The sequence below is a fragment of the Helianthus annuus genome, chromosome 4 (genome assembly GCF_002127325.2).
Source record: "Helianthus annuus cultivar XRQ/B chromosome 4, HanXRQr2.0-SUNRISE, whole genome shotgun sequence".
Lineage (NCBI taxonomy): Eukaryota > Viridiplantae > Streptophyta > Magnoliopsida > Asterales > Asteraceae > Helianthus > Helianthus annuus.
Genome location: NC_035436.2, coordinates 173,708,820 through 173,780,493, shown reverse-complemented (window position 1 = coordinate 173,780,493; position 71,674 = coordinate 173,708,820). Strand labels below are relative to the sequence as shown.

Here is a 71,674-nt window from a genome sequence, read left to right as displayed (position 1 = left end):
TGGTAACAAAATCCATTGTTATCAATTCCCATTTCCAGACTGGCAATTCTAATTGTTGTAACAAACCTGAGGGTTTCTGATGTTCAGCTTTAACTTGTGAGCAAGTTAAACATTTAGAAACATAGGCTGCTACATCCTTTTTCATTCCTATCCACCAGAAATTTTTCCTTAAATCCTGGTACATTTTATCACTTCCTGGATGCATCGTATATTTAGACTTATGAGCTTCTTCTAATATACGGTGACGTAAATTTCCTATTTTAGGTATCCACATTCTCTTTTTATGGAACCTCCAAATTCCATCTGTTCCTTGTTCTAATTCCTTAATCATTCCCTTTAATTTTTCAGTATCCTCCTTGATTACTTATTCTTGTGCTTTTCTAATCTGATTGTTTAAATCTACTTGTAGATTTAATTTAAGAGAACGTACCCTTTTTGGCTTTTCGTGATATTTTCGACTTAAAGCATCAGCCACTACATTGGCTTTTCCTGCATGATATTGGATATCACAATCATAATCACTAAGTAACTCCATCCATCGTCTTTGCCTCATATTCAGTTCTTTTTGCCCGAATACATATCTTAAACTCTTATGATCTGTGAATATGGTAAACTTACTACCATAAAGATAATGTCTCCAAATCTTAAGGGCAAAAATTATGGCTCCTAATTCCAAATCATGTGTTGAATAATTTTCTTCATGACTCTTAAGCTGTCTAGATGCATAAGCTATAACCTTTTGACGTTGCATTAATACACATCCATATCCTAACTTAGAAGCGTCACAAAAGACTACAAAGTCTTCAGTTCCTTCTGGTAACGCTAGTATGGGTGTATGGGTTAATCTTTGCTTAAGAATTCTAAAGGCTTCTTCTTGTTTTAGTCCCCATTCAAACTTAACAGATTTACAGGTTAACTTAGTTAAAGGAATGGCTATTCTAGAAAAATCTCGGATAAATCTTCTATAATAACCGGCCAATCCTAAGAAACTTCTAACCTCAGTTGGTGACTCTGGGGTTTTCCATTTGGTAATTGCCTCGATCTTTGTTGGATCTACATGAATTCCTTCATGGTTAACTAGATGTCCGAGGAATTGTACTTGTTCTAACCAAAACTCACACTTTGAAAATTTAGCATAAAGCTTTTCCTTTCTCAATAAACTTAAAAGTAAGTGCAAGTGATTTGCATGCTCTTCTTTACTTTTAGAGTAAATTAGAATATCATCTATGAAAACAATTATGAATTTATCCAAATATGGCTTACATATTCGGTTCATCATGTCCATAAATGCGGCTGGGGCATTGGTTAAACCAAATGGCATGACAGTAAATTCATAATGACCATACCTTGTTCTGAATGCGGTTTTAGGAATGTCCTCTTCCTGTACCTTTAGTTGATGATATCCTGATCTTAAATCGATTTTAGAGAAAAATCGAGCTCCTTGAAGTTGATCAACAAATCATCGATTCTCGGTAATGGATACCGATTCTTAATCGTGACTTTGTTCAATTCACGGTAGTCAATGCACATACGCATTGATCCGTCCTTCTTCTTGACAAATAAAATCGGCGCTCCCCATGGCGATGAGCTTGGCTGTATGAATCCTTTCTCCAACAATTCGTCTAGCTGTTTCTTTAGTTCTTGCATTTCAGCGGGTGCCAAACGGTAAGGTGCTTTGGCAATCGGTGCTGTCCCTGGTAACAGGTGAATTCTGAATTCAACTTCCCTGTCTGGTGGTAGTCCTGGCAATTCTTCTGGAAAGACATCTGAAAACTGGGACACTACTGGAATGTCTTTTAGTTCTTTTCCTTTCGTTTTAGTGATTATAGAAATCAAATACACTATAGATCCTTTCCTTATATAACTTGCAGTTTTCATCACAGAGATGAATTTAGTGGATCTAGATGGCTTATCTCCTTTAATTGTGATCTTTTCACCTCTTGGTGATTTTACTTGAATTACCTTTTTATCACATAAAATACTGGCTTTATTGGCTATTAACCAATCCATTCCTAACACGACATCAAATCCTACTAGATTCATCGGGTAAAGGTTTGCAATAAGCTTTTGATTAAAAATTTCTATTCTTGCTCCTTGCAAGATTTCAGAAATTCTAACGGTTTCTCCATTTGCGGTTTCTACTAAACATTCTTGTGGTAGTTTAGTTAATGATTGATTTAGGAGTTTGCAAAATGAAGTATTAATAAAACTTTGGTTTGCACCAGATTCAAATAATACTTTCGCAAAAATATCATTAACTAAAAACGTACCAGCAATTACGTCTGGAATCATCCTGGCTTCATCTGCAGTTAAAACGAATGCTCTAGCATTTTTAGTATTCTTGTTGTTTGCAGCTGGAGTCAATTTTGGGCAGTTTGTCTTAATATGACCTTTTTCTCCACAGTTGTAGCACATTCCATTACTGGCTTTTCTTCTGCAATTTTCTTCCTTGTGTCCTGGCGCCTTACAATAATTGCAGTAAGTAGAGCATCTTCCAGAATGCTTCTTCTTGCAGTTCCTGCAGTATGGTGCAGAGGTAGAACCTATATTTCTACGGTTGGAATTCCCAGAACGGAATTCTTGAGTAAGCCTTTGGGTTAGGTTTCTCCTCTGGTCTTCTTCTCTAGTACGGATTAACTCATCTGTCAAGGTATTGGCTAGTTCTACAGTTTCTTCTATAGTTTGAGGTCTAGCTGCCTTGACTACATGTCTAATTTCTCCAATTAATCCCCAGATATAACGGGAGATTAATACCGGTTCAGGTGATGCAAGGGTAGGCACTATCCTAGCATATTCAAAGAATGTGGTAGTGTAACCCTTACTGTCTACCCCGGTCATTCTAAGATTCAGAAATTTATTTGCTATCTGTTCCTTTTCATTGGGAGGGCAGAATTTCCTTTCTACCATATTTTTAAATTCTTCCCATTCCATGTTATAAACCCTATCACTTCCTCTTGACTAGAGGATAGTGTTCCACCATTCTAAGGCTGCGTTTTTAAACAGATTTGAAGCAAACATTATCTTATCTTCTTCAGCACATTTGCTTATTTTTAGAACAGCCTCAGTTTTCTCTATCCAGCGTAAGGCTGCAATGGGTCCTTCATTGCCCGAGAATTCTATTGGTTTACAGGACCAGAATTCCTTGTAAGAACAACCATATGGCATGGTTCTTCTTCTTTTGGGAATGGGCGCTTGAAGTACGGGTCCATTGTTCACGCTGTGTTCCGGTTCACTTGGTCGCTTACTGCTATGCTTACTTTTATTATTCGCTTCTTGAACCGTTTGAATAATAAATGGCATTGCATCTATAATTCCTTGTGCCACTATGTGTTGAACGGCACTATTATCCATTTGATTTCCATTGTTATTGTTGTCCGGATTCTCATTAACCACATTATTGTTACTCTGGTTATCGTTATTCAGATTATCTTGATTTCCCTCGTCGGCCATCTGAATTTTACACAATTACCAACTATTAATATCACAAATAATATTTGAATATAGCCACTCATATGACACGCACTTTTAACCAAAAGCGTCGAGCATTGCGACTTTTACTCTATTTATATAGTATGCATCATTACACACTAGTACTGAAATTTAAATTACAATACTGACTGAAATGTAAAGCTACAATACTAATAGTAGGCATCCGTAGTGTTTTTTTTTTCTAACACATACACACATATACTATTTTATTATTATTACTACTACTGTTTCTGCCATCACCTTCACTGATATGGATTCATCCAAAAATCCATATTACGCTCATCGTATTTCCATACGAGGCGTTCTCCCACCTGTCGCATTCTCTCACGGCTTTCTAAAATTTCCTCCCCAAAAGTCCTAAGTTCTTGGACATTTTCTGCACTCATTGGGGGTGGAGGTTCTAGGACTGGGTTTGGAAACTGGGGTACGGGTTCCTGATACGGAGGTATAGGGGCCTGGTACGGGTATGGATTCTCTAAAATTTCCCTAACATATGCATCACTAATGTTATAGGGATCTTGAGGATCTAACCCTGGGTAAGCTCCTAAGTTGGGTATTGGCACATTTTCCTGTAATGGGTTTTGTTTCACGTAGTCCCTAACATCGTCCCACCAGGGGTCGTAGTTGTTTGGGTCTAGGGGATCTGGTGCAGGTACCCTAGGTATCTCCTCCAGGTTGTAATCAGGCATTTCTATCTAGTTTTGTACTTCCATGGGTTGGTCAGGATTTTGCGGTTGGGGTGCTAGCATTTGTTCCAGGTTTGGATCAGCAGCAGTGGTTGCTAAAATATGGATATTAGCGATACCCCTATTGAGCATATCCTGATTATAAGCATCAGTCTCTCTTTTTGCTACGGCTAACACTCGCTGTTCCTGCAACTTTTTCATTCTTTTCCTACGCTCGTGCGCTCCCCTACTGAACCATCCCCTCTTTTTCTGAGGAAATGGCTCTTCAGATTGAGCCTTAAACACAAAGATTCCTTCTTCTGTGTCAGCAGAATACCCCGAGAGGGCAGGCTGAGAAGAGGAGGTGCCTTCGCTCCTAGGCGAACCAGACAGTTGACGATAGGCGTCAGAAGGTCCTTGGTCGCTCATACTGTAAACTAACAAATAGTCAGATAACACATAGCAAGAAATACAATTATACACGTATTTCCATAATTTATTTCCTAACACTTTTGAATTTCAATGTCAGCAGAACATTTCTGTGGCTGAATCAGTGGCATAGCTCTGATACCACCTTCTGTAACAACCCCCGATCCCTAGTTCCCGGGAACGGGCGGCCGTGAGCCAGTTTCGGTGGTATCACATTTATTTATCCAATTTGGCAGCGGAAATTTTCATCAGGACCGTAGTTAGGAAATATTTAATCAGAGTAAACCACCATGTTTTATAAAATTAAACATATGGGTAAAACCCAAGTTTTTAATACACACATTTCATAGGAATAAATCCTATTTATTTAATAAAAACATCCATTTTATTCTTAGGTAACTTTATTGCCACTTTTCCAAGCCTCCAGTGCTGTCCAGCTGGCTTCTATTTGGCTTTCACATTTTGTTACCTGAAACGCGTTTTAAAAACATTTTGTCAGTGGGAAATACTGGTGAGTGAATCCCAGTTTAATCAGGTTTAAATAAAATTCACAGTGAACAGTATTGAGGGCGATCCCGCAATTACATTTGTTTCCAAGTTATATCAATTATCACCCGTTGGTACTGTCGACACCCGACTTGTGGAAATGTTACTCCTTAACCAGGTTGTAACCAATTTTGTATACAAAACCCCAACATACCCACGATAATTGTATTCTTACAAATACTCAATAACTGTCATTCGCATGGAAAAGTATGTAAGGTTTTGTAAAAACATTTAACAAAAAGAGGATAACTCACATTGCTGTTTTAGGTTATTCTTTAGGGTTTCCTGGTGAATATCTATAATTTACACAAATGCACGTGTGTTAGTATAATAACCCATTTTAACATTCGTAATACCCTCCCCGAGATGGCATTCCAACTTCGGGCAGAACCACGACAGCCGTTACGGAACCCTAGATCAATCGGGCAGCGTATCTAATACGTCTCCAGGGGTTATAATACTTACATCGTAGCAGAACCTCGCTATTTTAGGGGGTATAATGCCCGGGTATAATAACGCCACTACAGAAATTGTGATTTAAGAAGTGAATTGTGAACGAATCGTCGACTGAAGCCGATGGCCTCTATTTATAGGGTCTGATCTTGACTTTCTCGCGGCCCGCGTAAGATAAGGCAAGGCTTTACGCGGCCCGCGTCAACATCCCGTCAACGCATAGCTTGGCTGGGTCAGCGTGTAGGTCCGCCACGATGATGACACGTGTCATCACCGGGCTGCGCCACCATATGAGACACTCGCGGCCCGCATCAACTAACAATAACCTTTACGCGGCCCGCCTAAACTAAAGAAATCAAAGGAATCCGGTTACACCTTCATACGGCCCGCGTAAAAGGTTGGGGTGGGTCTATGCGGCCCGCCTCAACTTGAGTAAATTTTTTTATTTTTATTTTATCTATTTTGGGCTCGGTTTTCACATACGGGGTGCATATAAAGACATATTGATACATTTAAAGATATATTAGGGTGTCAGAAATATTATGAGGGTGTCGGTTTTACCGAGGGTTGTTATACCACAGATCTGGCTTTTGCGGAAGCGTGGGTTTATTTGGTGTGACTTCTTAATACCATAGCAACAATCACAACAATGCTATATGATAAAAAATGTAAGATGTTCATCCATTAAAATTGTTTAGAAAATGCATAACATATCGTCTTTAAAAACACCAACCACCGAATACGTTACAAACCATGAATTGTTTAAAAGGAGTTCATAAGACTCGACAAACGACTACCAACAACACGAGGATTTGAGACATGCAACCCGTCCAGGAAGGAGTTACACTTCCCAAACCTATAACTCTGGATGACATCCTTATTAAGTACGCAGCTTGTCTAACATGCAACACTTGCTAGATCCAAATTAATTCCCTGAAATACATGTAGTTTAAAAAGTCAACAAAAGTTGAGCGAGTTCATGTGTAAGTCTGTGTGTATAAACCGTTTGATATGTCTGTAAGTAAAATAGTCCCTGGTATGTAGCAATAAGGAAAAATTGATCACCATTGGGTTGCAAATCCAATAGTATATGTGAATGATGCAGGAAGACTCAAACCTAGCAAATTTGTCTCCGGTATGAAGACATAGTCACCACTATGGGCCCCCGGCCTCATGGGTGTGGGCTCGCTACACCCAAATAGATCTATCACTCATGTCCCGTGGTCCTACGATGAGGATTAACGGCCTTAAGTGTCATGCCCACCACTCACTTGATCGCGTAATAAAAACCCTCCTTAAGCTAACAATACCATGTATAAAATGTCTGAAATAAATTGTAAACATGTATTCCACCCCCGAAGTATAAAACCGAAAACAGTAAAGGAATAGGGGGTCATGAACTCACCGTAGTGCGTCTTGACTCGAATCTTAACTCTTTCCGCTACACAACAACCTACAACGTACTAATGTCTATTAGACGAACGGGCCGTGCCTTGGCTTAGAGTTCAGTGTTTTGAGTTGTGTCACTTTGGTATTATTTTGTTAAAATAATAATAATTATTTTAACTTAACTATTGTCTTTAGAAAAGTAGTTAGACAACTATTTTGTATCTATATTTCTCGAATATTTTACTAAGTGTTCGGATTTTCGGAAAATTTCGCCATAGTCTCCTTTGTAAATAGAGGTGTCCATGCTTAATTAGCATATCATTTTCTTTTACATATATCCCATAGTTCATTTTCAATAATTAAACCGACATATAGACATACAAAACGTTACTTACTTCATTTCAGCTTCATTACTCAAAACCGGACTGTTTTCGAGGATTTTTATAAAACAGTTATCCTTTTCCAAAAATTCTCAAATTTTTACAGAAGGTCCTATATGTTCCAAAATTTATTATGTAAAAATATCAGGGTCCAGTTCGTTATCTATATTTTACAGAAAATCATTTTCCAGACTGCAATCAGATTTGTTACTTTCTGATTGCAGTTTACGGAATAATTCACTAAAAACTAACCGTAAGTCCGATTGACGAAATTCCAGTTGGAGGATCATCGTGACAATGGTGAACAACTACTGTAAAAATTCCATGAGTCAATTTTACTCAGGTTTCAAGTTATGACTCCAAATATGACACACTTTTTCTGCAGTAAAAATGCAGCTTGAGCTGCTGTCCAAAAACAGTCTTTTAAAAATAGTAAACGATCACGAAAAATTACGATTCCAGTGCCATTTGTTTAGTTATTCCAAAATACACATTTTAGGCTTCATAAAATCAGTTTTTCGATTTAAAACGGTCCAGTTACAGCTTGTTGAAGTTGGCTGGAAATACAAATCAGCTTGCTGTTTGCAACGTAAAAGTTACTAAAAACGCATCAACAAAGACCCTAACCATGGTTTATCGATGATTTAATGTTCAAAACTCAACCATGCTTTAACCAACCCTAAACCAACCAGATTTCAACTTTATACAAACTTTTTATATAGGGTTTTTATGCAGAATTTCATGTTCATCTTTTTAGTGTTCATCTTCGTGTGTTACTTGATTATCATCATCCTACTAAACATCATAACAAAGAACAAGTTGAAACAATGGTGTGAAGGGACTTACTACTAGCACAAGGCTAGGTTTAGAGATCTTAATGCAAGGTTGACGAAGAAATGATAGTGCTTGAGGCCTGAACAAAGCTTCCTTGAGAGTCCTTCAACTTGTAACTATTATGGATGATCTTCAAGACTTGGAATGGACTTGTAGTGAAGAAGATGAGAGTATGAGAGGTGGTGATGGTGATTTTCGGTTTTGGGGAGGGGGAGCCGAAAATAAGGGGAGGGAGGGGGAAGGTTGAGTGTGGGTTTGGAAGATATGATGAGCTATACCTTGGAACCATGCATCTTTCTAACCTAGGTCATAATTAGTTAGATTTTTGGCCAATGAGAGTTAAGATCACCTTTACTAAAATCTAAACAAAATATATATGTAATCATGGGCAGATTTTCGGTTGGGGGGGGGGGGGGTAAAATGAAAAATTTTGTTAACTAATAGGTATTTAATTAGAAGGTTAAGGGTATTTGCTAGAATAGTGGGTGTATGCCATGTTTCTATAGTGTATGGGGATTTTTTTGTGACCGTAAATAATTAAGAATGATAAAATAATATTTCTGACAATATTTTGGTGTCCTGGGTAATGTCTGGTTGTTCGGTTACGTATCGTTCCATTAAAGCGTTTAACTGTACCGCATAGTGTCTTTTATGCATCTTTTTGTAACGAAATTAATTCCAACACTTAGGAAAGCGTTCAGGACCATTTAGTCAATACTCTGTATAATACGAGAGTGTTAAAAGCTGAATTGTTGCTGAAAATGCAAAATTTTGTACTTAAAATGAGTTTTAGGCACTTTCCGGCACACAAACTATCACCTAGTGACACAGTCTTATGGTCCTCACTTCCCTACACTCCATACTGGTGTAGTGCTTTATCTCTGGCCCATACTGGCCTAAAAATAGTGTCTGTCTATGTGCTGGCATTGTCAGCATGTGTCTGAGTTATTCGCTCACTGTGCTAACTGTGCTTTGTGCATCAGGTTTGTCACTAAGAGTCTGTATGAAATAAATGGAGTGACTGTATGTAAAGGATGCACATGTATGTATGTAACATGAATCAGTAAGAAGTTTAAAGTGTCAGATGTAATCAAGCACAATCATTAAGCACATAATTAGGGTTAATTAATTTGTACAGTACCTGTAATTATGCGGGTTGTCACATTCTCCCCCTGTTAAGAAAATTTCGTCCCGAAATTTTAAGTTCTACTTCTAGTTGCAGGGGTCTTGGGGAAAAAATGTGGGTACTTGGCCTTCATGCGATCCTCACGTTCCCACGTGAATTCCGGGCCGTGTCGTGCATTCCATCGAACTTTGACGAGTTTGACACTACTCCGGCGTGTCTTGTTAACCTTCCAATCCGTAAGCTCAACCGGTTCTTCAACAAAGTGGAGTGTGTCGTCGATATGAACCTCGTCAGCAGGAATGACGACTGTCTCTTGAGTTGGACTCTTCTTCAGGTTCGATACATGGAATGTATCATGAACGCCATTAAGTTCAACAGGTAAGTCCAACTTGTATGCTACAAGTCCAATCCTTTGCAGGATTCTGAAAGGGCCAACGTAACGCGGATTCAGCTTCCCACGCTTTCCAAAGCGTGCCACACCCTTCCAGGGTGAAACCTTTAACAAAACCATATCCCCAACTTGAAATTCCAAAGGTTTCCTTCTTTGGTTTGCATAGTCTTTCGGTCTGTTACGAGCCGCCTTGATACGCTCTCATATCTGTGCAATTTTGTCCGTCGTCTCTTGGACGATTTCGGGGCCAACAAGCTGCCTATCACCCGCATCAGCCCAGCATAGCGGCGATCGACACTTGCGTCCGTAAAGAGCTTCAAATGGTGCTGCTCCAATGCTTGTGTGGTAGCTGTTGTTGTACGAAAATTCGACCAATGGTAAGTGTTTGTCCCAGCTACCACCTAGGTCCATTACACATGCTCTCAGCATATCTTCCAATGTTTGAATTGTTCGCTCACTCTGGCCATCCGTTTGTGGGTGAAATGTTGTACTCAGATTTAATTGAGAACCAAATGCTTCTTGGAAGGACTGCCAAATCCTTGATACGAAGCGTCCATCTCTATCAGAGATAATCGAGAGAGGCACTCCATGACGTGCAACAGTCTCCCTCATGTATATTTCAGCCAGTTTACTCGTATTGTCCTTTTCCTTGATGGGCAGAAAGTGCGCAGACTTTGTCAGACGGTCTACTATTACCCAAATTGTATCATGGCCCTTGGGCGTCCTTGGCAATTTCGTTATGAAGTCCATGGAAATCTGTTCCCATTTCCATTGGTGTATTACAGGTTGTTGCAGGAGACCTGAAGGCTTCTGGTACTCGGCTTTAACCTTGGCGCACGTTAAACATTTGCCTACATATACTGCGACATCGCCTTTCATCCTAGGCCACCAATAGAAATCCTTAAGATCTTGGTACATTTTATCCGCTCCTGGATGAATCGAGTATCGTGACTTGTGAGCCTCATCGAATATAACCTTTCTCAATCCTCCAAACAGAGGAACCCAAATTCGATTCATGAAACACAATGTTCCTTCCTTGGTTGGCACTAACTGTTTCTCCATCCCCCCGAGATACTCATCCTCAATATTCCTTTCTTTCAAGGCCTCTCTCTGCGCGACACGAATGCGCAACGAGAGGTCTGTCTGGACAATCATTTCCAAGGCCCTAACCCTTATGGGCTTAATCCTTTCTTTTCGACTTAGGGCGTCAGCAACCACATTCGCCTTACCTGGGTGATACTTGATTTCACAGTCGTAGTCGTTCAACAGCTCAACCCAGTGTCTCTGCCTCATATTGAGCTCCTTTTGATCAAAAATGTGTTGTAAACTCTTGTGATCGGTGAAGATTCTACATCTTGTTCCATACAAATAGTGTCGCCAGATCTTCAATGCAAACACCACAACGCCTAACTCCAAGTCATGCGTGGTGTAGTTTTTCTCATGAACCTTCAGCTGGCGCGAAGCATAAGCAATAACTTTCTGCCGCTGCATCAACACGCAGCCTAAACCCTGACGCGAGGCGTCACAATACACCACGAAGTCGTCCGTGCCTTCGGGTAGAGCTAAAATCGGTGCGTAACAAAGCTTGTTTTTCAACAATTGAAACGCTTCTTCTTGCTTATCGCTCCAATCAAACTTCTTGTCCTTTTGTGTGAGTGCGGTCAGAGGTTGAGCGATTTTAGAAAAATCCTCAATGAACCTGCGATAATACCCAGCCAAACCTAAGAATTGTCGAATCTCGGTTGGCGTTTTCGGGGACTCCCAATTTTTGATCGCCTCGATCTTTGTGGGATCCACATGGATTCTATTTCCATTAACCACATGTCCAAGAAACTGGACTTCGCGTAACCAAAACTCACATTTCGAGAACTTAGCATACAGCTTCTCCTTTTTAAGTAGCTCTAGGATAGCTCTTAAGTGTTGCTCGTGTTATCCCTTCGTCTTCGAGTAGATCAAAATATCATCAATGAATACGATTACGAACTTGTCGAGGTACGGCTTGCAGACTCTGTTCATTAAATCCATGAAAACTGCTGGTGCGTTGGTTAGCCCAAATGGCATAACCAGGAACTCGTAATGTCCATATCGAGTTCTAAAAGCAGTCTTGGGAATACTTTCCTCTTGTATCATCAGTTGATGGTAACCTGATCGTAGATCGATCTTCGAGTAGAAACTTGAACCTTGTAGTTGATCGAACAGGTCATCGATCCTTGGCAAAGGATATCTGTTCTTGACAGTCAACTTGTTAAGCTCGCGGTAGTCTATACACATGCGAAAACTACCATCCTTCTTCTTAACGAACAAAACTGGAGCTCCCCAAGGTGAGAAGCTTGGTCTGATGAATCCCTTATCTAACAGCTCTTGGAGTTGTGTCGACAGCTCTTGCGTCTCTGAAGGTGCAAGTCAATAAGGTGCCTTAGCCACAGGCGCAACGCCTGGAACTAAGTCAATGTGAAATTCGACTTGTCTTGGAGGCGGCAATCCTGGCAAGTCTTCTGGAAAGACTTCAAGATATTCCCTCATGACTGGAATGTCTTCGATCTTTGGCTCAGCGGCTTCCTTATCAACGATATGTGCCAAGAAGGCATCACATCCTTTCTTCAAACACTTCCTAGCTTTCAAGCAACTAATGATCCTTAATGGCGTATCGCGCTTCTCTCCGTGAACTACAATCGTCTCTCCAACGGCCATTGGAATGCGGATGGTCTTTTCGTGACAAACCACTTCAGCTTTGTTGCTAGATAGCCAATCCATCCCAATTACCACGTCAAAGCTTCCCAACTCGACTGGCAGTAGGTCTAGCGTAAATTCGTGCCCTCCCAGTTCTATCATGCATCCCCTGAAAACTTCGCCCGTTTCAACTAGTTTCCCATTCACCAATTCAATAGAGTACGGAATGTCTAACTTACTAGCAGCTAACCCAAGCATGTTCTTAAATTCTAACGATACGAAACTATAATCGGCACCAGTATCAAAAAGAACAGATGCATAGCGTTGATTTATAAGGAACGTACCAGTGACAACATTGGGATCTTGGCGTGCTTCCCTCGCCCCAATGTTAAAAACTCGGCCTTGCGCTTGATTTATCTTTGGGCATTCCCTTTTGAAGTGCCCAACGTCCCCACAGTTGAAGCATCCTGGCCCTCGGCCATTCCCATTACCATTTCCGCCTCGATTTCCGTTTGTTCCCCGGTTACCAGCTTGATTCGGGGCATTTCCACGATTTCCGTTTCCCCCCATTATTTCCATTATTTCCATTATTTCCTTGCGGCCTGTTTCCATTATTTCCTTGCGGCCTGTTTCCTTGCGGTCGGAGATTCCAAGTTTATATCGTGGATCAGGAATCGGCATCATTCTAGTTTTTGACATATTTGTTTGAATGATTGTGATTAATGTTTGAATGTTTTGCAGGTGAAAGGACTACGCCGGAGCTTCCAGGTGGGTAATTGCGAAGCAGGAATCGGCATTTTGATTGGTAAAATGGTGATGTAGACGTAACATTCCTACAATTGGTAGTTTTTGGGTATCTACAAGTGGTAATCTTGATCCCACAAGTGGTATTTGTGGTTAAATTTTGAGATGCTTGGATACTTTGAAGTAATTACATTTTCAAGTGGTACAGAAGGTTATTAAATGCAAATGGTAAATCAGGAACATTAAATTGTACTTGATTTACTATTCATGGCAAAAGATAGACAAGATGATGAACCACATCCCCGTTCTTAAAATTGATAAACCTACAAGTGGTTGTTATCAACACAAATTCATTTTCCGAAAAAGTCATTTCGATTAAAACAAACTTAAGTGTTTTGAAATCTAAATGAGAAAATGATTTGTGATAGGGGGTTCAGATTGTTTATGCCTAGTGAATGGCGATTTGATGTGATTCAGTGTCAGTTGTCAAGTTTCTGTACAGTTCCTTTTTATGTTTCTAGTGGGTCAAAAGTCTAGAAGTTTTCAAATTTTCTTTAAAATGTGTTTGCATTTTAGGGGGAGTAGGGAAGTTTCAGAAAATCCAAAAACATTTGAAAATTTGAAAAAGCCAAAAACATGATAAAATTTGAAAATGAGTTTTGTTGCGAAAAAGAGGAAATGATAGTACATCAGTGGACTATCACGGCATGCTAAAGAAATGTAATGTTAAAAAGTGTTAAACAATCTTACTGCGGATGTGTCAGTAGATTTTCGCACATTTACTAAATTGAAACGAGATATAAACTTAAATTCAAACTTGCTTAATTCGTGGGTAACTATTCTTGAATATATGGGTAACCCCCGAAATCTTGTTTGAAAGGTCCCATATTCTGAGATACTAGGTCTTTATACTCAGTGATATCTGGGGTATTATCCCGGGACTTCTGATGTATGGAAGTACTGACCTAGTCCCCGGATAATACTTTCTGCTAAAGCTTTGAAACATAAGCTTCACCCTCAGCATGCTGATGAAACAATAAAATTGATAGTCGCTGCTGTTGAAATGCAAAAGATCCTCTAAAGGGGACCCACCAAAAGTCGAGCCGTCATCTCTCTGCTGAACGGAAGTTCTGACCTGAGCTCTCACGGTTTCGCATTTACCCCTTTACAGATATCAGCTGTGGTATACTCACCTGTAAGACTGAACATTTGGGATCTGGATACAGGGGTATATTCAAGTGGAGTGATACACAATTAAGTTTAAGTCTCTAAAACATTAATATCGTATCTCGAATCGATTGAAATTTGTGTTGAGAATTTAAGAGGACAAACATACTGACAATCTAGGTAAATTGTTTAAAGCTTAAAATGAAATCAAGCTTAACGGTGTTGATGATTTGTCTCATAAACTGATATGATCCTCTTGCACGAACTCACAAAAAATATTGTCTGTAAATATTACATTTCTATATGTTTGTATTTTCATGTAGTGTCAAGATATATCTCTCAAAAAATCCAAAAAGATTTTATTTGCGTTTTAGCATATTTTTTTTGAAAAAGTCAAAAAGATTTTCGACAACTGATATTGAAAAACTGATTTTCAAAATTCCGAGTGCTAAACATGATGAGCAGAATTTGAAGGGGAGTGTTTGTGTAAATCTAATTGTTTTCATTAATTCTAATCTTCTTCAAGTGGTTCATCATAAATTGTTTTGAGGAGAGTTATGTGTTAGTATATAGTGATTTGAAATGTTAGTGAAAGAAATTTATTTCTAGGTTGAGATTGTGCAGGTAGCCAAGTTTCGATCCTAGAAATCAATTCTGAAAAATGAGTAGAGTCAGATTCTGTTTCTGAAGATCACGTCTATTGTTGATGCTGATGAACTTAAGGAATCAAGAGATCTGATCAAGAGAATTAGAGTGTTTTTAAAGCCAGACAAAGATCCTGAAGATGTTGCTGAAGAACAAAAGAATGCCAGTAAATCGAGAGGGGGAGTCTGAAGATAGAAAGAAAGAGAAAGCCCAGAGACTGATCTAGACTAAAGATGAGAAGACACAACTTTGAAGTCAAGGTGTGTTGGCGACCCCATCAACATCTGAGGGGGAGTCTGTTGGTGCACTACATCTGTTGATTCCGTCTAGGTGTCTAGGATCAGGTCTTGCATTGTATTGTATAGCATAGGGCATGTTTTACGAGAAAACAGGAGTCTGTATAGGTTTTAAGAGCATGGATCGCTCATAGGGTCATAGATGTCTTGGGTCGCTTATCTGTCAATGGTGGATCGCTTTTGTGTACAAGTCTGGACCGCTCTTGTGTCACATGTCCATATGAGCGGTTCCAAGACACTATATATAGGTGTGCATGAGCGATCCTCTGTAGTGATGCATTGTATTCCACGCCGAAGCTTTGCCGGTGTGAAGATCGAGCTGTAAAACGTTTCAAATCAGTAAAACAAGCAGTTAGGAGGAAGAACAAGCTATATCTACTTGCTTTTCTTATTATTCCGCATCTGAATTGCAAGAGACAACCTCTGAACGACTCGTTCGGGTCAGCATTCGATCCTACACTTGGCCTGATCCAACCCAACACGTCTCCTTCGAATGGCCCGTCTTCCCGCAAGATTCGCATTTTCTGAGTCGACACGGGCCGGGATGATGGAACTGACATGTACCACACTTGGGCAGAGTGCCCATATAACCTTTTCCTCTGTTTTCATCACCAGTCTTGGCCCTGGTCGGTGTGTTTGATTCACTTTTCTTGCTACCGCTGCTGGTTCCTTGCTTGAAGTTAGAAAACTTGCGTTTGTTTTCTCCCGACGACTCCACATGAGTCTCCTTCTTTTTCTGATCATCCTTTGAAAACTTGTTTAGCCTGATGGCTTCTTCAGTCAGTGAGATGCTTACGTCGATGGCTTCAGTAATGGTTGCCGGTTTTGACGTTGTGACCATGCTCATAATTTGAGGTGCTAACCCCCAGATGAAACGTTCGATACGCTTGAATTCAGGCGTGACCATGTACGGCACTACATGGGACAGATCATGAAACCTTTGAACATACTCAGCGATTTTTGGACCTTCCATCCTTAGGTTCCAAAATTCCGTTTCCAATCTCTGGATCTCAGCCCTGGAGCAATACTTCTTGCGCGTCAGTTCTTTCAATTCAGCCCAAGTCATGGCATACGCTGCAGCCTCTCCTAAGGTTTGAACTTGGAGATTCCACCATGATGGGGCACCATCAGTAAACAGCCCAGTGATGTATGTAACTTGTTGCCCCGGTGCACATATGCTCATTCTTATGGTCGTCTCCGTCTTTTCAGTCCAGCGGGTAAACGCTACGGCACCTCCAGTGCCATCAAAGTTCTGCGGCTTGCAATCTAAGAATTGCTTGAAAGTACACCCTGTACATGCAATGTCATTTATAGGAATTATTAGCAGTCGCACAAGAATCATCTAAATATAGTGTAATGTGTCTCCTATGACTGATCATTACCATTCGGAGGGTTGTTGTTGTTGTTTGAAATGTTTCTGCTTGTTTCTCCTTGAGAAGCAGCATATTGCGCAATAGCGGCAGCGATGATCCCTTGAAGTTCTGCCTGGGTAGTCGGCATGCGTGCGTCGCGTCGCGGAGGCATTTTCTAGAGGATGTTTCATATTGGTAAGGTCATAGTAGGTATAATAATCATACGTATATATAGTAACATTCATCATCCACATAACATCTCATGTCATAACCACAACACCAATAACTTTAACAAAACATGTAATGAGAATACTGCGACTGTGCTTTCGTATAAATAAACCACAATACAATGTTTGTAAGTTTTCCCAAAAAGTATCATACAACCCAAGAGACTAAGGGTCACAATGCCCTTGTCTGAAATGTCTACTAAATACAACTAACAAAATCACATATCCATAGTCATGATGTCAAAAGTGGTCCTCAAAAATGCTGTAAGTCTGGCTCGGTCGATGTCTTCTCGTCAAAATAGTCAATACCTGCAATAAATCAAAAATGGCTATGCCGATGGCGGTGGAGGAGGTGGAAAACGAGAGAAAATCAATCGGCGCAACTGCACCAAGTCCTCCTCAAGTGCATAGGCAAAACGCAACACGAAAGCAACCTGTTGATCGAGAGGGAGGAAACGAACATCTGAATCCTGAGATGATGCAAAAGGAGTGTGAGATGCTGAAAACAGGGTCTGATAGGGGCATGGAGGATGTGGAGCTCTCCCCAACTCCTGGACATACTGCCTCAAGGCGTCCTGCTGTAACTGCAGTGACGTGAGCGTGTCCTCTATAGAGTATCCGACATGGAAGGGATGATAAGGGTCGGATACTGGCATAATGTGGGGTGATGACCATAGAAATGGCTCACCCATCGAGGCTGAAACCGGATGTGTAGTGTATGGGGTAAATGCAACCTGTGAAGTGGTATGGGGAAACTGAGACATGTAGGGCGCAGTAGATGACACGGGTGGAACAAAATCAGGATAAGGGATCTGTGGTAAGAACTGGCTATCCCCTGACATAAATGGTGTGTGGCCGAAAGGCTGACTCGACGATCCCTCCCCAGGTTGGGGCGGAGGAATGTCCTGAAGGAAAGTGATCGGAAGGTCGGTACGATGGGGATCGGATGTGGGTGGAGGAAACAACGGTATATCGAGTGGTACAATAACAGGTGCGGTAGGGGGAGTGACTGGGACTACATACGAAGGGTAGTCATCCTCCTCAATCCACCCATTCTTGGTGTTAGCGTATCTCGGGTCAATGTGGGTAGCAAACGGTGCCAGGTCATCAAAGATCGCCATGGGATCGGGTATGGGTGCTATATCTGGGATCTCAACGGCTGGTGGTGCAACGACGGGTGCATCAGTGACAGTAACAGGGTCAATGGCAAGAACGGGGTCGGGAACGACTGGAGCGGGCTGATGATCAGCAGGTATAACAGGAATCTGGTCATCAGGGAGAACAGGAGCCTCAGCAGGCTGCTCCAACTCCATCTTCTCATCACCGTCAACACGAGGAATGTAACCGAATCCCAACGGTGGGATAAAGGAAGCTATCGACTCAAAAGAACCAGAGGCGGACGAATCAGAATGAACCTCCATATCAGGAAGTTCAACCATGGGAACAATGGGATCAACAACTGGGATATCAACAGGTGGAACACCGTCCTCCACCGGGGCCCCACCATCCTGGTCTCCCTCTGGGGGACCCTCGATGAGTAGGTCGATGTCACCATCGGGTAATGCGTCGAGAGGTTGTTCCTCAAAGGGAACTGCAGCGAAGGGGAGAGGGGCAGGGATTGGAACAAGGGCTAGGTCCTCTCCTGGTGGGCCATCAGCTAGGGGTGCGTCGTCTCCAAAGATCGGTAGGGCAAAAGGCTGAAAATCGTCTTCATCGGTGCTCGTGGTGTCTGAGGTGTAAACTCCCGAGTCGGTGGCCCTCTCGTCATCAGAGGTGAAGGCCATCGGGTCACTCGTGTTGGATACTTGACGGGTGGTCCGTTGGACAACCCTTAAATGGTTTAAAAATATTAAAATTCCATGCTTTACCTGGTTATTTGCTTGAACTTAGTAACTACGAGTGTTTGTGTGTTTTGCAGGTAAATCGCTTAATTCGGTTAAATTGGAACGCATAGGCTATTGTTGGAAATTAAATAGCATCGTCACGTTGTGGTTCAAAGAAGACATCATCTTGGGGGACCCATTCATTCAACAAAACATAAATAAGACTTGTGGAGACAAGTGGGCTCGAGATTTGTTGAATCACATGATGGGCCTGATTGTGGGCGGCACACATCACAAAAAAATGGAGGAAAGCTGACTTCTTTTGGGGAACAACTTTTGTAAGAGACATCATCACATTAAAGAAAATCATTATCATCATCTCAAGCAGCATAGGGTTTGGTGAGGTTTTGTTTTTAGAAGTCAACAAGTAAACAACAATTTTAATAACCATCATCATTATGTGGACTGTTGGGTTCTGCTGATTGGGCCGCTTTGGAGGTGGGCTTTGGAGGATTAAAAGAATCATCATCGCAGCAACATTAAAAAGGTGAGTGGACTTGTGCATTAGTGGGCCGACTTGGACTAGTCTCATTGGCAGACAAGAGGGGCGGCTTGGGACTCCACACACAAACAAGCATAACGTCATCGGATTGGGTCATTGGGGCGGCACATGTAGACGAATTAGGAGCCACTCACGTGAATTAAAAAAGGTGCACATGAGACATGGATTTCTTTCATTGGGCGAGATGGGCGGCACATGTGGGGTGTGTGATTGGGCCGCCACACAAAAGAAAAGAAAGAAACAAAGAAAAGGCACATGGGTGGCAGACATTGAAGAATAAGAGTCAACAACATGTGGCGGCTAGTTCTTTGAGCATCACGTGAACATCAAACATCATCATTAATACAAGGTCAACAACACACATCATCATCTCAATAGTGGGCTGACATGAGGACTTGTGGGATTTGTTGATTGGGCCGATAACAAGGCAAGATAGGTGGCGGCACATGTTATCACATGAACAAGAAATAACAATTAGGTTGTCGCCGTAAATTACGGCTCCACCGTAATTTACGGTGGACATGAATTGGCATTTGTCTTCACCGTAACACAGGCTCTCCAAGCCGTAAAGAAATTTTGACCACCGTAAATTACGGTGGAGCCGTAATTTACGGTGGAGCTGCGATTCCAAAATTGTAACTGCCATCATAAAATCGTTTTTGGAGTGTCTTTTCATATTATCTCATCATTGACGGTTCTTGGACACTTTGGGAGCGAATTTGGAGAACTTGTTGGGTTTGTGAACATTTTCAATCATTCGGTTTGTTATTTCGATTCGTATGAACAATAGATTGATGTTGATGATGATTCACCGAGCCATGTCCGGCTAAACTCTTCGGTGATCATCCTAGGTGAATGTTTCTGAAACTTTTGTGTGTTTAATTTCTGCATTTCTAGAATGATATTTTGCGTTGCTTGAATGTCATGGTGTATGTTTGATTGGTTGTAGTGTGTTAATCCATATTGCAATTTCTAGTCTCGATCGTACGTTCTTGGTGCCGTTGGCAACCGAGATATCACGGGAAGGGTTAGGGTTGGTTATTGGTTAATAGATCATCGGGAAACAACCTCGCGTTATTTAATCCGAGTACTTTGTTCCCTTTTATCACTTCAATCACATATACACGAGTTATGTCTATGTAACTCTTTCTAGTGAAATTGCACACAACTGTTTAAAGAAACTGAAACCTAGGGTGATCATTGTTCTCTCCTAATTGTTTACAACCAACTTTGATTTGAATTAGTTCTTAATTTAGTTTTCTAAAACAACAATCCACAATCTTGAATTTTAATTTTCTGCAAGTTAGTTTAATATTAGTTTAAATACAAAGCTATACAATCGACACATTTTCCACATACTCCCTGAGTTCGATACCCTACTACCACTAACTACAGTTGTTTAGGGATTAAATTTGCGTGACCCACGACATCACGTCAAATTTTGGCGCCGTTGCCGGGGAGTAGTGCGCAACGTGTGTTAGTTTAATAGTTTTGTTTGTTATTTTCGGGTTTACGTTGGTTGTGTTTAGTGTGCAGGTACTTCAGGTGTATGCATACTAGAGGCTCTCACAGGTCATCACCGCTATCGTTTGATCCGGAAATTGAAAGAACGCTACGACAAAACCGAGTTTTAGTGCGAGAAAACAAAATCATTGGTTCACCTACTTCACCCATTACACCGAGAAACATCATGGCTGATTCTCAGATTCCACCTACAATCAGTCAAACAACCTCATCCTTTATACCTACTTCCACTCAACCATCACCAAACACTACATTACCTAATACCACCGCTGAATTTACACCATCCAATGTCACCCAACCAATCACCACTCAAACTGAGCCTACCATCACATACGATCCATCCACCACAATCCCACCATTATCTCACTTCTTTCCCCCAACTACGGGTCAATCATCATCTACCTTCACAATTGCACCCAATTCAACTATTGTGCATACTACTTCATCTTTTAGACCACAACAACAACAGTCGGGTTTTCAGTATTCGACCATCCCATTTGGGCAGACCTCGGGAATTCAAGGAGATGGTTATGATGAGGGATTTGAAGATTATGAGGGTTATGAAGATGATGGGTACGGTTATGGAGGTTATGGTGATCAAGGGGAGTTTGGGTATTTGCAAAGTCAATCTCAAGGAATGGCAAGTGTTGGTGGAATGCCACAACAACAAATTATACCACAACACATTCGGCCAAGACCACAAGGGCCAACCATCCAACAACCCATTCCATTGCAACAAGTTAGGCCACAACATGTACAGCCACAATTTCAAAGGCCGAATCAATACCCACCGATGCCCCAACAACCAATTACACCACAAGGGCTTATACCAAGACCAATGGGTCCTATTCGTCCAAGGGGCCGATTGGGTGTTCCAAGAAGGCATCTTAGGGAACAAGCAAGGGGAATAGAGGCACATTTCAGGCCAATCATTACTCAAAACCCTTCACCGGTGGTTATCCCTCACAACAACCAAGGGAGAACTTTTGAAGTAAGAACAAACTCGTTGCAAAGTTTACCGAAGTACAAAGGGTTAGCAACGGAGGAGCCGTATTTCCATTTAGAGGCCTATGACTCAATTTGCAACACTTTTGGGAGTCAAGGTTTTTTGGCCGATGAAGTCAAGTTGGTCTTATTTCAGTTTTCTTTGGAGGATAAGGCAAAGAAATGGTTCTATACATTACCTTCGGCATCAATATATACATGGGGGGAGATGCAACAAACCTTTTTGGATGAATTCTACACCGCCCAAAAGACCAATGATGCGCGGAAGGGATTGAGAAGCTTTCAACAACAACACGGTGAGATGTTCCATGAGGCGTTTGAGCGTTTTAACATGATGATTAAAAACTGCCCTCATCATGGAATTGAGTTATGGGAGTTGATGAACGCTTTTCATGAGGGGTTGAGTGCCGAAGACGCACGTGATCTAATGTCTATCACCGGAGGGACGTTTGGAATGAACTACGAGAATGAAGATTGGGAGTTCTTGGAAAGCATGGCAACTACGTCAAAGAGGAAAGCTCAAGCTTCAAGAAGAGCCCGACCGACCACTACCCGACCACAAGTGCACGCCATAGATGATGGTAATGTTCAAACCACTAACCAAATATATGATGTTTGTGCTTTGTGTAATGAAATAGGTCATGCGGCTGAAAATTGCCAAGGGATGTTGGAAGGGCAATACGAGGAGGTCCATGTGATTCAAGGTCAAGGTCAAGGAGGAGGTGGTAGGAACTACAACAACATGAATTCTAATACCTACCACCCCGGATTGAGGAACCACCCGAACTTTAGATATGGGAACCCTTCAAATCAAGCTAACCCGAATTTCCAAGGAAACCAGGGATTTCAAAGGCAATATCAAACGGGTCAAAGCTTTTCGGGTGGAAATGAGATGATGGAGATGTTGAAGGCGATGCAAAGTGAAATGCAACGAATGAACCAACGTGATGAGGTTCGGATGCAAAAGGACGAGGTTCGTGACAAAAGCATCCAATCGTTGACCACTCAAATGGGTCAACTTGCAAGTGACGTGGCGATGTTAAAGAAAGCAAAAGGCCAGCTACCGAGTGATACGGTGCCAAATCCCAAGAACATAAAAAGCATTAACATCAATGTGGTAAGCACCGTTCCAAATACTAAATTTAATGAAACATTGCTAACTTCTTCGTGTCAAGTGAATGCAGGTTTGGAAAAAGATGCCGAAGTCGAGAATGATAAAGAGTATGGAGTGCCAATCGTGCCTATCCGTGTGGGAAAATTAAAAATCCCTCACGCATTGTTGGACTACGGGGCAAGCGTGAGTGTGCTACCAAGCGATCTATACGATATGTACGACTTTGGTCCACTCGAAGGTATAGACACCATGGTGAGCTTAGCGGATGGAAGTTGGAGGCGTCCACGGGGAATGGTTAGGAATGTTAAGATTCAATTGGGAGAATTTGAATACCCGGTGGATTTCCTAGTTTTGGACTATGCTTCTACCAATATGGCATCACAACAAAGGGTAATTTTAGGTCGACCGTTTCTATACGCAGCAAATGCTCAAATTAATTGTAGAGACGAGATTATTACCATGACCGAAAAGAACTGTAGGTTGTATTTTGATGTTCAAACTAGAGGGATTAGCTATGAGTCCATTGAGAGGAAGGGTGATGAGTCTAGTGACTGTATGAAAAATGTGTTACCACAAATGAGAAAAAAACACCCACCGGACCGTGAAGAGACAAATATGGGTTCAAGCAGGAGTGTATTTGATTACCCACCGAGTCAAAATGAGAAGGATGCATTTTGCCCAATGACCAGCTACAGTGGGGGTGATGATAGGAACCGATTCTTTGAACCACCATAAATGGTGGTGGCACGGTCTGGCTGAAGACTCGAAACTTAGCGCTGCTCGGGAGGCAACCCGGGATTTTATATTGATCTTGTTGTTTTTATCTTTCTATGTTTCAGGGCCATGGCAACATTCAAGTGTGGGGAGGATGTACGGATATTTGTGTGAAGGTGGTGATAGGAAGTCGGATTATCTACAACATCTGTTGTGGCAAATTTCACCAGGTCAATGTACTCTTTCCTTAGTCTTGTTATGTTCTTTAGCTTTGAAGTATTGGTAGTTAGTTTGTTTGGTGGTGTCATGTAAAAAAAATAAAAAATAAAAAAAAAATTATAAAATGAAAAGTACAAAAAAAAAATTTGGGGTTTGAGAATTTAAGCAATTGTTGATGTTTTTGGTTAAAGCGATCCTTCCCTCAAAGCCATACATTGGGACAATGTATCCCAAGTGTGGGGATTGGGGAAATTTTTGGGAGTTTTAAAAAATTTTGTAAATCCGAGCGAAAATTGTTAAAATTTGAAAGCTTGATATTGTGCCATTTGACACACCGACACCCATTCCTAGTCTTTTCTTGGTGAGGATTTGAGCCACACATGATTGTTATTGATATTTCATTGTTTGAGTGGCGGTGTGTGTTGTTGTGTTAATAGAACTTGTATGTGAATACTTGTTAAATCCTAGAATTAGCATGCTTTTGAAAATGATAGGAGGACTTTTAGGAAGCCTCGTCTAGATGTGTGAGAGTGTGGGATTGGTGGGTTGGACCTCATACGTTACATATATGAGCTTGGTATTGTGAGGGGTGGGGGTTTGGTCCTTGGAAAGCCATGTTGAGCCTTAGACCATTCGATTGTGACCCGAGCCTACTTCCTACAAAAATTTTACCTTTTGAGATGACCGGTTTAGGAGATTTAGTATGTAGTATTAATGTTCTTGTATATATTGTTGAGTTTGATGTGTTAAAGAAAAAAAGAAAAAAATATGATGAAAAAAAAAAAGAGGAAAATATGAGAAAAATACAAAAAAAAAAAAAGTGATTGGTTGCAATAGTAGTTGAAAATGTCAAGAAGTTGTGTATATATTTGATGGTTGCTTTGTTTAGTGGTAGAAATAAAAACCGGGTCAAATCAATTAGCTCTTCCATATGTATTCCACCATTTTCCTACCTTTACACCTAGCCCCGTTACAACCCGCAAGTCCCTTTGATTCTAAAGCATGCTAAATACTCAATAGGAAGAGACTTGATTTTTATACAAGCTTATTGTCGCACAAACACACACACGCGTTGAGTGGTTCTGCATTACATGCTAGTAATTTTTGTCACCGAGAGTTTGGCGAGGGGTGTGTCTTATGATATGGTTGAAGGTTAGTAAAAGGACGGCACATTTGGCTTGGTTTGCATGTTTGATCGCTTTTGTGTTGAAATAGTTTGTGAATCGGTTGCTTGGGACAAGCAATGGGTAAGTGTGGGGATGTGACGGGTGGTCCGTTGGACAACCCTTAAATGGTTTAAAAATATTAAAATTCCATGCTTTACCTGGTTATTTGCTTGAACTTAGTAACTACGAGTGTTTGTGTGTTTTGCAGGTAAATCGCTTAATTCGGTTAAATTGGAACGCATAGGCTATTGTTGGAAATTAAATAGCATCGTCACGTTGTGGTTCAAAGAAGACATCATCTTGGGGGACCCATTCATTCAACAAAACATAAATAAGACTTGTGGAGACAAGTGGGCTCGAGATTTGTTGAATCACATGATGGGCCTGATTGTGGGCGGCACACATCACAAAAAAATGGAGGAAAGCTGACTTCTTTTGGGGAACAACTTTTGTAAGAGACATCATCACATTAAAGAAAATCATTATCATCATCTCAAGCAGCATAGGGTTTGGTGAGGTTTTGTTTTTAGAAGTCAACAAGTAAACAACAATTTTAATAACCATCATCATTATGTGGACTGTTGGGTTCTGCTGATTGGGCCGCTTTGGAGGTGGGCTTTGGAGGATTAAAAGAATCATCATCGCAGCAACATTAAAAAGGTGAGTGGACTTGTGCATTAGTGGGCCGACTTGGACTAGTCTCATTGGCAGACAAGAGGGGCGGCTTGGGAGTCCACACACAAACAAGCATAACGTCATCGAATTGGGTCATTGGGGCGGCACATGTAGACGAATTAGGAGCCACTCACGTGAATTAAAAAAGGTGCACATGAGACATGGATTTCTTTCATTGGGCGAGATGGGCGGCACATGTGGGGTGTGTGATTGGGCCGCCACACAAAAGAAAAGAAAGAAACAAAGAAAAGGCACATGGGTGGCAGACATTGAAGAATAAGAGTCAACAACATGTGGCGGCTAGTTCTTTGAGCATCACGTGAACATCAAACATCATCATTAATACAAGGTCAACAACACACATCATCATCTCAATAGTGGGCTGACATGAGGACTTGTGGGATTTGTTGATTGGGCCGATAACAAGGCAAGATAGGTGGCGGCACATGTTATCACGTGAACAAGAAATAACAATTAGGTTGTCGCCGTAAATTACGGCTCCACCGTAATTTACGGTGGACATGAATTGGCATTTGTCTTCACCGTAACACAGGCTCTCCAAGCCGTAAAGAAATTTTGACCACCGTAAATTACGGTGGAGCCGTAATTTACGGTGGAGCTGCGATTCCAAAATTGTAACTGCCATCATAAAATCGTTTTTGGAGTGTCTTTTCATATTATCTCATCATTGACGGTTCTTGGACACTTTGGGAGCGAATTTGGAGAACTTGTTGGGTTTGTGAACATTTTCAATCATTCGGTTTGTTATTTCGATTCGTATGAACAATAGATTGATGTTGATGATGATTCACCGAGCCATGTCCGGCTAAACTCTTCGGTGATCATCCTAGGTGAATGTTTCTGAAACTTTTGTGTGTTTAATTTCTGCATTTCTAGAATGATATTTTGCGTTGCTTGAATGTCATGGTGTATGTTTGATTGGTTGTAGTGTGTTAATCCATATTGCAATTTCTAGTCTCGATCGTACGTTCTTGGTGCCGTTGGCAACCGAGATATCACGGGAAGGGTTAGGGTTGGTTATTGGTTAATAGATCATCGGGAAACAACCTCGCGTTATTTAATCCGAGTACTTTGTTCCCTTTTATCACTTCAATCACATATACATGAGTTATGTCTATGTAACTCTTTCTAGTGAAATTGCACACAACTGTTTAAAGAAACTGAAACCTAGGGTGATCATTGTTCTCTCCTAATTGTTTACAACCAACTTTGATTTGAATTAGTTCTTAATTTAGTTTTCTAAAACAACAATCCACAATCTTGAATTTTAATTTTCTGCAAGTTAGTTTAATATTAGTTTAAATACAAAGCTATACAATCGACACATTTTCCACATACTCCCTGAGTTCGATACCCTACTACCACTAACTACAGTTGTTTAGGGATTAAATTTGCGTGACCCACAACATCACGTCAATACTCCACTACCAGATGATGCCATGGTGTCTGTAACACAACCACAACATATGCACAGAAATAAGGTAAGCATGTAAACAAATAACAATGAAATCATGTACGCATCCTAGTCTTCCCAAGCTATCCCACCCAATCTCTAAGACTGAATTCCCTAGTCTCTCAGACTAACTCCCTGGCCTCTAAGACCAACCTCCCAGTCTCTAAGACTCAGATTTTCCCCAGCCTCTAAGGATATACTTCCCCAATCTCTAAGATTCAATCCCTCGGTCTCTAAGACTGAAGCCTCCCTCAGTCTCTAAGACTGATACGAAAATTTTGAAAAGTGTATTTGTGCCCTTTTTGTTTGTAAAAATGTTTGTGCCCTGGATCTGGACTTTTAGTGTATGCAAAAGTAAAAACGTTTGAAAACATTTTCGTGAGAGCCCTAGTGATCATAGTCTAGACTCGAGAAGGAATCCTAGTTCGCTATGATCGAGGCTCTGATACCAAGCTGTCACACCCTGGCTTTTGCGGAAGCGTGGGTTTATTTGGTGTGACTTCTTAATACCATAGCAACAATCACAACAATGCTATATGATAAAAAATGTAAGATGTTCATCCATTAAAATTGTTTAGAAAATGCATAACATATCGTCTTTAAAAACACCAACCACCGAATACGTTACAAACCATGAATTGTTTAAAAGGAGTTCATAAGACTAGACAAACGACTACCAACAACACGAGGATTTGAGACATGCAACCCGTCCAGGAAGGAGTTACACTTCCCAAACCTACAACTCTGGATGACATCCTTATTAAGTACGTAGCTTGTCTAACATGCAACACTTGCCAGATCCAAATTAATTCCTTGAAATACATGTAGTTTAAAAAGTCAACAAAAGTTGAGCGAGTTCATGTGTAAGTCTGTGTGTATAAACCGTTTGATATGTCTGTAAGTAAAATAGTCCCTGGTATGTAGCAATAAGGAAAAATTGATCACCATTGGGTTGCAAATCCAATAGTATATGTGAATGATGCAGGAAGACTCAAACCTAGCAAATTTGTCTCCGGTATGAAGACATAGTCACCACTATGGGCCCCCGGTCTCATGGGTGTGGGCTCGCTACACCCAAATAGATCTATCAATCATGTCCCGTGGTCCTACGATGAGGATTAACGGCCTTAAGTGTCATGCCCACCACTCACTTGATCGCGTAATAAAAACCCTCCTTAAGCTAACAATACCATGTATAAAATGTCTGAAATAAATTGTAAACATGTATTCCACCCCCGAAGTATAAAACCGAAAACAGTAAAGGAATAGGGGGTCATGAACTCACCGTAGTGCGTCTTGACTCGAATCTTAACTCTTTCCGCTACACAACAACCTACAACGTACTAATGTCTATTAGACGAACGGGCCGTGTCTTGGCTTAGAGTTCAGTGTTTTGAGTTGTGTCACTTTGGTATTATTTTGTTAAAATAATAATAATTATTTTAACTTAACTATTGTCTTTAGAAAAATAGTTAGACAACTATTTTGTATCTATATTTCTCGAATATTTTACTAAGTGTTCGGATTTTCGGAAAATTTCGCCATAGTCTCCTTTGTAAATAGAGGTGTCCATGCTTAATTAGCATATCATTTTCTTTTAGGTATATCCCGTAGTTCATTTTCAATAATCAAACCGACATATAGACATACAAAACGTTACTTACTTCATTTCAGCTTCATTACTCAAAACCGGACTGTTTTCAAGGATTTTTATAAAATAGTTATCCTTTTCCAAAAATTCTCAAATTTTTACAAAAGGTCCTATATGTTCCAAAATTTATTATGTAAAAATATCAGGGTCCAGTTCGTTACCTATATTTTATAGAAAATCATTTTCCTGACTGCAATCAGATTTGTTACTTTCTGATTGCAGTTTACGGAATAATTCACTAAAAACTAACCGTAAGTCCGATTGACGAAATTCCAGTTGGAGGATCATCGTGACAACGGTGACCAACTACTGTAAAAATTCCATGAGTCGATTTTACTCAGGTTTCAAGTTATGACTCCAAATATGACACATTTTTTCTGCAGTAAAAATGCAGCTTGAGCTGCTGTCCAAAAACAGTCTTTTAGAAATAGTAAACGATCTCGAAAAATTAGGATTCCAGTGCCATTTGTTTAGTTATTCCAAAATACACATTTTAGGCTTCAGAAAATCAGTTTTTCGATTTAAAACGGTCCAGTTACAGCTTGTTGAAGTTGGCTGGAAATACAAATCAGCTTGCTGTTTACAACGTAAAAGTTACTAAAAATGCATCAACAAAGACCCTAACCATGGTTTATCGATGATTTAATGTTCAAACCTCAACCATGCTTTAACCAACCCTAAACCAACCAGATTTCAACTTTATACAAACTTTTTATATAGGGTTTTTATGCAGAATTTCATGTTCATCTTTTTAGTGTTCATCTTCGTGTGTTACTTGATTATCATCATCCTACTAAACATCATAACAAAGAACAAGTTGAAACAATTGTGTGAAGGGACTTACTACTAGCACAAGGCTAGGGTTAGAGATCTTAATGCAAGGTTGACAAAGATATGATAGTGCTTGAGGCTTGAACAAAGCTTCCTTGAGAGTCCTTCAACTTGTAACTATTATGGATGATCTTCAAGACTTGGAATGGACTTGTAGTGAAGAAGATGAGAGTATGAGAGGTGGTGATGGTGATTTTCGGTTATGGGGAGGGGGAGCCGAAAATAAGGGGAGGGAGGGGGAAGGTTGAGTGTGGGTTTGGAAGATATGATGAGCTATACCTTGGAACCATGCATCTTTCTAACCTAGGTCATAATTAGTTAGATTTTTGGCCAATGAGAGTTAAGATCACCTTTACTAAAATCTAAACAAAATATATATGTAATCATGGGCAGATTTTCGGTTGGGGGGGGGTAAAATGAAAAATTTTGTTAACTAATAGGTATTTAATTAGAAGGTTAAGGGTATTTGCTAGAATAGTGGGTGTATGCCATGTTTCTATAGTGTATGGGGATTTTTTTGTGACCGTAAATAATTAAGAATGACAAAATAATATTTCTGACAATATTTTGGTGTCCCGGGTAATGTCTGGTTGTTCGGTTACGTATCGTTCCATTAAAGCGTTTAATTGTACCGCATGGTGTCTTTTATGCATCTTTTTGTAACGAAATTAATTCCAACACTTAGGAAAACGTTCAGGACCATTTAGTCAATACTCTGTATAATACGAGAGTGTTAAAAGCTAAATTGTTACTGAAAATGCAGAATTTTGTACTTAAAATGAGTTTTAGGCACTTTCCGGCACTCAAACTATCACCTAGTGACACAGTCTTATGGTCCTCACTTCCCTACACTCCATACTGGTGTAGTGCTTTATCTTTGGCCCATACTGGCCTAAAAATAGTGTCTGTCTATGTGCTGGCATTGTCAGCATGTGTCTGAGTTATTCGCTCACTGTGCTAACTGTGCTTTGTGCATCAGGTTTGTCACTAAGAGTTTGTATGAAATAAATGGAGTGACTGTATGTAAAGGATGCACATGTATGTATGTAACATGAATCAGTAAGAAGTTTAAAGTGTCAGATGTAATCAAGCACAGTCATTAAGCACATTATTAGGGTTAATTAATTTGTAAAGTACCTGTAATTATGCGGGTTGTCACAGAATCTTGGTGATTTCAAGGTTAAAAGTTAAGATTCAAAAGATAGAAAGGTGTAGGAGTGCGTGTAGATCAAGAAAGTACAAGATTTAGGTCGAGATCTTACCTGAATCGAGAGAAATCTGAGAAAAGGCGAGGAGAGCGTGCTTTTCGGTCAGAGAGTTTCCAGAAATGGAAAGTGTGAAAGTGACATGGGTATTTATAGGATTCCAAAAGAGGAAAGGGCTGGCCGATCGGTCAGCAGCTCGATCGGACAGCCTGTCCGATCGGACGGCAGTCCATACGGACGGCTGGTGGCCTGATCGATCGGTCGCCTGTTTCGAGTGTTCGGTGCAACGAGTTTTGCTGTTTCGATTTTGATTGCGAGCGTTGCGATGCGATAGAGTTTCCTAGTCAAATTACGTTTAATCCCAACTACTCATATCGCGCACTATCTCTTCTCCACTAATTATCATACTATATCAACATATAATCATCCTTAATTCGTATTCGCTTTGCGATTGGGATTCGTTTGCGATTGAATTCAATTGCGTTTTGAGTTTCGATTGCGATTCGACCGATTACCACACATAACACAAATAAACACGCACAAGTAACACATATGGCACACACACGTATAATAATCACCAAAATGCGTTATTCGAGTTTGCGAGCGCGATGTTGATTTGATTTGATTGATTAGCATTTAATTAACTTTATCGCATTGTTACTTCCTATTATTCACAGTCGTAAAGCGGTTCGTAGCGATAAACATTCGATTACTTCGATTTAACTAATTACTCCACATAATACAACTAACGTAAAAACATTAAATAGACTGACTATAAGTCAAAGAAGTCAAAACAGGGATTGAGCAAGGAGAGACAGATTGAAATTAGCAATCTTTTCCTCCTTTGACTTCAATCTTTACTTTGACTTCCGAAACACTGGGGTGTTACAGGCGGGATTGAAAATCGAAGAGTGAGACTAGTTATCAAGATGTGAGTTTCACTCCTAACTTGGCAACATCATACCCTAAGTGTGGTTAGTACTTACCAAACGAGGTAAGGAACTAATTCCAACTCGTTGGTAAGGGTCCACTAGATTTGGAATGGGAAATTCCCTATCAAGGTATGGAAGTCACTCCTAACTTGATGGTACAATTTTGTAAAACAATTGATAACGCGGATTGAGGGATTTCGCTAGAAGGGGGGTTAGGCCTATTTTGGTGAGATGGTCTCGTTTATGAAATAAGAGTGTCTTCACATATTAGTGAGTGTATTATAGTTTATCTTGGGAAAGACTTTGTATATTTAAGATAAAGATAAGATGAGAAGCAAAATAAGGAGAATTTAAGTATTTAGACATGATAACAAGAATGGTCAAGTAGGTTTCTAAACTATAGCCTAGGTCAAAAAGCAAGACAATTTTCCCTAATTGCTTATAGTTATGACTCTGATACCAATCTGTTACACCCCAACCGATGGCGGAAACATCAGAGTGAGACAAAAACGAGATTGTTCGAGACTTCATGATGTGCAAATTGATGAAAACCCGAGGTTTGTTGAGAAACCGATTTCGATCGAGGACCGACAGGTTAAGAAGCTCCGAAGGAAATTTATACCTATTGTGAAGGTTAAACGGGATGCCCGTCGTGGCCCCGAGTATACATGGGAGGTTGAGTGCACTATGCGACAAAAGTACCCTCATCTTTTTGAATAAAATCTCGAGGTCGAGATTTCTTTTAAGGGGGTGAGGATGTAACACCTCGTAAAAATCGTGTCGAATTATATAATGACACGTTTCCGGAAACTCTCAAATTGTGCTATATCGTGTATTTAATAACAATCTCATCATGTATACCCCAACCGGGCCCACCGAGTGTTGTTGAAAATATCGAGGTGTGACAGGTCTTGTGACAATAGTTTAAATAACGAATTTCATTTCATTTCGAAAGGTTCGAATACATTGTTTGGAAGCAAATAACAACAAATTAATAACAACAAAACATAGAATTTAAACTAGGTGCGTTTCTAGCCATCCTACTAGATTCTTTCCACGCATCATAATAAACCTACAATATATATTAAAGTAACATGTCAACACAAAAATGCATTGGTGAGCATACAAGTCTAGGGTACGGGCATATGTATAAAAGAATTTAACGAGATCCACATGGCAAAAACGTATACTAAGGCATAAACATAACATGAATTAGCATGCATCACATATAGACCGTTTGTATGATTGTATTACTTAACATAGACCCATCAACGGGCAGTGTGCTACTCCTATAGTGTCACACCCCAACCGATGGCGGAATCATCGGGGCGTGGCACTGAGCGAAATAGATTGTCCAGAAGTTTCCATAACAACTATCATTACTATTCAATTTATATGATACGTCCAATACCGTACCTCAAATAGCAAACAAATTATTACAGATATAATCTAGCCAAATATTCTGTTCCGACAACTCAGATTTAAATATAACTATTGTTTATCTATGTCTAGAGACTCAAGCTGCAAGATCTACAGATAACTATGCTCTAGACTCTTATTCTAGCTTCGCCTTCCTAGCAGATAAGCGTCTTAAACACCTATCACATACGTTAAAATAAAGTCAATACATAAAATGTAAAGGTGAGCATACAAGTTTGATAATAGCATAATAGAGTTCGAAATAGTTTACGCATAACCAGCACGTACACAGAGGAAAACGAAGCATGTTAATTATCGACATGGATATATCGATACCAATGACTGCGGGTTGACTGCCCGAGGCAGTTTGCAATACATGACTACCACCGTAATCCATGCAAGTAATTGTTCTTAACAACCCCCGTGTGAACGGGTGCTGAGTCCAAACTATAGTACTATCGTCGTTAAGGCAGGTAGACAACATTCCACGTGTAAACATAACAACAAGCATTCATTTAGTCACGTAATACATGCGGTAACGGTTAGCGCTTGAAATAATTGAGTAGTGTGTTCGATTGTGATTTAGAATAAGGAATGTATGTAACACCCAAAAGTGCTAAAAGCAAAAAGGGATCGAGTATACTTACAGTGATTGGTGGATTGAAGGGAGCACTTGAGAGTAGGGTTAGCCTGAATAGTTCGATAGCATAACGATAAGCAACGCGTAAAATGTAAAAAAGTGTCGGTGGGTCGGACAGACTGGTCGATCGGACGGTAGGTCCGATCGGATGGCTTGATCGTTCGGTTAACCAGTCCGTTCGGACAGTCTGTTCGGTCAGTCAGTAGGCCGATCGGATGAACTGTTCGAGTGGCTTGTTTCTTCCTTTGAGAAGGATGTGTTTGTGTATGATGGTTTGACCTTTTGAGGTTTTCGTTGTAGTATTTGAAAACAGTGGAGTATCCTTACCTTGCAGGTCGATCGATCGAACGGACCGCTCGATCGGCCGGCTTAACCGATCGGTTAGGTACTTCAACAACAAGTTCTTATCAGGGTGTCACCTGGTCGAACGGCTCGACCGATCGGGTGGCACTCCAACGTGTTGAACAAGTTGAAAATCGATTAAGTGTTGAAGCATAGTATCTCATGATCCGAAGAGTAATTCAAATCAGACTGTAGTCCGATCAAACAACACTTCGTTCAATACTAGACTTCATGAATTTGTTAAAGTGTGGGGCCATGTGCTAGCCGATCGGTTGGCCTGGTCGATCGGCTGGCTTATCCGATCGGCTGGGCTGTCCGTTCGGACAGCCAGCCCGATCGGTCAGCTTCTTGACCTGGTCGGCCGGTTCGTCTAACACTTGGCTGTTTTGATTGTTTGACGTTATATCGAGGTACTTTGACACGAGTTGAACCACAGAACCCCCGTCCTTACTTATTTCTCCTGCTCGGACAGGAATCACCCAAACCCGGCCGGTGAGCTGTTCGAAATGGAGTTTAACGTTTAACCCGAAGTCGGTGAATCTCGTGGATAGAACCCGAATCTTGAACCGCACAACTACTAGGATGATAAGTGAGTCGGTTCAAACTCCGTTTCTACCGGTTTGAGGGCATTGAGTGTAAAAGAGTTGGAAGAAAGTTGGAAAACATTCTCTCAATCCTTTTCACCATGTAAATGTTTAGATCTATGATAGATCTTTGTTTGTTTATGTGGAAATCGGCTAGATCCAAGTTATTCTTGGCGGATTGAAGCCAAAACATGAAGTTCTTCAAGAACACCATGATGACATCATCCTAGAACACTTGAATCTTGATGATTTCACGGTTAAAAAGTAAGATTTGAAAGATAGAAAGGTGTAGGAGTGTGTATAGATCAAGAAAATACAAGATTTAGGATGAAATCTTACCGGAATCGGAAGGAATCTGACAAAAGGAGGGGAGCACGAGCTGGTCGGTCAAAGGTTTCCAAAAGTAGAAAGTTTGAAAGTGACAAGGGGTATTTATAGGCTTCCAAAAGAGGAAAGGGCTGCCCGATCAGTCAGGCACCCCGATCGGACAGCCTGTCCGATCGGACAGCAGTCCGATCGACTGGGCTGTTCGATCGACTGAGAGCCTGATCGTTCAGTTGCCTGATTCGAGCGTTCGGTGCGACGATTTTTGATATTTCGATTTCGATTGCGATTGATGAGAATACGATAGATTTTCCTATTCAAATTACTTTTAATCCCAACCACTATATCTAACATACAATCACCTATGTCTCGCGCTGTCTTTTCGCCACCAATTATCATAATTCGATTTTGATTGAGTTCGATTGAGTTTCGAGTTTCGATTCGAGTTTCGATTGATTACCACACATAACATAAAGTGAACACGCACAAGTAACACATAAGGCACACACACACGTATACTAACACCAGAATTCGCGTAATTCGAGTCTCGAGTTCGATGATGATTAGATTAGCACGATTATCGATTAATTGACTTTATCGCGTTGTTACTTCCTATCATTCACAGTCGTTTAGCGTTTCGCATTGATTTGATCATTCGATTACTTTGATTAACAACACTTACTCCACATAATACAACTAACGTAATCGCAAACATAATATAGACTAACTATGGTCAAAGAAGTCAATCTTAACTTTGACTTTGACATTCGGTAACACGGGGTGTTACAGCCTCCCCTTGTTTAGGAAATTTCGTCCCGAAATTAGGCTGAAAGCTGCACAGCACCGTGAATCACCTTTTGCTACTTTCTCCCTCTAGACTTTCATTTGAACAACTGTGGGTACTTCGCCTTCATGTCGCTTTCGAGTTCCCAAGTGAACTCTGCGCCTCGTTTGCCTTCCATCGGACTTTCACAATAGGAATGCGCGAGCGCCTGAGTTGCTTGGTTTAGCGATCCATGATTTCGACAGGCGTCTCCACGAAGTGTAGCGTTTCGTTTATTTGAAGGTCGTCGAGGGGTACAATCAAATCATGATCTGCTAGGCACTTTTGGAGGTTTGACACATGGAAAGTCGGGTGGACGTTACTGAGTTCCTCCGGTAGTTCGAGTCTGTAGGCGACTTTTCCGATCCTTTCCAGAATCTTAAAAGGTCCAACATATCGAGGCGCTAGTTTCCCTTTCTTGCCGAATCTGACCACACCCTTCCAAGGTGATACCTTTAGGAGTACGTAGTCGCCAACGTCAAATTCTAGGGGCTTGCGTCTTCTATCGGCGTAACTTTTCTGTCTATCCCGAGCTTTCGACAAGTTGTTTCGAATCTGGAGGACTTTTTCAGTCGTTAACTTTTCTCTCAGGACCGGTTAATTGCGAGTGACCGATCTCGTGCCATACAATAGGTGATCGACATCTTCTTCCATATAGGGCCTCGAATGGTGCCATCTGGATGCGGGTATGATAACTGTTATTGTACGAGAATTCGACTAACGGCAGGTATTTGTTCCAATTACCACCCAAGTCTATGACACACGCACAGAGCATGTCTTCAAGAGTACGGATCATTCTTTCAGTCTGTCCGTCGGTTTGAGGATGGAATGCGGTACTTAGGTTAAGCGACGTACCGAGAGCTGCTTGAAACGTTTCCCACAAATCGCGACGTAAACCGAGCATCACGGTCAGAGATGATGTCACGAAGCGTACCATGATTACAAATGATCTCGTCGGTGTAGATTCGGGCTAATCGTTCCACCTTGTAGTCTTCTCGTATCGGCAAAAAGTGGGCTGATTTGGTCAAACGATCAACGACAACCCAAATGCTGTCGTGACCTGATGACGTGGGTGGAAGCTTGGTTATGAAATCCATAGCTATACTCTCCCACTTCCATATAGGAATTGGCGGTTGTTCGAGTAAGCCAGAGGGTCTTTGATGTTCAGCCTTGACCCTAGCACAAGTCAAGCATCTTCCGACATAGAGAGCGATATCCCTTTTCATACCCGGCCACCAGTACTTGTAGCGAAGGTCCTGGTACATTTTATCGGCACCGGGATGTATAGAATACCGAGATTTGTGGGCTTCATCCATTAAAATCTTTCGTAATTCGGTCCGCTTAGGGATCCAAATTCGGTCCAGAAAATAGAAGATCCCATTTGATTTGCTTACAAGCTGAGCTCCATCGTGATAGATTCTCTCCTTCTTCAAGGTGTGTTCATTAAAGCAAGCATGTTGGGCTTCGCGGATGAGGGTTTCGAGATCATGTTGGGCTTGGGTATTACGAGTACTAAGCAAATAACTCCGTCTGCTGAGCGCGTCGGCAACGACATTTGCCTTGCCTAACGAATCTCACAGTCGTAATCGTTGAGGAGTTCTACCCATCGGCGTTGATGCATATTGAGTTCTCTCTGGTTAAAGATGTGTTGTAAACTCTTGTGATCGGTGAAGATCGTACACTTGGTACCATACAGATAGTGTCGCCATATCTTTAATGCAAAGACAACCGCGCCTAGCTCGAGATCATGGGTTGTGTAGTTCTTCTCGTGGATTTTGAGCTGTCGAGAAACGTAAGCTATAACCTTGTCTCGTTGCATGAGGACACAACCAAGGCCAAGGTTGGAAGCATCACAGTAGACAATGAAATCGTCGTTCCCATCGGGCAATGAGAGAACAGGAGCATTGCAAAGCTTATGCTTGAGGGTTTGGAAAGCAGATTCTTGTTCGGTTCCCCAAACAAAAGACCTGTCTTTATGCGTAAGAGCGGTAAGCGGCACAGCGATCTTAGAGAATCCTTCGATAAATAGTCGATAATAGCCCGCTAATCCGAGGAAAGAACGGACTTCAGACGGGTTCTTTGGCATAATCCAACTCTTAACTGCTTCGATCTTCGCAGGGTGGACATGGATACCTTGACTCTTCACGATGTGACCCAGAAACTGCACCTCTTCTAACCAGAATTCGCACTTGGAGAACTTGGCATAGAGTTGGTTCCCCTGGAGTAACTCGAGAACCAAACGTAGATGTTGCGCGTGTTCGGCTTTCAATTTGGAATATACCAAGATGTCGTCGATGAACACGATGACGAAACGGTCAAGATACGGCTTACACACACGATTCATCAGACCCATGAAAACCGCGGGTGCGTTGGATAAACCAAAAGGCATAACAACGAACTCATAGTGGCCGTAACGAGTGCGAAAGGCAGTTTTGGGTATATCTTCTTCCTGAATACGTAGTTGATGATAGCCTGAGCGTAGATCGATCTTCGAGAAACACGTAGCACCTTGCAGCTGATCAAACAAATCGTCGATGCGAGGTAGAGGGTATCAGTTCTTGATGTTCAACTTATGCAATTCCCGATAGTCGATACACATCCTGAACGACCCATCCTTCTTTTTGACGAAAAGGACTGGTGCGCCCAAGGAGAGGTGCTCGGGCGAATAAAGCCTTTTTCAAGTAACTCCTGGAGTTGGTTCGAGAGTTCCCGCATTTCTGATTAACTATACATAAAATTGTTAAACGTTTTTGTGTGTCGTCCAATTAATTTAGAGAACCAAATTGGTTGGGCCGCGAACTATTTTACACAAGTGGGCCGCAAAACTTACTTAACACATACACTTTGGGCCGGAGGCCACACCCTAGACCTACGTATGAGACCCAACCCGAACTTACACCCGTACTCTACCTTAATGGAAATAAGAGATTTGGGCCGACCATTGTGTGCACTCATAATAAGTTGTTTGTGGCTCCTTGTATTATCTCAGGCCCAAACCGAGCCTAGCCCCCTCCCTATTATTTACGTGCATTATGTATTAGATGTCACAACCCTTCTTGCAAACCCTACTCTTTTCTCAACCCTCTATCTTGGACGGCAGTCTCTTCATATCGAAACCCTACCCCCCTCGACGTCGGCATTCTTGTAGTTCACAATCAGGTTAGTGAATGTTATGATTTATGAATATATGGATTTTTCCATGTGATGTAATCTTGATGTTATCAAACATAGTGGAGATGATATCAAAAATGGTGGCCCATGTGACCCTATCAATGTTGTCAGTGATAGTTACTAGTACTATGTGGTAAATTTATGTTGATGATAATGATTAGCTGATAGAATAGTCATGTTGGTCGGTTTGCTGTGAACGAGGATCACATGATTCCTGAATGGAGCATGTGAATTAGTTATTGCAAAGATAATGATAGATCGTTAGACGGTGACTAGAGTTTAGCTGAAGATCACAAACACAGATAGGGGTTTCGTCGCTTTAGCACTTGACGAATCTCTGACTCTGTGGACGACGAAACATGGTGATGTTTCATCACAACCTACCTCGACAAAACATAGAGTTTCGTCATAACATGTTGCCGACGTAACATAGAGTTTCATCATGACCTGTTGTCGACGAAACATGGAGTTTCGTCAGAATGCCTTCATTAGCAGAACAATTTGTAATGTGTGTATTGTATGTTGGATGCATGACTTCGAACTGCATGATGAATGATCTCCAATGAACTGTATGCATGATAATTTTAAAGATAGTAGGTAAGTCATGGGTGGGTGCATGATGGGTTGCTAGGATATATATAATCAGAAGGTTTTGGGTGTTCACTAGGTAGAAGTGCATGTACAATCGAAAGGCAATAAGGGGGTGGCATACGCTAATGAATAGAGGAGTTTAGGAGTCTATTTATGTAATGTTACCATGGGGCTCGACCCTAACCTGCATGATAACTATATGTTGATTGATGTTCATGATTTAGTAATGATGGGTGTCCATACGAATTCAGGGAAGTTAAACTGTTTGATCTGTATTAAAATGTGAATTGGTCTTGGCTTAGTATTAGAGATGAATTTGGAATAATTCCTGAAAATAACTGAATATAGGTAACGTAACCAATCCCATGATTTCAGCGAATTACAAACTAGTCGCACAATTGGAATATGACACATAATATTGGGCTGCTATCTATTGGGCCACACATGTAGTGAACTGTTCCAGCTCTGTGAATTTGCATATTATGTAAACGAAAATTGAACTGTTGATATGAATTATTGTGAAACACGAGCATCTGATGTGAGCTTTGCGCGAGACCTGAATGATTGTTACACACTGTCAAGGATCAGCGTGACATGTGATCTCCTATTACAACTTGGATAATGATGTATGGTTATGTGTCCGCTATTTATGTAATGTGAATGTGGAATACATGAATTATGTGCATATAATCTTATTACCATTGGTAACTATGCTAGGATTGGTTGACCAACTGTGAACGTAAACAAGTAACTAATCATACCGAGCAAACCGAGGTGAGTTCACACTTTCTACAAGGCATGGGATTCCCGGTGGTTGGGAATGGGTAAAAAACTTAATCGGAAACTGCGTGATCTCCTGGTTTGGAACACGTACTACATCCTCTTTATTAAAGGGTGGCAACACGGAACCTGCGCGATCTCCTGGTTTGGGGACACGTACTACATCCTCTTTATTGAAGGGTGACAACGCTAATACTAGACCAACAACTCTATCATGAAGTCCCTTACATTTATATCGACTTAATCGTCGGGCCAATGGCGAGCGGGTCATTAGTTAGATAGCGCTATTTATGTTTGACAAGCCTCACACCGTGCCGCAGAGGACGGGCGTGAACTAATGGATCTGGGCACTAGTCAATGATGATAGACATTGACGTTAGGGCACCAACTTACTTCAGTCAGTGGTCGATATGGTAACGGGTCTAGTGGTTCACATGGGGAAGCATGGTTATGGATATGGTTTAGAAAACAAGGAAACTGATTAACTACTGGTTTTCGAATGAACCTATGATTTTTGGAACAACTTTAAAACGGACAACCAACTGTGAACTCGCTCAACTTTGTTGTTGATTCGCTGTTACATGCCTTGCAGGTCTTTAGGTGCATATTGTTGGAACTTGCTGTCTGGGAGGCTGGAGTGGTCATGGGTCGAGATACATGGAATCGCAACACAGGATTAATGATTTTTACATATGGTTTATAAACACTTAACGAATGAATTATACTTCCCCTGTACACTGTGAATTATATGTAACATTGTAACACTTAATGTTAATAAATGAAAGTTTTATTTTAATTTTACCTATGAGTTCAGTGTGATTGGTGGCTAGATCCTGGTACGTCACACGCCTCGCGGGGGTTCCCGCATGTGGTATTTTGGGGGTGTGACAATTTCAAGATAGTATGAAATTATGTATATTGCAAGAAAATACATCTTGTCTAAAAGCATTCATTTTGGACACTATTTTGGTAGTGATTTCATGAGTACCGATTAACCCATTAGAATCCATAGTTTAAGGAACTTTGACCAAGATGAATATGACCCTAATACGTAACATTTAACCATGAGTTTGGTTGGTTTTATGATTTGGTTCTAACATATTAAGTACATATATATTTATAAGTATTTTAGTCCAAGTCACATATTGTCATGCATGGAGGTAGGATGAATTCCATCCATTTAACCTTATTGTATGGATTCACCAAAGCACAAAATCATCAACTTAGTTGGTGATTCGGTTGGTCATGAATGAAATAAAGAATGTACAAATAACTAATCATCTAAATCATCAAGTAACCAAGTGGAACTCAAATTAGACTAGTGCATTCCAATCATGGCAAATGTTTGGAGACTTGGTGTATTTTGGACGCTTTGTTATTAGTAAGTTTACTTGATGACTTAGATTCACTAGATTGAAGGTGTTTACACCTCAAACTTTCTTGAATGATACCTTAACTCAAGCCCCACAACATGTAAGTTAATTGGGAACAAGGTTTGGTTCATGTTCATCCAAGAAAGGTGTTGAAAATGTTGTTAAGTTTGAAAGTCTAACCAAAACATAATTTTAATCCAACTTTGGACCTCAAATGTGGTGATGTTCCAACTTAGTTTACCATGGTAAATTTGTGGAAACATTCCTAGAGGTTATCCAAGTGGAATGAAAGAATAAAACATGAAGAAATGAAGAAGAAAGTGAGTTGAAATCTCACTTAAACACTTGAAACTTTCTGCCCAAAGTTAGAGATTTCTTGATGATTTTGGAGTGTTTGAGAGTAACTTAGAGTTGTGGAAAGTGGAAATATGTTAGAGGAGACTTGGTTTTATAAGGGAAAATTAGGGTTTAAGTTTTAAGGAGGTTAGAAGGTGATTAGAGGTGAAAAAGAGGTGGAAAAGCTTGAAATCTGATTGGTGTTAAAAACTTGCTGCGGATTGGTCCTGGTCGCTCCGCGCGACCAGGCAAAACTTCCCCGTCACGTGGCGTGATCGGAGCTGTTTTTCAGCTTTGAGTTTTGTTCACTTTTAGTCTCTGCACTTTGTAACTAGGTTATTTTATGCCGTTTTCTTGTATTTTAGCACATTTTTAGATATTAAAAGCGTAACAAAGTATGTATGATTATGATGCATGTATGATTGATATTGCCAAGCAATTTAAGTCTTGGTTTTGCGTATGAACACATATTTAAAGGTTGATTGCGTATAGAATGCAAGTATAAAATGTAACACGTATGAGTATAAAAGTGAGTTCCCATTATGATTAAAGTATCGAATTACAGGATTGGAAATGAAATACGAATACAAATTTCAAAAAGTAGAAATGTGAATACAACTTTCTAAATGAGGAAAGTACAAAAATGCGAAGCATTACAAATCTAAACCCCTAAGACAAACGCTAAGCCACATCTAACTCTCCCCTAAAAGTCTTTAACCTTAATCTTACGTCTCTACGAAGTACCATCCTAGACCATTAAACAAACAACACCAAAAAAATTAAAAGAACATACAGCTATCTTATAATATACCATTTAACCACATCATAATAATTATGTTATATTGTTACAAAGTAGTTAAGCCAAAACTAGATAATACTAACTAATCTAAAATGGCATCAAGTCTTTCTTTACATTGTCTTTACTCAAGTTTGAAGAAAAGTATGAGATGAGCTTTTACCTGCTTTTACCTAAAAATAGAGTTTAATATAGGTTAAAAGTTATAAATTAACACGTTTGATGATCACTAGGCCCAAATATCACATGCAAACAAGTTTAGGCAACAAGTTTACCACGTGATTTGAATCTCTAAATTCTCTCCCTCCCAACTTTCCATACTGTGTTTGTTATGAGATAATTAGGTCGCATTTTGATCTGTTTGATCAATTTGTTGAGTTTGTCTTACTAGCAAAATTGGTCCTTTAAATTCTTAGTTCTCTTAAACTGTGTTAATTTAAGTCCTTTTTTATGCTATTGCTACTAAACATCCCAAACTGTCTTTCAGCAATTAGAAACTTGGCATAAGTCATAAAAAGTTTAGTACTAATTAGAAACTTGGCATGTTAAAAGTTCCCTACTTAATATCACATTAGGTTATACAAGAAATGTATATACCGCCTATCAAATTGTTGAGTGTTGTTGGATTTAAATTAAACACATTTATATACAACCTTCCGTGAGCTACTCAAGACCGTCTTGAACTGGGTCGAACTTCGACAAGCTTGAGTCAAGCTCGTGCCTAGATTGGAGGTTTTTCTAATAAACAAGGTCTAGCTAAGTTTTCATACAACTTAAGAGCAATAGGAGTCAAAATGAGCCTATCTCTTATATACATAAGTTAGTAAATATATTGATTTAACATACAACTATATAATAGATTTACTCACGACCTAAGTTCAAAATTGCATAATTAGTCAGTCATGAGACGAGCTCACGTTTAAGATAGAGCTCAAGGCTCGAATTTTCTCATTTACGTAACTACAGTTATATGCTAAACGCCAAAATCATATTCATTAAACCAAGTTTTGGCTGAATAAACAAGTCTCTTTATCATCACACGTTTAGTTTTATTTGTAATCTATCGATCAATTTATTTGTAATGCCATGCACTAAATAGCTAGTAAATACCGCTAAAATATGTACGATGTAGCCATTCCAACCATACATGTAGTTTAAGTGCATAACTGCCTAGTCACCTAGGGTGATAGGAGTATAGGACAATCAAAAATTGTCCAAAGATTGTCTTCTTTTTTTTAACAAAGATTGTCTGTCTTTGACTTTCTTTGATTACCTTTTTGTATTTTAATTAGCGCTAATTTGTCACAAACCTATTGGTCCAAAACCTTAAAAAAATCGAACTTTCATTTTGATTTTTAATTTGTTGCAATTAAACGTTGTATTCCAAACCTTTATAGAATAATCATAGTGTGAATATAAATATAAATATCCATAACACGTAATCTTAAATTACACTATCATTTTAAATGGATAACTACAATTTTATAACGAAACATTAATTAACTTAAACATCCATATCTTTGTCCTTGTATGCAATAAATTATCTTCTTATTTGCCTAAATAACACAATAATTAAACTTTTATCCTATCATCATTTGATACAATCAACTTGAAAAAAATAACGAAACATTTTTCTCGAACATAAATATACAACACGTCCTTTTCTCTTTTCCTTTATCAGATTATGCAAGTATAGTATAAGATGGTAACGTTATAAAACTTTGTTATATCAAACTACGAGATAGTTTACAATATGTACTAACAAAAACATAAATAATAGAGTAAACTTCTGTTTTGTTCCCTATGGTTTGGTCACTTTAACGATTTTGCCCCAAACCTTTAAAAATAGTCATTTTTCTCCAATAGTTTGCTATGGCTTTTCCATTTTGCTCCCCGCAGAGAGCAAAATGGAAAAACCATAGCAATCTATTGGAGAAAAATGACTATTTTTAAACGTTTGAGGCAAAACCGTTAAAGTGACCAAACCACAAGGAGCAAAACAAACGTTTACTCTAAATAATATTACAATCTTAAACAATAATTTTTTTTAACAGCCAACAGAATCAATCTCGAGCATTTTGGGGCACCCACTGGACCAAACGGAATACTTCGAAAGTAACCCAAGTCCACAAATTCCGGGGAAAACCCGACGGTAAAACCCGTTTTGACTCAAGGATCGAATCCAAGTTTCTCTGTCTTCTATCATTGTCCACCAGTATATCACTCTGCATCGAGTGAAAGTTGAACCTAAATCTCTCAAAAGAAATAGTTTTATAATATAAACTTATTGCAACGTCAGAGAAGATGTATCATTAAATTAAAATTATTAAAATCAAAGGGTGTTCATCCCCTATATATATATCATCTCTATACATCCAACCCCCATATTATTATTCTCTCACTTTGCATTTACAACATCTACCAACATGCAGACCAATCTCACTTCCCAATCCTCAAAACGCCGTCGTGTTATCTTTCTCCTTATGCCATTTTCAGCCCTCCTTTTACTCACACTCTTCATTTCTTCACCCTCCAAATTTAAAAACACCCCCCCTACACTTCCACTATCATCACAAAACAATCCTTTACAGTTACACATTCACAGTCACAGACGACTCCAAACTACAACGGCCGTATTGCACTGCGAAGGTGCACTCTACCACGACCTCTGCGTCTCCACGCTAACGAGAGTCGTACCAGATCTCACCTCATCTTCGTTATCTGAAATAATCTCCGCTACAGTGAACGAAACAATCTCCGACGTCCGATCCACCGACTTCAACGTCACTAACATACGCCGGAAACTTCCTCACCTCACTCTCATCGAGATCCGTGCACTCGAGGACTGTCACACATTGTTTCTCGAAACTGTTTCGGAGCTCCGAACCGTCGTGTCGGATCTGTCGACGTCACCGGCGAAGAAGTATGACGATCTCCGTACGATGCTGAGCGCAGCGATGACGAATCAAGCCACGTGTCTCGACGGATTTGAAGGTAGTAAAAATCAGGTGAAAATCAGTCGACATTTTCGTAAGGCGTTGAAAGGTATTTCACGACAGGTTAGCATCTCTCTCGCGTTGTTGAAGAAAATGAACGGAACGACGTCGTCTGGATCGTTTTTAAACCACGTTGAAACGACGTCGTCGTTTCCGGATTGGGTGAAACCGGGAGACAGGCGGTTATTGCAAGCGGAAACGAATGTAACAAATGGAACGAGTGTGACGAGTGGAATGAATGAAACGACGACGTATGATTTGGTTGTTGCGAAAGACGGAAGTGGCAACTTTACGACGATTGGTGAAGCATTGAATGCTGCACCAAACTCAAGTGCTACGAGATTTGTTATATATATTAAAGCCGGTGCGTATTATGAGTATGTGGACGTGACTAACAAGAAGAAGAATTTGATGTTTGTTGGTGATGGGATTGGGAAGACGTTGATTAAAGGAAACCGGAATGTTATCGACGGCTGGACTACTTTCCGATCCGCCACACTTAGTAAGTCTTCTGCTGCTACTACTACTGCTGCTTTTTACGTACATACGATATAAAATATAAATACGATAACTTTTTACTTACATATGATATAAATATATGACTTGTTTTATTATATGATTCGATATTATTGATTGGGAGTATCGTTTAGTGGGTAAAAAAATCGGGCATGGATATCACATGTTAGTATTGTTTCCGTGTTTAGATAAAACATAAGTACACCCTAAAAGGGTTACAGTTGAAAACTAGGTAAGGAAATAAATGATTTTTTTTTTTGGTCAGGGTACGCATACTTTTCTAAACATGTTTTATACATTTTTTAATTTATGTTTATGAAATAGGTTAAAGAAGCTGTAGTTTGATACAGGGGATTCTACCTTTAAATATTTCTCTCATCATCTCACCTTTCACTTATTTTTTCTTCACCGGTACTTCGTCAAAAAACCTTAACGGAGTTAAGCTTTTTTCAAAATTACAAACAGTTTTTTACAGCTTTTGATCAAAACGACGATACGAGTCTATGATGTAAAACTTATCTCGAAACGGTCCTCCAAATGATGAAAACAACGCTTCAATTCGGGTGTTTAAATTTCCAATTAAAAAATAAGTCATTTGGAGCACCATTTCGAGGTAAGTTTTACATCAATGGACTTGTATTGTCGTTCTGATCAAAAGCCCTAAAAAATTTGTTTGTAATTTGGAAAAAACCTTAACTTGATTAAGGTTTTTTTAAAGGGGGGTCAGTGTAGGAAGAATATGTGAAAGGTGGGACTAGTGGGGAGAATATTCAAAGGTGAAACTGTAAATGACAAATGACATCTAGTTTGGATTATTTACAGGCTAATTCCCCTTTGTTGTATACCATATACACCAAAATTTATAATCGTTACACCATAATTGTTGTATATTTTATCATATATTATAAAATATCTGTCTGCATTGCATTTAACAAAGAAGTTTTACTTATAGTAAAATTCCTATCATGTTAAAACTTATATTATGTGTACTACTCTATCCTTACCTTAAAACGTGAACTAAAATATGAGATTTTAGAGTGGAGGAAAAAAGATGTAATGGTCGTGCTAGGAGTTATAATTAATAAAAATAAAATGTATGAAATTTCAAGTATTTTAAATAAATAATCTTTTTAGAACGGCTATTTATCATAATCCATTTCTATTAAATGATTACATTTAATATTAAAAATTTTGGTTTGGTAAATATAATATTACACAAATATTAAAGTTACATATAAATCCATTGCCTAACAAAAGTTAGAATGATTATACGTTTCTATGTCTTGATTTAGTGAATAATTATTTTTGGATGAAGTTGATACAAATTTTAATAACGGTTCTATTGAACAAATACATATGATATTTGGTAATATATAACCTTTACAAACAGTTGATAATGAATCAGTGATATTTTCTAGTTAGGACTTGTGATCCTACATTATCTTAAAAAAAACAATATAATAAGCTATACATTTTCTAAATGAAAAACCAAACATTTTTATCCTTTCTTTATTTACGCCCATGAGAAGAAGACAAGAAGTTGATATTATTTTTGATCTAACATGTTATTATTGAAACAGTAAATATGGTATTAAACAATATTGTTTATAAGAAACATGTAAGATTTGGAAAGCGAAGCTACATCGAGGAGTTCAATAAAGATTAACAAAGCAAGTCAATCCATGTTGGACTGACAAAAATAATATTAGTTTTGTATTAAAGTTTTAAAAACAGAGATTGGATCCAAAGGAAATGCAGGTAGTTGGGCCGTAGGTCACGGAAATGCCCATGCATCTTGTAGTCCTATCGAATCACTTTGTCGGTGTATTTGTTTCTAAACATGCGGTCCCTTTCTTCATTTAAATGCACTTACCTAACATAGTAACGTTACATAATTGTCAAGTACTGTTAAAACAAAGTAAAAAATATATATATTAGAACCTACGAACTTCTTCTAGTTTATTTAATACTAGGTTAGAACCCCGTGTATTACACGGGTTGAATAAATATAATTTTATATACTAAGTAATAAAATAGTCACATCTTTTAAAAACTCATGTATTGCACGATTTGAATAAACACATGTCTTACACGAATAATGTAATCCGTTAAAAAATTTAGTCATCAAGATGTGTTTTCTAACAAAAGGAATTTTGAGGTACTATTTACTTATTGTAACATCTCACTTTATTTTTTATTAGGTTAGAGAGTTGTGTGTTACATGGTTTATAATATTTTACTTTGTTTTTTTATTTATTATTAGGTTAGAAAGTTACGTATAGTATTACCTGATGTTGGATAATCAGCAGAAAAAAAGAAAAGAAATATTTTAGTAAAAAATATTAAATATACAAGAGATAAGTTGGATACTATGATTTAATATTATTATTTCATTGGAGGGGTAAAACGGGATAATGGGATCCTTTATTAGAAATAGGATTCTAAATATACCATGTATAAAAAATATATATATTCTACATGTATTGAATAAATCCTTTTAACGAAACAGCTGATTAAAATAAATATTTTTATTTTAATATGTGATTATTAGTTATCCTTGTCCTTATCATCAAAATATAAAAACAATTAAAACTACCAATTAAATAAAACGCTAATATATTTTTTTAGATTTTAATAATTAATATATTATTATCAGTTATCTTTGTGTTTATCATTAAAATCTCTTTTACAAATTTTAAATTTAATATTACCAATAAATGACTTTTCATAATAAATATTTAGAAAATTAATAAAGATTGTCTAATAGAACGCCATGTGTCCCTAACATGGTTTCTTTTATTATATGTATAGATTTGTTAAATTAAAACTTGGATCTTTTAGATATATCTGTTTTCTAATAGTTTGATCTCTGACCATTTAATCTAAAATATGTTTAATAAAGTTGTAACTAATTTAATTTTGTTTACATAATATTATAAAGTTAATACAAATTTACCTTATATATTATTTAACAATAAACGAAGCTTGGATTGTTTAATAAACTGTCTTCTTTTAGACCCGAGCTCAATTCAAACTTTTAGCAACACAATCTCAAGCAGTTCACGAGAAGCTTGGATCATTTATAGCTCATTCCCAAACACTCCCCTAACTCTGTTTACTTGTTATAGTTGCGGTAGGTGCAAATTTTATAATGAAGGGTATAACAGTTGAAAACTACGCGGGACCAAGTAAACACCAAGCAGTTGCACTACGGAGCGGCTCCGATTTCTCCATCTTCTACCAATGCAGTTTCATCGGCTATCAAGACACCCTCTACGTCCACTCTCTCCGGCAATTCTACCGCGAGTGTGACATCTACGGCACCGTCGACTTCGTCTTCGGCAATGCAGCCGTCGTATTCCAGAAATCTAACTTCTACGCCCGCCAGCCCGAACCAAACCAGAAGAACATGTTCACTGCTCAAGGTAGAGACGATCCGAATCAAAACACTGGAATTTCGATACTAGAGTGCAAAATTGCAGCTGGATCAGAGCTTATACCAAACCAGTCGATGTTCAAATCGTACCTTGGTAGGCCGTGGAAGTTGTATTCGAAAACAGTGATCATGCGGTCGTATATTGGAGATTTGATTGATCCGGCGGGTTGGTTGGAGTGGAGCGGTGATTTTGCGTTGAGTACGCTTTACTACGGGGAGTATATGAACAGAGGACCGGGATCCAATACAAGTGCTAGGGTTACTTGGCCAGGATATAGAGTGATCACGAATGAGACAGAGGCCAGTCAGTTTACCGTCGCAAACTTTATTCAGGGAGGCGAGTGGCTGAACGGTACCGGTGTTCCATACTATCTTGATCTTCAACAGAACTTAACAGTTTCAAGTTGAGTTTGTTAGGGGTGGTTGTATGCATACAGAAGTTGCAATTGCAGATTGTTGTAGGGATTTTAGTGATTGTGTTCGAATCTCGATTACAGAAAGATCGAGTTGTCGAGTAGATGAACACAATTTGTACTTCCTCGAAATTGTTTCAATAATTTATTTGCTAAGGAAGAAACTAATAAATTCTTATTTATCAAGATACTTTTAGTTCGTGATACACGAGATAGAAGAAAATCACAACATTGTGAAACGGGGCTTAACGATCACCAATTATAACAACGTCATAATGTAAAAGGTACACGAAGTTAAAACTTTATTTAAGCTATGTGGTATGGGAGTTGTATTCACCTATGGAGTACCACGAGCATATCATTATGACACCAGTGATATAAAACCTCTGTCGCGTCATGAAGAGCCTTAAAACTAGCATTATGGGCAAGCAGTTATGGATTATTAAACAGCTATATAAGACAGTATCATGCTAGAAAGGCTACATCACATGCCTTACATTTATACAATCAAACAGATCATCAATCTGCAACTATTATACCCAGTTCAAATTTTATTTAAGCTAACCCAAATACATAGCCCATATATAGAAGAGGCTACCTTTATGGGCTTTCACCTAGGCCTCATCATCAATAGCGACTGGAACGGATTTCACCTGACCAAGTTGACATAAGTAAACACTTGTAAAGCATATAACTAAACAATAAACAGGCTTTGGTACTTACCAGATCACGGAACTTAAGAATATAAAACATCTCAAGATATCGTCTTGTTTCACGCCTGTCAAGTTTCGAGACATACTTCCAGAAGCTATAAACTCCAGCTAGTGTCATTAAACGTTCGGAGTAAATCTTCCATGTGTACCTATACCATTACAAAATTCTCAAGTAAACTATTAGTCAACCGTTTGATAAACATCAGTTTGATATATCAAACCTTTCATATATTCTTTTAAGCCCTCCGTCAGATATCGTCATCCAGTAAGTCTTGTCCTCCTTGCATTTCTGAAAAAAATTAACCATTGTGACTGCTGCAGTATCTGGATGATATGGATCAATGTGGAAACCGGAAACACCATCTTCAATTATCTCTGCTGGACCACCATGGCAAGTTGCAAATGTTGGAAGCCCACAAGTCATCGCTTCCACCACTGTAAGCCCAAACGCTTCATAAAAAGCAGGCTGAAATTACCACAGAAGATTTTTTCATTAAAATGAGATTAAATAATCAAAAGACGAATATGATAAGAGATATTAGATAGAGTTGTTTTGCTTGAAATACCCATTTGAATCATTATGTATGGAAAAAAACGGCTGTAAAATAATGATTTTTTTTTTCAAAAAAATGCTGAATTTATGTATGAGTAAAATGCCATTTTCGTCCCTGAGGTTTGGCCAGTTTTGCGACTATCGTCGAAAGGTTTGTTTTTCCGCATCTAGATCCAAAAGGTTTGAAATGTTGTCACTTTCATCCAGCTCGTTAACTCCATCCATTTTTCTCCGTTAAGTCAAGAGTATTTTCGTCTTTTTTGTTAACTTAAAGGGCAATTCCGTCTTTTTCACTTTATGTACGAGCATTTAGCATAATGTACAAGCATTGAAAAGATGGAATTGCCCTTTAAGTTAACAAAAAAGACGAAAATGCTCCTGACTTAACGGAGAAAAATGGATGGAGTTAACGAGCTAGATGAAAATGGCAAGATTTCAAACCTTTTGGATCCAGATGCTGAAAAACAAACCTTTGGACGAAAGTCGCAAAACTGGCCAAACCTCAAAGACGAAAATGGCCTTTTACTCTTTATGTATAATAATGTTGGATGTATATAATGCTAAAATTAACAGAATAACCTGACTGGTACACAAAACCATCTCTTAATGACTCGTGCGTACAAAATGAAAAACATAATGACTCATATAAAAAAGAGTAAAAAAAAAAACATAGTATTATACCTGTACAAAGACTCCTCGTCCATCAGCAATATAGCGATAAAGTTCACCATTTTGTGCACGGTTTGTTTGTGCGGAAATCCATCTTACCTGACCATCTAATTTGTATTTCTTAAAAAGATCATGCATTTTTTCAATTTCTGCAATTTCTTCTCTGTCATTAGATCGCTTCACATCATTGTAACCGGCAACCACAACAAGGTTTGCTAGTTCCCTAAGCTTATTATTCTTAGCATACCACTCAACCAGACCCGTAATGTTCTTCACATGATCAAGTCTTGCCATTGAAAAAATCATTGGTTTTGATCGATCACTCAGATTTCCACTACACAAGTTCAAGAAAATCGCCAATTATCACATAAACTGTTGATAACATTATGGTTTTACCAAAAAGCGACTCACATGTGCTCTTCGTTCTGCTGAGGGTCAAACAATAGCTTCTCAATTTTAGCATGAAGAGATGTAAGTCTTTTTTCCTTCTCGGTGAATGGAAAGTAAATGGTCATATCTGCCCCTGGAGACACAATGTTGAACTTAGGGTCAAAAACGTCAATACCATGAACAACCCTGTAGAGGCCTGGAAGAGTGAAAGATGAATGACTCTCGTATTGTCCGATGGTATTTTTCCTGAAATTCATAAATAAATAGAATAAGCTAATGAAGTTGTCATAATGTCATATGAAACAATTCAATCAAACTACTGATCGTAACTCACGTTCCCGCAATCTCTTGGTATGTGCTTGTGATGATAAAATCTGCATTGTTCATGGCTAAAAGATCGGCAGTAAATTGACAAGAAAAGTGATATTTCTCGTCGAATTTCTTCCAATATAAGTCGGAATCTGGGTACTTTGTTTTCTCCAAAGCATGAGCAATGTTGCACTGTATTTATCAAAACGTTTGATTAATAAACTATAGCAGTTTTAAAGAAACCGAATTTTTCATGCTCAAAATAGTCGGTTACCTGGGTTACTCCCATTTTGTAAGATAATAAAGAGGCAACAAGATTTCCATCACTATAATTTCCAATTATAAGATCTGGAGCACCATGCAACTCAGCAGAAATCTCACTTGCTGCATCCTAATAATGAACCAAACACAACATTTATCACACATATATCGGAATATAAAAGATTATGGAATTAGAAGAGTAATTTACCGCAGCAAAATTCTCCAAATAAGGCCATACATCAAACCTTGAGATCCATTTACGAAGAATCCCTTTCTCGGTCCTGAAAGGAACACGCAGTATATGCGTGTGTTCAGTTCCACTGACTTTTTCCAGTCGCTGGTTACATGAAGTACCTTTTGCATCTGGTATCAGCCGAGTCACCTTAAATAAGACACAAAAAAGCATTAGATAAATGCAAAAAAAGGCAGCTTGTAGAAAACAAAATCCGTATATACATGAAAGACTCTGAAAAATAGTGACTCGATAATCATATCTATACGTACAATAAGAATCCTTGGTTTGATATCCAGTCCTTGATGCTTTAATTTAAGAAGCATCTCATTCTCCAACGCACGGACTTGATCCAGTATATATACAATCTGTGTCCAAAAAAAAGTAAGCATTATTTGCCAGAGTGCAACCATAATTAAAACATAGAGCAAATGCCATTTTCGTCCCTGAGGTTTGGCTAGTTTTGCGATTTTCGTCCATAGGTTTGTATTCCCGCATCTGGATCCAAAAGGTTTGAAATCTTGTCATTTTCATCCGGCTCATTAACTCCATCCATTTTTCTCCGTTAAGTCAGGGGTATTTTCGTCCTTTTAGTTAACTTGAAGGGCAATTCGATCTTTTTCACTCTATGCACAAGCATTTAGCATAATATACAAGTATTTAAAACAAAACAAAGAAGGTAAAAGGACAGAAATACCCCCGACTTAACGGAGGAAAATGAATGGAGTTAACCAGTCGGATGAAAATGGCAAGATTTCAAACCTTTTGAATCCAGATGAGGAAAAAATAACCTTTGGATGAAGGTCGCAAAACTGGCCAAACCACCTCAGGGACGAAAATGGCATTTTACTCTAAAAAGTAATCATGTTGCCAATCACATAATGGCACCAAACCATAGGAACAAGACTCATATGAAGTTCATATATTAGATTTCAGTTATTGGTAAAAGAACGTACCTGGCCACCGGTATCGGGCAAGCCCAAAACATTTGCTTGCCCAAAGTAACCATGTATAGACAAAATGACAACATTAAACACCATAGGTATTCTACCAAGAAAAGTTTCCAAAATGGAAGGATCCGGAGCTTGGAGAATGTCCGAGAGAAGATGCATCATCTCAAGGGTCCTTTCAGCATTGTTTCCCCATCCTCTTTCAAATCCCATTCCTTGCAAACTGCAGTCAAATAAAGTTATAAGCTGAAGCACATGAGAGAATAAGTATAGGCTTGAATGTTGGTTCTTAAGAGAAAGATGCTAACTCGTGTTGAAACTCAGAGTATGCTGTATCGGACGGTAGCTTAGAAAGATAATCATCTGCCTTAGACAAAGAAGATTGAAGTCTAGACATGTTTTGTATGCGGTCATTCAACATCATTACCTACACAACACTTAAGAAGGTTAAGACGGAAACTCACACACACCCTAGAAGTGTCCAAACATGAAACTCACATGTCCATCATGTCTGTGCGTGCGTAGGAAATCCAGGAGTGGTTCTAGACAATCTTTGCTGCGGAACATGCTTGAAGACAGGTGGCGATTGAGGAACTGAACTCCATTGCCAATGGATGAAGAGCGGGTTGGTTTAGGAAAAGAAGCATTGAATGGCTCAAAATCCAGCTCAAGCACATAAGAGCTATTAGGCCTGTAGCATTTTTGAATAAAAAATTCATTCATCTTATATGTGTCAATCGTGATAACTGAAAGAAGATAAATAGTGGAAGAAACTTACTGCCCGACAAGTTCTTCCTTGAAGACAAGATACTCTGAAGCAGTCAGCTGTTCCACACTTAGTTGGTATGCATCAACACGCACGTATTCCCAAACACCAGGTCTTGGACGAACTGCTAAAGCTACAAATGGAGGTAGGACTATGCATTCCTACCATCGCACAGAAAAATATTGGTCTCAAAGAAACAACGAAGAATGAAAAAACTAACTATACCAAACATGAAATATATAAAAGTCATCATCATCATCATACTCAGTAAATCCCATCAATAGCAAAGCTAAGGTAGGGTCTGAGGAGGGTAAGATGTAGACAACCTTACCTCTATCTGTAGACAACCTTACCTCATCATCATCATACTCAGTAAATCCAACCGATAGCAAATATATAAAAGTACAAAATATACATTAATCAAACGGTCCATTCTGGTGTTTTGGCTTTCAAGTCTCAACTGTAAACCAAACCGTTCGATACAGTTCGAAAATTCCTAAACCTACCAACCAAAAGTTTTTTAAAAAATTGACCGTGAAACCAAACCGGTGACCAGTTTGGGCGGTTTCTGGTTTTAAACCGAACTGTGAACGCTCCTAGTTTAAACTTATAGTTGTGTCAACCCCATACTTAATAGTTGTGTCAACCCACCCCTGTAGCCATCCATTCCCCGCTACTATCAAACCGATACTAGTTCCAGAGCATAAACCAAACGCTACCTTAATCAATTTACATAGCACAATATCACACTGTCAAAAAAAAAGTTGAAAACAGAGCAATCATAAACATAACCGTCTAAACTGATCAAGCAAGATCCTAAAGCCGAAACTACAAATCATCATATTCTCCGAAACACAAACTGATGAAGCAACATCCAAACTCGTAAATCAACAAAAGCATTATTACCTGAGCAGTCTTCAAAGCATCTCCAAACGGACCATCAGTTAGTTTTTGGCGCGAAGCCTCATCGCCAATAATATTCTCAAGTTCATCAAGTATCTGATGAGGCTGCAATATAGCCTTCCCCTGCGCCACATACCTACACCAAAATCCAAAATTAACAAAAACAAAATCAATACGTGAGCAAAATCGTAAAACCTAACCCTAAAACTCCGTCTCGTAAGTCTCGTTTCGTTCGATTAATAATAATAATGAATGACCTGGAGAGAAGAGAAACGATCTCGTTGCGATTAGCAGCTAGGGTTTCTTGAACACGATCACGCATACTGTGTGTTCTGCTTAATTTAGCTGTCGCCATGGATTTAAACAGTGAAGCTTCACCAACTACACCAAATAATGTGAAGAAGGAAGTACGTACACTGGATGGTTTCAATTCAATTTGGTCCGTTAAATAAGTGGTGGAAGTGGAATCCAAGATGGAAAGTGATGATATCGCTATCGGAGATGAATGATGAGTGATTATGTGAGTTTGATTATTGTAATGGGAAAGCATACATCTGTCATGCTCTTAGACGATTTCGTGTCCATGCAGTTTATCTGGATCACTTTGTTTATTGGTTCCATGCCCAACTTTTGTACGGTCATTGGGCCAATTATTTTCTTTTCATATCAATTTTTCTTTTATATAACGATATGAGGTTGATAAACTTGATAGAGGCGTATATTTTTAAAATAAAGAGTTATTATTATTACATATATCTTTATATATAAGGCTATAGGGTGTGGGGGTCATGATTGGGTCATGATTTGCCACATAGGCCCATTATTCATGCCCTATACCACCCCCCTAATTAAATCACGGTGGTTTGCGTGAATTAAACCACGGCAACCACGTCCCCCTTTTTTCCATTATTCACGCAAACCCTAACCCCCAACATCATCAAAAAGAACAATCGCAGCAACAAATCAACAAATTCTTTTCCTTTTGTTCGTGATAATCGAATTTCACAAGAGAAGAATAGCACATATTTGTTCCCCAGGTACTTGTTTTATATGATATGTATTTTTAATTCTCAATCGAAAGTTACATGATTATCATCATCCTTTTTTTCGTTTTTCTTTTAATTTGTTTAATTGGGGCGTTGATTTTGCTTTTGATCTGTGTGTGCATACAAGTGACGAGTTGAAAAAAATTTAATGAATAACAGATATGTGTGGTTATTGAATTCGTATTTGAGTTTTGAAGTTTCAACCACTCTAATAAGTTGTGTTTTAGCTTCTGAGTTAATATGAATGTTTATAATTTATTTAGAAGCCAAGTTGATGCTTTAACTTTTAAGCATATTGATATCAGTTGATTAATGCCAATAGATTAGTTGATTAAGCATAGGTTTCTTTCCTTATATATATATATATATGTGACCCTGTTTCAGCTTAGTAAGTCATAGGGTTTGAATTTAGGGGTGTAAACAAGCCTGGCCGAGCCCGAGCTCGACTCGCCATGTTTTTATGAAGCTCGAACTCGAGCTCGGCTCGGTTCGAGCCTACTTATTTGAGCTCGAGCTTGGCTCGCGAGTTTAAACCAAAGCTCGAGCTCGGGTCGAGCTATTTTGAGAACAACCTCAAACACACCGCCAGTTTTACCGCAGATGCGACATTATGTTTTGGGACAATAAATTTAAGTAACTTTTTCATATCTGTAATCATAAGAGATTAGCTGCAAAAGGAAGCTCCATAAGCATATGAACAATTTGAAGAGGGAAAGAGGGAAGGTGTGCTCCAAGAACCGTGATATATGGTTTAAAACTTGGCACATCATTTTTATATCCTTAAAGGCTCTATGGTTTAGGATAATATTCTCAAAATTGTGACTACCTGCTGTAGAGTTAGTGGTTAGCAATTACTTTAGTTTAGTGGTTTTCCGGTCTATATTTGTATGTGTATTTTTACTAAGTTATGTAATGGTGATATTAATACAACTGGAGTTAGAAGGAATGCTATAACATTGACATCATTTGTTAAACACAGTGATTTTCTTAATTTTTCTTGTTCATGCTTCTTTGTCCATTTATGCAATTCTTTTTATGTGTTTCTCATTAAGTTATAGTTAATACTACCATGGATCTAAGCAACCCGAACAACACAAACGACACAAACAACCCGAACAACCTGCCACAAACCCCGTGGACACCCGTTGATCCGATGTGGGCGGCTCCACAATTTTCTTTTACAAGCTACAATCAAGTTCCTAATGCGTTCAACCAACTCCCTCAAACCCCGACCCCTAACGCGTTCACGCAACTCTCTCAAACCCCGAATCCTAACGCGTTCACGCAACTCCCTCAAACCCCGCAACCTACTAGTTTATTTCAACTTCAACAAATCCAATTTCAACAACAATATCAGCAACAACTTAAAACGATCCAACAAAGCCAAAGTCGGCCTACTCATACGAAAGTCCAATCGCAACCGACACCCGATACCCCTTCGTTAGACGATTTGGATGACATTGCCGTTGTACCCGAAACCCAACCACAAAATTCTAAGAAAACATCTACAAAAAAACGTTCAAAGAGGCCGGAACAAGAAAAGTTAACCACCGGTAGAGGTCAAACTTGGACATCGATCGAAGAGTTGGCGTTGGCAAGGGCGTGGACCAATACGTCTACGTGTCCGATCATAGGTATGTTATACTTTTGTATTTATACTAAAATAATATTTTATTCAAGATAAAACAACATTTATTTACACCTTGATACTTTTTTTGTAGGTAATAATCAAAAGTCTGGTAGTTTTTGGAAGGAGGTTTGCAACAAATTTCATGCTTTGATGCAAAAAGAACCGTACCGAGAAGAGAACTCAATGGGCTCAAAGTATCGAGAGATGAATAAGAAGATATCGGCGTTTTGTGGTTATTACAACAATGCTTATTTGAATCGGCCAAGTGGGGCGAGTGATGAGACGGTTTTTGCCAAAGCTATGTCAAAATACCATACGAAAGAAGGTAGTGCGTTCACATACGTAGGGGCTTGGGAAATCTTTAAAAATTGTCCCAAGTGGGCGCCGATTCCTAACGAAGTAACAAGAGCAAAGAGGTGTAAAACATTCGAGTCGATAGAACATAGTGCCGGTGATTCGGATGTGCGTTACCATATTAATATTAATGACGAACCCGAGTTTGACGATGAAGTGACGGAGATTCCGGAATTGAAGCGCCCAAATGGTAGAGACAAAGCAAAAAAGGAAGCGGCGGCCAAAAATAAAGAGGCGTCGACAAAAAATGAAACTTCGGGTGAAACGAAGGTGGATAAGTTGATGAGCAAGTTCAACGAATTTAACGAAATACAAGGGGGGAGACTTAAGTTGAAAGAAAAAGAAATGCAAGAAGCGGCCGATCGTGAAGACTTTAAGCTAATGGCGACAAATATCGACTCGCTCCCGGAAAAAGATAAAGAAGTGTTGCAAAAAATGAAGGCGAAAATTGCTCAAAAATGGGGTCTTTAAATTATGTCGTTATCATTTTTTATATTTTCTAGTTTTCGTCTTTAATTTATGTCACAAACGTTTTTTTATATTTTCTAGTTGTAACGAAATTGATTTAGTTTTATATTTTATGGAGTAAATTACTTTTTCTTTTCAAATTTTGGACAACTCTATTATACATCTCTCATGTAATTTGGACTAAATCGGTTATATTATTTGTACCTACAGTAGCAAAGAAAAAGAAGAAACAGGTTATCCCACCACCATGGCGTCACCAACTTCTTCCGACGAGATCAACGAATTTTTTTTGAACGTGGTGATGGAAACGACACAAATAATTATAGAGGAGGAAGAAACCTCGTCCAAACGGAGAAAACGACAACAATGTTTAAATAGGGATCGTGAAGGTATTTTTTTCGTGCATTATATTTTTTGAAGTGCCATTATGTCTTAGTGTAATTTATATTTTTGTAAAATATGTAGGTGCCCACGATAGGTTGATGGCCGATTACTTTGCCGAAAACCCAGTATACACGGATGAAATGTTTAGGCGTCGTTTCCGAATGAGCCGTCGTCTTTTCTTACGTATAGCCAACGATTTGGCTAATTATGACCCATTTTTCACATTAAGATGGGATGCTACAGGTAAAAGGGGGGTTACCACTTTACAAAAGTGTACGTCGGCAATTCGCCAATTGGCTTACGGTACAAGTAGCGACATGTGGGATGAATATTTGAAGATGTCTGATAGAACTTCACGAGAGAGTTTATATCAATTTTGCAAAGGGGTGGTCAAGCTATACAGCACGAAGTACTTACGAAGGCCAACAAAGAATGATATCATAAAGTTGTACCAGGCACACGAAAGTAAACATGGTTTTCCTGGAATGCTTGGTAGCATAGATTGTATGCATTGGCCTTGGCGTAATTGCCCTAATGCATGGCGAGGTCAATTTACTCGCGGTGATCATGGTCATCCCACATTAATTCTAGAAGCCGTGGCATCAAATGATCTTTGGGTTTGGCATGCTTTCTTTGGTGTTCCTGGTTCGAATAACGACATTAACGTTCTTGGCCAGTCAGATATTTTCAATGATATCATTAATGGTACGGGGCCTGATTCTAGGTTTTCGGTTTCAGGAGTAGAATACAAGCACGGGTATTATCTAGCTGATGGAATATACCCAACATACGCAGCGATTGTTAAAACTATACCGTATCCAGAAGATGAAAAAAGAAAGAAATTTGCAAAATGTCAGGAATCTGCTAGGAAAGATGTTGAGCGTCTATTTGGGGTTCTACAACAAAAATGGCACATAGTTGCAAACCCAGCACGAGCACTTGAACTCAAAACATTGAGATATTGTATGTATGCTTGTATCTTGCTGCATAACATGATTATCGAAGACGAAGGTAACGCCATATGTGAATATGATCCTAATGACATTCATGAGAATGTTGTACCAGTTGATGAAGGGCAACAAGAATCTAACATGTGGGCGTTATACAACGAGACTACGCATAACCATCTTCGTTCGGATTTGATTGAACATGTTTGGCAATTTGGTCGGGTTAACAACAACGAGTAGTTTTTTTTCTTAATTTATAATATGTAGTTTAACTTTGGATGTTATTTATTTTTATTAATTTGAATGTTATGTGGTTTTATTACTAAAATTTATTTAATTTTATTTGTTGTTTATTTAAAATAAATAAAATACATTTCATACAAAAAAAGGGGTGGATAGTGGTTTGGGTCATGACCACACATGACTTCGAACATGAGCAAGCTCACCGAATTTAACGAAATACAAGCGGGGAGACTTAAGTTGAAAGAAAAAGAAATGAAGTCTTTGTGTTTTTTGGCTGATTGTTTACTTTGAAAATTGATATTAGTTTTTAGCTTTAGTTATTTTTGATTCGATTTGTTTTTCCTTTGTCACAGCTCATATTAACTATATTTTCATAATTATACTTTGTAATTTGTTTTGAATTGTATTATTAATCTGAAAACATCATACAATTTACCTTAGGCAATGGAGTAGCCGGTATTGTTCTACCCGAGAAAGAAGAAAAGGTGCTCGCAATCAAAACCGGTGACGCAATCGCCCTCCCATTCGGTGTAGTCACATGGTGGTACAACAAAGAAGACACCGAGCTCCAAATCCTTTTCTTAGGCGACACCAAAACCGCCCACAAACCAGGCTCGTTCCAGTGAATCAATCTTTGGACTTTGAGTTCTTGCAAGCAACTTAACAGTTTTGCCATGCTTTCTCAATCATTTGTTTGAGGGTTCTCTACTTTCATCTGTAGTTGGTGTTAATTTTGTATATACAATGTGTTTGTTCGCCTGTGATTAATGATTGATTTGTACCAATATTATCTTTGGGCTGTGAGTTCTTGCCAATCTTGGTTCTTATCAATATTTTGTTTATATTTCACACAAAAAAGAGGGTGGATGGTGGTTTGGGTCATGACCACACCCTTAGGATAGTGGTTTTGGATAGTGGATTAGAGGGCAATGACATGGCGCTGACATGGAGGGTCATGGTGGGCATGAGGGTCATGACCACACCCTATAGCCTAATAAAAGAACAAGGTTGGGACACTTGTCCCCTCCATATTCAATTAAGACACATGTCAACTCCACCTTTAATTTACTAACGTGTTTATCATCTAGACTATCCACGCTATCCACACTCCTCAACCAGGTTTTCTTTTGTAGAGAGAGAAAGAGAGAACAAGAAAGGCAGAAAACCTCATCCCCAAATACCCATTTCATCGCCTCCCTTTTAGATCTGAGACCTACAACGCTCTCTCCTTCAAATTCATGTCCGCCACCGCTACAATAACCACCGCTGAAACCAGTTGCAACCATCTTCCATCGATCTTGCCGCTAGGGTTCAACCATTTCCCACCGCTGAAACAGTTGCAACCATCTTCCATGGAAAAAAATGATGTTCGTACCCCAAGCATGTGTTGCTTCAGATGTGAAGGTTTGATTTAGTTTATTTAAGTTGTTACATTTTTTTTCTAAATTTTTATTATGATATCAAGAAATTTGCTTTGAAGTTCAATTTTAGGGTTTAATTTCTTTGCGTATTGTATCCATACTGCCATTTTGCTTTATGTTTTCTTTGAAGTTAGATATAAGTTTGTAGTTTCATTTTTTTTCTTATATTCATTTACTATTTTTTTATTATGCAAATTGGAACTGCATAAGTCCTTGAGCAACTTTGTGGAAAGTACTGATCGATTTTGAATTTGAGTAAATTCGTTGTGTTTGTGTTATTTAGGGGGAATTTTTTTTTGATGTCATGTCTTTAAATATAATCATCATTAACTTTTATATAAAAGGAAAAGCTAGATAACTGAAAGATGTATATAAATGGTTAAATGAGGTAGATTGAAACAAAGGAAACACACCTTGTGGTTCTAAATGAACAGAATGAAAGAAAGAGTAAGGCATAATGTAGTAGAAAAGGGAATTTCAAGAAGAATGGAAATACTTCTACATGATTTAAAAGTGTTCTCATAATAAGCCTGGTATAATTGAACAGGACAATTGGGTCCTAACAAATTTTAGCCAAAACAGGAATCGGTAGTTGGTGGTGTACAAACAATGCATAGAATAGTAGAGGACAAGTTTCACGATGGATATGGTAAATTCTCCATGGACATTATTATGTAATAAGAGGTTTCATGGGTCACTTTATTAACAGTTTTTTTTCCAAGTTATGCAGGGAAAATTTTACATATACGACTTTTGGATGACGTTATAAGCTCCATCAATGGATGGTATATGGAGCGTGGCCTTTTTGGCTTGGTTAGTGTTTGATCCCATTGTTATTTGCTCTTTCTGTAATTGCAGTTTTGTTTGACTCTACACCATTAATTAGAGGGGGCAATCTTGACCCAAAGCCTTTCAAGTGGGTCACTTTGGGTTGCTTTTTAAATTATATGGGTTGGTTTGGGTAAGACATTTTCACTCAATGGGTCAATTAAAATTCCATCTCATATATTTTCGGGTCAAAACGGGTCGACAACTTCAAAGAAATGGATCAATGTGGGTTGGTGTCCTAAAGAAACAGGACAAGTTTTGGATCGGCACGGGTTTCCGCACGGGACGGGTTTCGGGCCGACATGAGTTTTCGCAAGGGACGAGTTTGGAGTCGGGGCGGATTTTAGCACGAGACGGGTTTCAGTTCGGTTTTTTTTTATTTGTTTGGGTCGGTTATTTTCGGTTTCAGTTGAGATTTTTTGTTTCCTTTTGGTCACTTTTTCGGTTCGTTTTTTATTTTTTCAGTTTTTGTTTCGTTTTGGCCGGTTTCGATTCGGTTTTTTGTTTCGTTTTGCTCGGTTTTTTCCGGATCGGTTTCAATCTTTTCAGTATTTTTTGTTTCGTTTTGGTTGTTTTGTTTCGGTTCAGTTTTCGGTTTTTTGTTTCGTTTTAGTTGCTTTTTTCCTTTGATTTTTTCAGTTTTTTTGTTTCGTTTCGGTTCAGTTTCGGGTTTTTTGTTTCGTTTTGGTCGCCTTTTTCGTTCGATTTTTTCAGTTTTTTTGTTAGTAGTTGGGTCGTGTGTACTGCTGTAACGAGATCAAGATACTTTAGCATTGTAAACGATTCTAATAGCAAGCTTTAAAACATTGGAATACAACACGAGAAATCAGAGGGTTCAATACATGAATGATAATCAGCTACCATTTAGCATTATGTTATTTAATAGGAAGATTTAACAGTAAAGATGGTTTGAAGTTCAACCGTTTCGACGCGTACCGTTTCGACGCGAACCGTTTCGACGCGAACCGTTTCGACGCGTACCGTTTCGAGGCGAACCGTTTCGAGGCGAACCGTTTCGAGGCGAACCGTTTCGACGCGAACCGTTTCGAGGCGAACCGTTTCACCCGAACAAAATTGCCCCTTGATGTACAATCTCTTTAGAAAACATTTTTAACCAACCCGACCCGAAACCCGTTCCGACCCGAAACCCGTTCTGACCCGAACCCGTTCTGACCCGAACCCGTTTCGACCCGAACCCGTTTTGACCCGAACCAACACAACCCCTTTTTTAGTTGACCCGTTTTGACCCGAACCCATTTTGACCCGAACCCGTCTTGACCCATGACCCGACCCGACCCAACCCGACCCGTTTGCCAGGTCTACCATTAATCATGTAAATGTATTTTGAGTTCATTAGGTTTCAGGGGTTGAGTTTCATTGTGGGGGAATTTTGAGGTTAGGCTAACAATATATCCATATGCTTTCTCAATAAAACGTACGAGTAAATCTTTGTTTCTGCTATTTATTTAGACATTGTGTTTGTTTTCTTAATTACATTTTGTTTGTAATTTTTTACTAAGTTTTTAGCATGTTTATTAACCAACTATATATTAGAGGAAGCGATTTTATCTGCCAACGCCTTCTCTAGAGGTGACAAGATTTTGCAATTTGGGTAATGAGTCAGAACACGTTGTTCGGCTGGTTCGACCCACAAATTTGTATGTTTTTTAGATAAATAACTGATGTGTACTTATGATCCCAAATACGATATTTCATACAATAATGATGTATGTATTATAAGTAGACCTCACACTATTTTCAACCATTTTTAACCCATTCATTCTATCTAAGAAATAGATGTGACTTGTAACCCTTAATTCTAGCATTTAATCTTTTTTCTACAAGCCTTTATTAAAAAAAATTTACTTTCATTCGCTTTTCGTGATTTCGGTTTATGCTTAGGTATTTCTAGGGCTAGCTGTTTAAGGTTCATATAACCTTATGAATCTTGAATGACTCAATTTGGTTAAAGTCTATCGGGAACAAGTTAGGAATGGCGCCTTCGACTGAAGAACGGGCCGCTGAAGCCAAGTTTAACGAGGATGGAAATACAGGTTTGAAGAATCAGGCTAAGTAAGGTTAGGCCTTTTAGTTGTTGTGTTGTCAATTGTTGATGTGATGCATTCATGAACCTACAAATTTATATCTAACTTATTACATAGGTTCATTTTTTCCATATTTATTTTGCAGATGATGAAGCAGTTGCAGTTGTTGAAGGGGGATTGTGCGGTATGCAAGTCTACATGCTCATCATGGTAGGACAGGAAGCTGGAGGGATGATTTGGATCCTTGCGTATGTGGGGTATGCAAGTGTACATGCTCAACTTTACTTACCTCCAAAATATGGATTGTGTAAGTTTCCTTCACTATATAATTGCATGCAAGTGTTGTTTTGGAACTTTGACCAATCTAAGTTGACTTGTAGACTTGAGTTTTGTTCCACCTCTTATATATGCGTTCATTGGTAGCTCGAGAGATATTGCAATGGGCCCTGTGGCAGTGGTCTCTCTGTTGCTTGGAACTTTGTTACGAGATGAGGTTGAGCCAAATACACCTGAATATTTATGTCTTGCTTTCACTGCAACATTCTTTGCTGGAGTCACTCAAGCTGCACTCGGGTTTTTCAGGTAATATAACTTTAACAAAAACTGTCGTTTTGATCCGAATCTTATATAGTTTTGAGAGTTGCTCTTTTTACAGATTGGGTTTTCTGATCGATTTTCTGTCACATGCTGCGATTGTGGGGTTCATGGGAGGAGTGGTCGTTACCATTGCGCTTCAGCAACTTAAAGGGTTGTTAGGGAACAAGGATTTAAAAAAAAGACTGATTTAGTTCATGACCAACTTACTAAACTAAAACTTGTGTTCATAAAATAGAAAATGGAAAATAGAACTGACAAGACTAAAACTTGTGTTCATAAAATAGAAAATGGAAAATAGAACTGACAAGTGTGAAAACATTATTATTTTAAATTATTTGGTTTTATGTTATTTGGATTTTTTTTTTTAAATCATACATCATATTTTTTAATATATTTTAAATTTAACTTTTTTAAGCCCGTGTGTCACACGGGATATAAGCTAGTTATTACATATATTAAACAGCATGGTTGGTGACCATGACTCTTAAAATTCAATTAACAATTGACAATATGACCCTCTATTTACTAACTTCAAAAAAAAATACTTCTACACTTTCTAACTTCTCTTTAACACTTATACTTTTGTGATGCAACTCATTATACCCTCAAACTTTGCTATTATGTAAAAGGTAACCCTCTAACTTTGTAAATGTCATTTTCTCACCCCCTTCACATTTATAAAGTTTTACCATAATACTCATTTGTTATGTTTTTTTTTATGAATGTGTCTGTATAAATTCGAGTTCGTATACGCTTTAACGTAGTTTTTGTTTGAAGATGAGTCGGGTTAATGATAAAAATGTTTTCTTTTACGTACGTTTTAAGTGGACTATGTTTTGACATAAATTTAATATGTTTTGATTCGACGATATAAATTTGAGTTATTATACGTTTCTACGTAAATTTAGTTCGAAACCAAATCTGGTGGATTGTAGTCTATACATTATCATTTTGCGTACAGCGCCGCCGCAACGCGCGGCGGGTAAAAAAACTAGTTTATAATAATTGGTAAAGTTGAATGAGAGCAACGTATCCAGTATCTCGTTAAAAAAGATAACCTTTTATATATATATATATATATATATATATATATATATATATATATATATATATATATATATATATATATATATGGTCAGGTTCATTTGTGAACAACCCCCTTGATAGTGAACACTAGTGAACTAATCCTAGCCCTTGATTATCAATACACAAGTGTATACACAAGTTAAATCAATGGCCATGATTTGATGATGAAAATACACTAGTGTATTTTACGACTTGATGATGTAAATTAATGGCCAGGATTTGTTCACTCAGTTCACAAATACACTAGTGTTCACTCTAGAACCCCACCCTATATATATATATATATATATATATATATATATATATATATATATATATATATATATATATATATTAACATGTAGGGTTGGCAATTCTGACACGAATAAGATAAAACGACACGAACCTACACGAAGTTATCATGTTTCGTGTTTGACCTTAACAGGTTTCGTGCCTAAAACAGGTCAACACGATAATACCTTAACAGGTTTCGTGTCTAAACAGGTTAAAATCCATTAACATGTTAAGACCCGTTAAGTACATGTTAATAATTAAAAATTAAAAATTATATGCCGGTGTGGACATGGGGTCATCATTAGTGGGACCTAGGATGAATTATACACAAATACACGTGGTTCTTTTCCACAATCCAAGCCCTGATTTTTAAACCTCTTTCACAAACACCACCATCCCCAATTCGGTCGTGTTCATGTCTTAAACTGTGTCTTAACAGGTCGTGTCCGTGTCTTAAACAAGTCGTATGATACGTTGGTAATTTTTTATGTCTTAACAGGTCGTTTCGTGTAACCTGTTTATTAACAGGTTCGTGTTTGTGTTTCGAAAATCATACACGATAAGATTTCGTGTTGTGTTCGTGTTTACGTGTTTCGTGTTTGTGTCTTAACATATCGGGTTGACCCGTTATGCCAACCCTATTAATATGCGAATAAGAGCAACATATCTCGTTAAAAAATAACTTGTTATATTTATATTATTATATAAATCATCTCCTCGAGTCAAAGATATAATTTTACTTTTCTAAAGACACATGTTATAACGTTTAATAGGGTACAAGTACTCTATACAATATTTCTTAATTTACTTATATTTAATAAATTCTTTTAATTAATTTAATTTACTTATATTTAAAAAATTCTTTTAATTAATACATTATTTAATACATATAAGATTGTGTAATTTACTACATTAACTATTATCTTAATTGTAATATTTTAAACTAATATTTGAATTTACATTTACTATTTATATTTTTATAACTGAATATTATTTATATTAAGTATTTAATTACTGGATATATACATAATAATAATAGTAATAATAATTTTATTTATAAAACTTGTAAATTCAGTATTATCTTATTTAAATATACATAATTACTCACATAGTAATAACAATAGTATAAATAATAATACTATCTAAATAAAATCAGTGTTTAAGTCATATCGGGTTAGATTGCGCTCTCCAAAAGAGCTACATTTACTATTTATTTTTTTATAACTAAATATTATTAAAATTAATTATTATCTTATTTATTTACTTAAATATATATGTATTTAGTAAACATTTACATAATAATAATAATAATGCCTAAATATAATAAGTATTTAAGGCATATCGAGTTAGATTGTGGTCTTCAAAAAAGTCTTAATGACACCTGTCATATCACATGAACCAACCCACTAATTATATATTAGAAATTAAAAAGATTAAAAACAAGAAGCTTCAACGATAACTTAATTGTTTGCTTTTATCATTATATGTTTTTTATTTAGTATGTTTACTATTATATTTAATTTGAAAGCATATTTTGTTTTTCGTTTATAACTTTTAAAATACGATAACTTATAAATATATTTTCATATTACTTTTAATGTGCGATGTGTTATAAAAATTTCGAGTATGTTCTTGCAACAAACATATTGAGAATGAACTTCATATACCTAAAGATGTAAAAGGTGATCTGATTATTGGGAGTCATATCCTCTGATGATGGATGCAAGTTTACAACCCACGTATAAATGTGATATAATTGGTATTATTAGCACTCACTTGATTTTGATTATGATGCATATAATATGTGTGAAGCATGTAACACCTCGATCGCGTGTAAAACAACTTCCTCAAAATCATGAAACATAATTGGGTTATAACTCTCCCCTATTAGACCATCCGTAGTGGTGAAACTTTCCGGCATGATCTCCCTCAAACACGCCCGCTAATGCCGCCGCCCCACCCCCGCCGGCGTTATTCGGCGTTATCTTGCGAAAATCCCCCTCCAGCGTTATTTAAAACACGCTCAAATGGGTTTGGGGTGGCCAATCAGATGTATCCCACTATTTCTTGACCAATCCCCTTTTTTGTTAGTTTTTTGTTTTATTTAATTCTTTAAACCCCTTTTTAACATAATACACACATCCCCACTACACCCATTTTACAAAAACGCCCAATAATGTCCCTTGCTGACTGGACTGCCACATGACGGAAAACGCCCAAGGGTGGGGGCATTATTCACCCTTACCACTACGCATGGTCTTATGTCGATCCCACCATGGGTCTGATGAGATTCGGGAATTAGCCTTCGACCAACAATTTTCATATATGGTGACACCACAATTTCCTCAAAATCGACAAAAGAATCATTTCAGCAACCGCATCAAACCATGTTTAATATATTGCACTTTATGAAGTCGTTTAATATATTGCACTTTATGAAGTCTGTTGAGAATGTCTGGATAATGTGGACTCGAGACTATCAATTGAAATACTACTTTATTATTCGAAGAGAACGCGTTGCATAGAAGATGAAACATGACCATTTCATCAAATATTTCATAGAGGTGACTTGCATTAAGAAGGGTGGGTAAATGATGTTTGTTGACTAAAGTTTTTTTTTCTTTTTTTTTTGTCAACTTGTACACATAACATTCTATGCTTGAAATATATACATTAAATATATAGGAAGTTTTTCACCCCAAGTTTTATTTTATCATTCTCGCTATTTTTCCTCTTTATTGTTGACCGTTATAGTAGCTACTCTTATACGATTTTTTTCGGTTAGTCTATTAACAAAACAACAATCATACTAAGGGGCTGTTTGGCAACATCTAAATGGTTAAGTGCTGAACTATTAAAAGATCTGAACCATTAAGTGTTGAACCAGTAAGAGGTCTGAACCATTAAGAGCCTGTATAATGCTTAACCGTTCAGAAGCAAATGTCTGACCAATTTAGATTAGATGTTTTAACCATTTAGACTCTGTATAAATCTTAACCATTCAGGGGCAAATGTCTGAACCATTCAGACATATGCTCGTGAAACAAACAGTTTGAACCATTAAGTGCTGAACCAGTAAGAGTTCTAAACCATTAATAGTTTCATTAAGAGGTAAACAAACAGCCCGTAACCCTTATGCATTTTTTTTCGATTAGTCTATTAACAAAACAACAATCACATTAACCTTATGATATATTATAAAAATATAAATTCTATTATTTTAGTGCTCTCACTTTTTTCTCCTTTGGAATTTTGGTTATGTAATTTCATCACAGTTTGCATGACGTAAAGATGCTTTTTAAATCATAGACATAAATTCGATAACATAACATGTGATTATTTCTATAAATGGGTAACCCCGAAAAAAAAAGGTCATGCATATATGTTTATTTGTATGGAATGTTATCCTTACGAATATACATGATCAACAATCAACATGTTGTATTAGACAATCTCACATGAAAGTCGAATCTAACTCTCTAGGAGGGATTTGTTTCAATCATAATGTCACATGTAATTCAGAAACGGTATAGGCGTATTACAAAATTACATGGATGAAAACAATATTTTATTTATTTGTTGTTAGTTATTTTATCTAGTGTAATATCTTTACACTTATAAATCAAAATGTGAGTACACTTGACAGGATTTTAACCCATATATTACACGTGGCAAACACTTACGTTAACACCGCCTCTGCCTAAACCCTAACTTTGCTTTGCCTCTGCTTCTCAACGATTGATTAACTATGCTCTGCTTCTCGATGAAACCCTAACTTTAAATGACTGATAACACGTGGCACAACCTTTGTCAGTTGACTTTATTCTATACGGGCCGTATAACCTTACACGGTCCGTATACACCATGTGAGAATAAGATATTACGATGTGGGATTATTAACTCTCTATACAAAAATCACCTCCCTCTCAACTTATTATTCGTGATAAATTCCAACCAACTCTCAAGCAACACGTCATAAAGACCAGCAATCAAATGGCGTCCACGTGGATCAACACGACGAATAAAATTGAAAGACCACAAAATACCACTCACATAGTCACATCATCATATGGAGTTGTAGACTTGTGTCTTGTCACATGTTGGTGTGGTTTTCTAGAAATGGTATAGACTTTTATTTTTATAAACTATATAAATAAATTTCTTTTCGAAACCTAAAACAGCCGTATGACTCGACGGTGGGAAGAATCAGGCTAGTAGTTGCGCGGTAAAAGACACACGGAGTAAAAGAGGCTTGAAAGAATGCGTTTAAAAAAAATATAATAAACATATAAAATCCAACCAATCAAAATAAACCCAAACAACATCCACCAATCAAGATTTACCACGTCACCCACCTTCTTTCCTTCA

The 71,674-nt window shown here is 38.5% G+C and overlaps 5 protein-coding genes and 1 non-coding gene across 23 annotated transcripts; 4 read left to right on the top strand and 2 right to left on the bottom strand.

Annotated features, from left to right (window-relative positions):
- Positions 1 to 21,974: 21,974 nt before the first annotated feature.
- On the bottom strand, positions 21,975 to 22,080 carry LOC118491931. The gene has a single exon (XR_004892376.1). It is a non-coding gene; the product is annotated as a small nucleolar RNA R71 (small nucleolar RNA).
- A 23,179-nt stretch (positions 22,081 to 45,259) lies between these two features.
- LOC110937071 (pectinesterase) lies at positions 45,260 to 50,428 on the top strand. The gene is made up of 2 exons (XM_022179481.2): positions 45,260 to 46,375; positions 49,518 to 50,428. Exons 1-2 carry the CDS (start codon positions 45,304 to 45,306, stop codon positions 50,231 to 50,233), a joined length of 1,788 nt encoding a protein of 595 aa, XP_022035173.1. The 5' UTR covers positions 45,260 to 45,303; the 3' UTR covers positions 50,234 to 50,428.
- Positions 50,429 to 50,627: 199 nt separating this feature from the next.
- On the bottom strand, positions 50,628 to 56,617 carry LOC110937070 (sucrose synthase 2). The gene is made up of 15 exons (XM_022179479.2): positions 56,242 to 56,617; positions 55,988 to 56,120; positions 55,094 to 55,242; positions 54,814 to 55,006; positions 54,624 to 54,742; positions 54,322 to 54,538; positions 53,638 to 53,733; positions 53,342 to 53,515; positions 53,147 to 53,263; positions 52,898 to 53,064; positions 52,585 to 52,809; positions 52,186 to 52,507; positions 51,173 to 51,417; positions 50,962 to 51,100; positions 50,628 to 50,891 (listed from the first exon to the last, which is right to left on the bottom strand). Exons 1-15 carry the CDS (start codon positions 56,532 to 56,534, stop codon positions 50,853 to 50,855), a joined length of 2,628 nt encoding a protein of 875 aa, XP_022035171.1. The 5' UTR covers positions 56,535 to 56,617; the 3' UTR covers positions 50,628 to 50,852.
- A 78-nt stretch (positions 56,618 to 56,695) lies between these two features.
- LOC110937068 (glutathione S-transferase T3) lies at positions 56,696 to 60,930 on the top strand. Of its 3 annotated transcripts, XM_022179477.2 has the most exons (4): positions 56,711 to 57,021; positions 58,083 to 58,664; positions 58,752 to 59,485; positions 60,672 to 60,930. In XM_022179477.2, exons 2-3 carry the CDS (start codon positions 58,100 to 58,102, stop codon positions 59,483 to 59,485), a joined length of 1,299 nt encoding a protein of 432 aa, XP_022035169.1. In that variant the 5' UTR covers positions 56,711 to 57,021; positions 58,083 to 58,099; the 3' UTR covers positions 60,672 to 60,930. The 3 variants fall into 3 exon arrangements, with proteins under 3 accessions (XP_022035168.1, XP_022035170.1, XP_022035169.1); XM_022179476.2 differs by lacking the exon at positions 60,672 to 60,930 and having other exon boundaries at positions 56,696 to 57,021; positions 58,752 to 59,588; XM_022179478.2 differs by lacking the exon at positions 60,672 to 60,930 and having other exon boundaries at positions 56,698 to 57,021; positions 58,089 to 58,664; positions 58,752 to 59,588.
- LOC110933808 (protein ALP1-like) lies at positions 59,730 to 61,053 on the top strand. Its single transcript, XM_022177013.1, has 2 exons — positions 59,730 to 59,871; positions 59,948 to 61,053. Exons 1-2 carry the CDS (start codon positions 59,730 to 59,732, stop codon positions 61,051 to 61,053), a joined length of 1,248 nt encoding a protein of 415 aa, XP_022032705.1.
- Positions 61,054 to 62,157: 1,104 nt separating this feature from the next.
- On the top strand, positions 62,158 to 66,296 carry LOC110937067 (sulfate transporter 1.2-like). Of its 16 annotated transcripts, none has more exons than XR_004890545.1 (8): positions 62,161 to 62,460; positions 63,060 to 63,126; positions 63,200 to 63,290; positions 64,663 to 64,700; positions 65,208 to 65,383; positions 65,496 to 65,657; positions 65,774 to 65,932; positions 66,006 to 66,296. XR_004890545.1 is itself a non-coding variant. In XM_035988621.1 (5 exons), the coding sequence occupies exons 3-5, from the start codon at positions 65,537 to 65,539 to the stop codon at positions 66,136 to 66,138; spliced, it is 456 nt and encodes a 151-aa protein (XP_035844514.1). In that variant the 5' UTR covers positions 64,564 to 64,740; positions 65,208 to 65,383; positions 65,496 to 65,536; the 3' UTR covers positions 66,139 to 66,296. The 16 variants fall into 16 exon arrangements, 2 of the variants coding, with proteins under 2 accessions (XP_035844514.1, XP_022035167.1); XR_004890544.1 differs by having other exon boundaries at positions 62,162 to 62,460; positions 63,208 to 63,290; XR_004890550.1 differs by lacking the exon at positions 64,663 to 64,700 and having other exon boundaries at positions 62,158 to 62,460; positions 63,025 to 63,126; positions 63,208 to 63,290; positions 65,514 to 65,657; positions 65,731 to 65,932.
- Positions 66,297 to 71,674: the final 5,378 nt, after the last annotated feature.

Bases quoted from the DNA above. Each gene is read 5' to 3' on its own strand.
- LOC110937071 (XM_022179481.2), top strand. From the start codon at position 45,304: ATGCAGACCAATCTCACTTCCCAATCCTCAAAACGCCGTCGTGTTATC. The intron at 46,376-49,517 runs GTAAGTCTTCTG...TACTTGTTATAG, and splicing joins TTTCCGATCCGCCACACTTA to TTGCGGTAGGTGCAAATTTT.
- LOC110933808 (XM_022177013.1), top strand. From the start codon at position 59,730: ATGGCGTCACCAACTTCTTCCGACGAGATCAACGAATTTTTTTTGAAC. The intron at 59,872-59,947 runs GTATTTTTTTCG...TAAAATATGTAG, and splicing joins TTTAAATAGGGATCGTGAAG to GTGCCCACGATAGGTTGATG.
- LOC110937067 (XM_035988621.1), top strand. From the start codon at position 65,537: ATGCAAGTCTACATGCTCATCATGGTAGGACAGGAAGCTGGAGGGATG. The intron at 65,658-65,730 runs GTAAGTTTCCTT...GTTGACTTGTAG, and splicing joins ACCTCCAAAATATGGATTGT to ACTTGAGTTTTGTTCCACCT. The intron at 65,933-66,005 runs GTAATATAACTT...CTCTTTTTACAG, and splicing joins GCTGCACTCGGGTTTTTCAG to ATTGGGTTTTCTGATCGATT.
- LOC110937070 (XM_022179479.2), bottom strand. From the start codon at position 56,534: ATGCTTTCCCATTACAATAATCAAACTCACATAATCACTCATCATTCA. The intron at 53,734-54,321 runs GTACGTTCTTTT...TTTTGGACACAG, and splicing joins TGCCCGATACCGGTGGCCAG to ATTGTATATATACTGGATCA. The intron at 51,418-52,185 runs GTATAATACTAT...TGGTAATTTCAG, and splicing joins GACGAGGAGTCTTTGTACAG to CCTGCTTTTTATGAAGCGTT.
- LOC110937068 (XM_022179477.2), top strand. From the start codon at position 58,100: ATGGATCTAAGCAACCCGAACAACACAAACGACACAAACAACCCGAAC. The intron at 58,665-58,751 runs GTATGTTATACT...CTTTTTTTGTAG, and splicing joins GTCTACGTGTCCGATCATAG to GTAATAATCAAAAGTCTGGT.